This window comes from Pan troglodytes, chromosome Y (assembly GCF_028858775.2).
Source record: "Pan troglodytes isolate AG18354 chromosome Y, NHGRI_mPanTro3-v2.0_pri, whole genome shotgun sequence".
Taxonomy (NCBI): Eukaryota; Metazoa; Chordata; class Mammalia; order Primates; family Hominidae; genus Pan; species Pan troglodytes.
This window is the reverse complement of record NC_072422.2, coordinates 33,379,865-33,451,953: the sequence shown is the minus strand read 5'-3', so window position 1 is coordinate 33,451,953 and position 72,089 is coordinate 33,379,865. Positions and strand designations below refer to the sequence as shown.

The 72,089-nt window shown below is 41.1% G+C and overlaps 1 protein-coding gene across 2 annotated transcripts; it reads left to right on the top strand.

Annotated features, from left to right (window-relative positions):
• The first annotated feature begins 39,865 nt into the window (after positions 1-39,865).
• On the top strand, positions 39,866-64,977 carry RPS4Y1 (ribosomal protein S4 Y-linked 1). Of its 2 annotated transcripts, none has more exons than NM_001008987.1 (7): positions 39,866-39,939; positions 40,477-40,554; positions 42,392-42,572; positions 43,953-44,050; positions 52,682-52,853; positions 63,114-63,271; positions 64,819-64,946. In NM_001008987.1, exons 1-7 carry the CDS (start codon positions 39,937-39,939, stop codon positions 64,918-64,920), a joined length of 792 nt encoding a protein of 263 aa, NP_001008987.1. In that variant the 5' UTR covers positions 39,866-39,936; the 3' UTR covers positions 64,921-64,946. The 2 variants fall into 2 exon arrangements, with proteins under 2 accessions (NP_001008987.1, XP_009443961.1); XM_009445686.5 differs by lacking the exon at positions 39,866-39,939 and adding an exon at positions 39,948-40,285 and having other exon boundaries at positions 64,819-64,977.
• The last annotated feature ends 7,112 nt before the right edge of the window (positions 64,978-72,089 follow it).

Genomic DNA, 72,089 nt, shown 5'->3' with positions numbered 1-72,089 from the left:
TGTAGATATCTGCTAGGTCCAATTGGTACAGAGCTGAGTTCAAGTCCTGAATATCTTTGTTAATTTTCTGTCTCGTTGATCTGTCTAATATTGACAATGGGGCGTTAAAGTCTGGTATTGCTGTGTGGGAATTGAACTCTCTTTGTTGGTCTCTAATAACTTGTTTTATAAATCTGGGTGCTCCTGTAATGGCTGCATATACACTTATGGTAGTTAGCTCTTCTTGTTGAATTGATCCCTTTACCTTTATGTAATGCCCTTCTTTGTCTTTTTTTCCCCCTATTTGTGTTGGTCATACTTTTTAAAAAAAATTATACTTTAAGTTCTAGGGTATGTGTCCACAACGTGCAGGTTTATTACGTAGGTATACGTGTGCCATGTTGGTTTGCTGCACCCATTAACTTGTCATTTACATTAGGTATTTCTCCTAATGCTTTCCCTCCCCCAGCCCCCACCCTATGACAGGGCCCAGTGTGTGATGTTCCCTGCCCTGTGTTCAAGTATTCTCATTGTTCAATTCCCACCTATGAGTGAGAACATGCAGTGTTTGGTTTTCTGTCCGTGTGATAGTTTGTTCAGAATGATGGTTTCCAGCTTCATCCATGTCCCTGAAAAGGACATGAACTCATCCATTTTTATGGCTGCATAGTATTCCACGGTGTATGTGTGCCACGTTTTCTTAATCCAGTCTATCATTGATGGGCATTTGGGTTGGTTCCAAGTCTTTGCTATTGTGAATAGTGCCGCAATAAACATACGTGTGCAGATGTCTTTATAGTAGCATGATTCACAACCCTTTGGGTATATACCGAACAATGGGATCACTGGGTCAAATGGTATTTCTAGTTCTAGATCCTTGAGGAATCGCCACACTGTCTTCCACAATGGTTGAACTAGTTTACACTTCCACTAAGAGTGTAAAAGTGTTCCTGTTTCTCCACATCCTCTCCAGCATCTGGTATTTCCTGACTTTTTAATGATCACCATTCTAGCTGGTATGAGATGGTGTCTCATTGTGGTTTTCATTTGCATTTCTCTGATGACCAGTGATGATGAGCATTTTTTCATGTGTCTGTTGGCTGCATAGGTGTCTTCTTTTGAGAAGTGTCTGTTCATGTCCTTTGCCACTTTTTGATGGGTTTGTTTATTTTTTCTTGTAAATTTGTTTAAGTTCTTTTCAGATTCTGGATATTAGCCCTTTGTCAGATGGGTAGATTCCAAAAATTTTCTCCCATTCTGTAGCTAGCCTGTTCACTCTGATGGTAGTTTCTTTTGCTGTAGAGAAGATCTTTAGTTTAATTAGATCCCGTTTGTCTATTTTGGCTTTTGTTGCCATTGCTTTTCATGTTTTACTCATGAATTCTTTGCCCATGCCTATGTCTTGAGTGGTATTGCCTTTGTTTTCTTCTACAGTTTTTATGGTTTTAGGTCTAACATTTAAGTCTTTAATCCATCTTGAATTAATTTTTGTATAAGGTGTAAGGAAGGGAGGCAGTTTCAGCTTTCTACATATGGCTAGCCAGGTTTCCCAGCACCATTTATTAAATAGGGAATCCTTTCCCCATTTCTTGTTTTTCTCAGGTTTCTCAAAGATCAGATGGTTGTAGATGTGTGGTATTATTTCTGAGGCCTCTGTTCTGTTCCATTGGTCTATCTCTCTGTTTTGGTACCAGTACCATGCTGTTTTGGTTATTGTAGCCTTGTAGTATAGTTTGAAGTCAGGCAGCATGATGCCTCCAGCTTTGTTCTTCTTGCTTAGGATTGTCTTGGCAATGCAGGCTCTTTTTTGGTTCCATGTGGAGTTTAAAGTAGTTTTTTCCAATTCTGTGAAGAAAGCCATTGGTAGCTTCATGGGGATGGCATTGAATCTATAAATTACCTTGGGCAGCATGGCCATTTTCATTATATTGATTCTTGCTATCCATGAGCATGGAATGTTCTTCCATTTGTTTGTGTCCTACTTTATTTCATTGAGCAGTGGTTTGTAGTTCTCCTTGAAAAGTTTCTTCACATCCCTTGTAAGTTGGATTCCTAGGTATGTTATTCTCTTTGTAGAAGTTTTGAATGGGAGTTCACTCGTGATTTGGCTCTCTGTTTGTCTGTTATTTCTGTATAGGAATGCTTGTGATTTTTGCACTTTGATTTTGTATCCTGAGACTTTGCTGAAGTTGCTTATCAGCTTAAGGAGACTTTGGGCTGAGATGATGGGGTTTTCTAAATATACAATCATGTCACCTGCAAACAGGGACAATTTGACTTCCTCTTTTCCTAATTGAATACCCTTTATTTCTTTCTCTTGCCTGATCGCTCTGGCCAGAACTTCCAACACTATGTTGAATAGGAGTGGTGAGAGAGGGCATTCCTGTCTTATGCCAGTTTTCAAAGGGAATGCTTCCAGTTTTTGCCCATTCAGTATGATATTGGCTGTGGGTTTGTCATAAATAACTCTTATTATTTTGAGATATGTTCCATCAATGCCTAGTTTATTGAGAGTTTTTAGCATGAAAGGCTGTTGAATTTTGTTGAAGGCCTTTTCTGCACCTATTGAGATAATCATGTGGTTTTTGTTGTTGGTTCTGTTTATGTGATGGATTACGTTTACTGATTTGCATGTGTTGAACCAGCCTTGCATCCTAGGGATGAAGCCGACTTGATTGTGGTGGATAAGACTTTTGATGTGCCACTGGATTCGGTTTGCCAGTATTTTATTGAGGATTTTTGCGTCAATGTTCATCAGGGATATTGGTCTGAAATTCCCTTTTTTTGTTGTGTTTCTGCCAGGCTTTGGTACCAGGATGATGCTGGCCTCATAAGATGAGTTAGGGAGGATTCCTTCTTTTTCTATTGTTTGGAATAATTTCAGAAGGAATAGTACCAGCTCCTCTTTGTACCTCTGGTAGAATTTGTCTGTGAATCCATCTAGTCCTGGACTTTTTTTGGTTGGTAGGCTATTGATTATTGCCTCAATTTCAGAGCCTGTTATTCATCTATTCAGAGATTCAACTTCTTCCTGGGTTAGTCTTGGAAGGGTGTATGTTTCCAGAAATTTATCCATTTCTTCTAGATTTTCTAGTTTATTTGCGTGGACACATTTATAATATTCTCTGATGGTAGTATGTATTTCTGTGGGATCGGTGGTGGTATCCCCTTTATCATTTTTTATTGCATCTATTTGATTCTTCTCTCTTTTCTTCTTTATTAGTCTTGCTAGCAGTCTATCAATTTGTTGATCTTTTGAAAAAACCAGCTCCTGGATTCATTGATTTTTTGAAGGGTTTTTTATGTCTCTATTTCCTTCAGTTCTGCTCTGATCTCAGTTATTTCTTGCCTTCTGCTAGCTTTTGAATTTGTTTGCTCTTGCTTCTCTAGTTCTTTTAATTGTGATGTTTGGGTGTTGATTTTAGATCTTTCCTGCTTTCTCTTGTGGGCAGTTAGTGCTATAAATTTCCCTCTATGCACTGCTTTAAATGTGTCCCAGACATTCTGGTATGTTGTGTCTTTGTTCTCATTGGTTTCAGTGAACATCTTTATTTCTGACTTCATTTCGTTATTTACCCAGTAGTCATTCAGGAGCAGGTTGTTCAGTTTCCATGTAGTTGTGCAGTTTTGAGAGAGTTTTTAATCCTGAGTTCTAATTTGATTGTACTGTGGTCTGAGAGACAGTTTGTTGTGATTTCTGTTCTTTTACATTTGCTGAGGAGTGCTTTACTTCCATCTATGTGGTCAGTTTTGGAATAAGAGCGATGTGGTGCTGAGAAGAATGTATATTCTGTTGATTTGGGATGGAGAGTTCTGTTGATGTCTATTAGGTCCCCTTGGTGCAGAGCTAAGTTCAAGTCCTGGATATCCTTGTTAACCTTCTGTCTCATTGATCTGTCTGATATTGACAGTGAGGTGTTAAAGTCTCCCATTGTTATTGTATGGAGTCTAAGTCTCTTTGTAGGTCTCTAAGGACTTGCTTTATGAATCTGGGTGCTCCTGTTGGGTGCATATATATTTAGGATAGTTAGCACTTCTTGTTGAATTGATCCCTTTACCATTAGGTAACGGTCTTCTTTGTCTCTTTTGATCTTTGTTGGTTTAAAGTCTGTTTTATCAGAGACTAGGATTGTAGACACTGCTATTTTTTTTTTTTTTTTTTGCTTTCCATTTGCTTGGTAGATTTTCCTCCATGCCTTTATTTTGAGCCTGTGTGTGTCTCTGCACATGAGATGGGTCTCCTGAATATAGCACACTGAGGGGTTTTGAATCTTTATTTAATTTGCCAGTCTGTGTCTTTTAATTGCGGCATTTAGTCCATTTACATTTAAGGTTAACATTGTTATTTGTGAATTTGATCCTGACATTATGATGTTAGCTGGTTATTTTGCCCATTACTTGATGTAGTTTCTTCCTAGCATCCATGGTCTTTACAATTTGTCATGTTTTTGCAGTGGCTCGTACCAGTCTTTCCTTTCCATGTTTAGTGCTTCCTTCACGAGCTCCTGTAAGGCAGGCCTGGTGGTGACAAAATCTCTCAGCATTTGCTTGTTTGTAAAGGATTTTATTTTTCCTTCACTTATGAAGCTTAGTTTGGCTGGATATGAAATTCTAGGTTGAAAATTCTTTTCTTTAAGAATGTTGAATATTCTGGCTTGTTGAGTTTCTGCAGAGAGATCCGCATTAGTCTGGTGAGCTTCCCTTTGTGGGTAACCTGACCTTTCTCTCTGGCTGCTCTTAACATTTTCTTCTTCTTTTCAACCTTGGTGAATCTGACAGTTAAAGTGTCTTGGGTTGCTCTTCTTGAGAAGTATCATTGGGTATTCTCCGTATTTCTTGAATTTGAATGTTGGCCTGCCTTGCTAGGTTGGAGAAATTTTCCTGGATAATATCCTGAAGAGTTTTCCAACTTGGTTTCATTCTCCCTGTCACTTTCAGGTACACCAATCAGATGTAAATTTGGTCTTTTCACATAGTCCCATATTTCTTTGAGGCTTTTTGTTCATTTCTTTTTCCTCTTTTTTCTCTAAACTTCTTTTCTCACTTTATTTCATTAATTTGATCTTCAATCACTGATACCCTTCCTTCCACTTGATCGAATCAGCTACTGAAGCTTGTGCATGTGTCACATATTTTTTGTGCCATGGTTTTTAGCTCCTTCAGGTCATTTAAGCTATTCTCTACACTGTTTGTTCTAGTTAGCCATTTGTCTAATCTTTTTTCAAGGTTTTTAACTTCCTTGCGATGGGTTTGAATATCCTCCTTTAGCTCAGAGAAGTTTGTTATTACTAACCTTCTGAAGCCTACTTCTGTCAACTCATCAAAGTCATTCTCTGTGCAGCTTTGTTCCATTGCTGGCAAGGAGCTGCAATCCTTTGGAGGAGAAGAGGTACCCTGGTTTTTAGAATTTTCAGCTTTTCTGCTCTGGTTTCTCCCTGTCTTTGTGGTTTTATCTACCTTTGGTCTTTGATGTTGGTGACCTAGAGATGGGGTTTTAGTGTGGATGTCCTTTTTGTTGATGTTGATGCTATTCCTTTCTGTTTGTTAGTTTTCCTTCTAACAGTCAGGTCCCTCAGCTGCAGGTCTGTTGGAGTTTCCTGGAGGTTCACTCCAGACCCTGTTTCCCTGGGTATCACCAGCAGAGACTGCAGAACAGCAAATATTGCAGGACAGCAAATATTGCTGCCTGATCCTTCCTCTGGAAGCTTCATCCCAGAGGGTGATCTGCCTGTATGAGGTGTCAGTCAGCCCCTAAGGGGAGGTTTCTCCCAGTTGGGCTACATGGGGTTCAGGCACCCACTTGAGGAGGCAGTCTGTCCATTCTCAGAGCTCAAACACTATGCTGGGAGAACCACTGCTCTCTTCAGAGCTTTCAGACAGGGACGTTTAAGACTGCAGAATTTTCTGCTGCCTTTTGCTCAGCTACGCCCTGCCCTGAGGTGGGGTCTACAGAGGCAGCAGGCCTTGCAGAGCTGAGGTGGGCTCTGCCCAGTTCAAGCTTCCCCAGACTCTTTGTTTACCTACTCAAGCCTCAGCAATGGTGGACACCCTTCCTGCTGCCAGGCTGCTGCCTTGCAGGTAGAACTCAGCCTGCTGCATTAGCAATGAGCAAGGCTCCATGGGCATGGGACCTGCTGAGCCAGGCATGGGATATAATCTGCTGGTATGCCGTTTGCTAAGACTGTTGGAAAAGCACAGTATTTGGGCAGGTGTGTCCCAATTTTCCAGGTACAATCTGTCATGGCTTCCCTTGGCTAGGAAAGGGAATGCGATGCCCCACCCTGCTTCAGCTCGCCCTCTATGGGCTGCACCCACTGTCCAACCAGTTCCAATGAGATGAACCAGTTACCTCAGTTGGAAATGCAGAAATCACTCTCTTCTGCATTGATCATGCTGGGAGCTGCAGACCAGAGCTGTTCCTATTCAGCCATCTTGGAATGGACCACACTTGTCTTTTTGATATTTGTTGGTTTAAAGTCTGTTTTATCAGAGACTACAATCGCAACCCCTAGTTTTTTTCTGCTTTCCATTTGCTTGATACATTTTCCTTTATCCTTTTATTTTGAGTAAAGTGTGTACTCTTGAATACAGTACACCAACAGGTCTTGACTCTATCCAGTTTCCCAGGCTGTGTCTTTTAATTGGGTTATTTAGCCCTTTACATTTAAGGCTAATATTGTTATTTGTAAATTTGATCCTGTCATCATGATGCTAGCTGGTTATTTTGCACACTAGTTGATGCTATTTCTTCACTCTGTCATTGGTCTTTATAATTTCATGTGTTTTGCAGTGGCTGGTACCAGTGTTTCCTTTCCATATTTAGTGCTTCCTTTAGGAACTCTTGTAAGGCAGGCCTGGTGGTGATAAATTCTTCCAGCATTCATATGTCTGAAAAGGATTTTATTTCTCCTTTGATTATGAGGCTTAGTTTGGCCAGATATGAAATTCTGGGTTGAAAATTTTTTTCTTTAAGAATGTTGAGTATTGACCCCTACTCTCTTCTGGCTTGTAGGGTTTCTGCTGAGTATTCCACTGTTAGTCTGATAAGCTTCCCTTTGGAGGTGATCTGACTTTTCTCTCTGCTGCCCTTAACATTTTTTCCTGCATATGGACCTTATAGAATCTGATGATTGTGTGTCTTGGGGTTGATCTTCTTGTAGTATATCTTAATGGTGTTCTCTGTATTTCCTGAATTTGCATGTTGGCTTAGAGTAGCCATGGTTAAAAATCTAATGAAAGTTTATAGTTAACAAGGATATTTGGATATTTCATTTACATATAGCATTTTAAGATAAACACAAGAATAATGACTGATATTAGAGATCTATGAATTTATATAATTTTGAATTTTTTTTTTTGAGATGGAGTCTCACTCTGTCACCCAGGCTGGAATACAGTGTCACGGTCTTGGCTCACTGCAAGCTCCGCATCCCAGGTTCACACCATTCTCCTGCCTCAGCCTCCTGAGTAGCTGGGACTACAGGCACCTGCCACCACGCCCAGCTAATTTTTTGTATTTTTAGTAGAGATGGGGTTCACCATGTTAGCTAGGATGGTCTTGATCTCCTGACCTTGTGATCCACCCGTCTTGGCTTCCCAAAGTGCTGGGATTACAGGCTTGAGCCACCGTGCCCAGCCTAATTTTGAAATATTTATATTAACCCGTAAGTGCAATTAAAGGAAGATCTAGTATTGGTCAGGTGCACAGGCTCATGCCTGTAATCCCAGTACTTTGGAAGGTCAAGACAGGTGGATCACTTGAGGGTCAGCAGTTCAAGACCCACCTGGCCAACATGGTAAAACCTCATCTCTACTAAAAATACAAATAGTAGCTGGGTGTGATTGTGGGTGCCTGTAATCCCAGCTAATTTAGGAAGCTGAGGCAGAAGAATCGCCTGAACCCAGGGGGAGAAGGTTGCAGTGAGCCGATATCTTACCACTCTACTCCAGCCTGAGAGACACATTGAGAATACATCTAAAAAAAAAAAAAGATCTAGTATTACATATTTCTGTCTCAGTGCAGTTGTGTTGCTGTAAAGGCATATCTGATTCTGTGTAACTTACAAAGAGGTTCATGTAGCTCACAGTTCTATGGGCTATATATGAAGCCTGGAATTAACATCAGCTTCTGGTGACAGCTTCAGGCTGCTTCCACTCATGGAAAGGAAAGGGGAGGCAGCCTCTGAAGAGATTATATGGCCAGAGAGGGAACTAGAGAAATGACAGGGGCAAGGGGAAAGAGAGGGAGGGGCCAGCCTCTTTTTAACCATCAACTCCTGAGAGAAATGATAGAGTGAAAACTGACTCACTGTCCTCTCCCAGAGAGGGCATTAATCTGTACACTAGGGACCCACCTCCATGACCCAAAGATGATCCATTAGGCTGCACCTCCAGCGTTGGGGATAATATTTCAACAGGGGGTTTGGAGGGTCAAATATTCAAACAATAGCCATTTCTTATGTAATTTATCAAATAGGCCTAATCATCTAATATCTCCAAAAGGTGAGAGATATGTCTTTTGAGTCTTTTCAGGGGCCCAACTGGAAAATTCAAACATTAATTCTAGGTTAAAGGGATTTACATTTAGCATTTGATTTTGGGCAAGTTTGCCAAAGATGTTAAAAGGCACAGAACACTTGACTGAAACAAACTCGTAGGTCACTTAAAAAAAAAGTAGTCATTTTTTAACCAGAAGGATAATCAAAAAACAAATTTACCAGAGTTAGCCATGGTATCATGGCTATCCACATTATCCACAAAAAATACAAAAACACATTATCTGCGAAAAACACAAAAATTAGCCAGGTGTGGTGTGTGCACCTGTAGTCCCAGTTACTTGGGAGGGTGAGGTGGGAGGACCACTTGAACCCTGGAGATGGAGGTTTCAGTGAGCCAAGATCATGCCACCGCATTCCAGCCTGGGCAAGAGAGTGACAATTTGATTCAAAAAATAAATATATAAATAAGCAAGGAAATAAATAAATAAATAAACAAATAAATAACGTTGTTGTTGTTGTTTTCTTTTCAACTTTTATTTTAGGTTCAAGGGGTACGTGGGCAAGCTGGTTACATAGGTAAGTTGCATGTCATGGGTATTTTGTGTACAGATAATTTTGTTACTCAGGTAATCAGTGTGATATCTGATATGTAGTTTTTCAATCCTCCTCAAGTAGGCCCTGGAGTTCTTAATTCATAGCTACCATTTATAAGTGAAGAACATGTGGGTATTTGGTTTACTGTTCCTGTGTTAGTTTGCTAAGGATGATGGCCTCCAGCTCCATCCCTGATGCTACAAAGGCCATCATTTTACTTTTCTTTTTTCTTTTTTCTTTTTTTACAGCTGCATAGTATTCCATGGTATATATGTACCACATTCTCTTTATGCAGTCCACCATCAATGGGCATCTAGATGATTCCATGTCTTTGCTATTGTGAATGGTGCTGTGATGAACATATATGTACATGTGTCTTTATAACAGAACAATTTATGTCCCTTTGTGTATATCCCCAGTAATGGGATTGCTTGGTCAAATAATAGTTCAAGTTCTTTGAGAAACCTCCAGTCTACTTTACACAGTGGCTTAACTAATTTACATTCCCATTATCAAGTGTGTAAACATTCCCTTTTCTCTGCAACCTCACCAGCATCTGTTATTTACTGACATTTTCATCATAGCTGTTCTGGGTGGTATGAGATGATATTTTATTGTGGTTTTGACTTGCAGTTCCCTAATGATTAGTGATAATGAGCATTTTTTTGTATATGTCTTGTTGGCCATGTATATGTCTTCTTTTGAGAAGTGTTGGTTCATGTCCTTTGCCCAGTTTTTGTTTGTTTGTTTGTTTGTTTTTAGTCACAGTTTCACTCTTATTGCCTAGGCTGGAGTGCAATGGCGCTATCTCAGCTCACTGCAACTGCTGCCTCCTGGGTTCAAGTGATTCTCCTGCCTCAGCCTCCCAAGTAGCTGAGATTACAGGCATGCTCCACCACACCTGGCTAATTTTGTATATTTAGTAGAGACTTTTAGTAGAGATGGGATTTCTCCATGTTGGTCAGGCTGGTCTTGAACTCTCGACCTCAAGTGATCCGCCCATCTCAGCCTCCCAAAGTGCTGGGATTACAGGCATGAGCCACCGCGCCCACCCCTTTGCCCAGTTTTTAATGAAGCGTGCCCAGGTTTTAATGAAGTTGTTGTATGCTTGTTGATTTGTTTGGGTTTCTTATAGATTCTGGATATTACCCCTTTGAGAGATGCGTAGTTTGCAAATATTAACTTCTATTCTGTAGGTTCTCTGTTTACTCTACTATAGGTTATTTTGTTGGGCAGAAACTCTTTAGTTTAATTAGGTCCTACTTGTCAAGTTTTGGTTTTGCTGCAATTGTTTTTCAAGTCCTTGTCATGAAGTCTGTGCCTGGTTCAATATCCAGAATGGTACTTCCTAGATTTTCTTCTCTGGTCTTTATAGTTTTAGGTTTTACATTTAAGCATTTAATCCATCTGAGGGTAACTTTTGCATATGGCTAATAAAAAGAGATCTAGTTTTGTTTGTTTGTTTGAGACACAGTGTCATTCTGTCGCCCTGGCTGGAGTGCAGTGGTGCAATCTCGGCTCACTGCAAGTTCCGCCTCCTGGGTTCACGCTATTCTCCTACCTCAGCATCCTGAGTAGCTGGGACTACAGATGCCCACCACCACACCTGGCTAATTTTTTGTATGTTTAGTAGAGATGGAGTTTCACCATGTTAGCCATGATGGTCTCGATCTCCTGAACTCGTGATCCACCTGCCTCAACCTCTCAAAGTGCTGGGATTACAGGCCTGAACCACTGCGTCTGGCTGAGATCCAGGTTTAACCTTCTGCATTTGGCTAGCCAGTTTTTCCAGCAACATTTATTGAATAGGAAATCTTTCTGTGTTGTCTATTTTTGTCAGCTTTGTTGAAGATCAGATGATTGTAGACGTATGACTTTATTTCTGGGTTTGCTAACCTGTTCCATTAGTCTATATGTCTGGTTTTTTTCCAGAGTATCATGCTGTTTTAGTTACTGTAGTTTCATAGTATAGTTTGACATTGAGTTGTATGATGTCTCCAGTTTTGTTCTTTCCGCTTAAAATCGTTTTGACTATTCAGTCTGTTTTTTGATTCCAAATGAATTTTAGAATTAAATTTTATAATTTGTTTTCTAATTCTGTGAAAATTGTTGTTGGTAGTTTAATAGGTATAGCATTGAATCTGTAAATTGTTTTGGGTGGTATGGTCATTTTAATGATATTAATTCTTCCTATCTATAACCTTGGAACATTTTTCCATTTGTTTGTGTCTGCTCTGATTCCTCTGAGCAGTGTTTTGTAATTCTCATGTAAAGACCTTTCATCTCCCTGGTTAGCTGTATTCTTAGGTATTTTATTCTTTCTGTGGCTATTGTGAATGGAAGTGCATTCTTGATTTGTCTGTCAGCTTTGACGTTACTGCTGTATAGAAATGCTGCTGCTTTTTGTACACTGATTTTTATCCTGAAAGTTTGCTGAAGTTGTTTATCAGATCTAGGAGCCTTTGGGCAGAGACTATGTGGCCTCTAGGCATAAAATCATATCGTCAGCATACAGAGATAGTTTGATTCCCTCTCTTCTTATTTGGATGACTTTCATTTCTTTCTCTTGCATAACTACTCTGTCAAGGACTTCTAGTACTATGTAACAAATGAATGGTGAGAGTGGGCATCCTTGTCTTTTTCTGATCCTCAAGGGGAATCCTTCCAGCTTTTGCTCATTCATTACAATTTTGGCTATGGGTCTGTTATGTATTGCTCATTATTTTGAGATATGATCCTTCAATGCCTAGTTTGTTGATGATTTTTATTATGAAGGGATGTTGAATGTTATCAAAAGCCTTCTCAGTATCTATTGAGATGATCATGTGATTTTTCTTGTTTATGGCAAGAATCACATTTGTTTATTTGCATATGCTGAATCAACCTTGCTTCTCAGGAATAAAGCCTACTTGACTGTGGTAGATTAGCTTTTTGGTTTGCTGCTGAATTTGGTTTGCCAATGTTTCACTGAGAACTTTTGCATTTATGTTCACTAAGGATATTGGTCTGAGGTTTTTCTTGTTGTGTTTGCTGCTGTTGCGTCTCTGCCAGGCCTTGGTATTAGAGTGATGCTGACTTCACAGAATAAGTTAGGGAGGAGTCCCTCCTCTTCAGTTTTATGGAATAGTTTCGGTAGAATTGTTGCCAGCTCTGCTTTATATGCCTGGTAGAATTTGGCTGTACATTTCCCTGGTCCAGGGCTATTTCTTTTTTTCTTTTCTTTTCTTTTCTTTTTTTTTTTTTTGAGACAGAGTCTCACTCTGTTGCCCAGGCTGGAGTGCAGTGGCGCAATCTCGGCTCACTGCAAGCTCCGCCTCCCGGGTTCATGCCATTCTTCTGCCTCAGGCTTCTGGGTAGCTGGGACTACAAGCGCCTCCCAACAGGCCAGCTAATTTTTTGTATTTTTAGTAAAGACGGGGTTTCACTGTGTTAGCCAGGATGGTCTCAGTCTCCTGACCTCGTGATCCACCTGCCTCAGCCTCCCAAAGTGCAGGGATTACAGGCATGAGCCGCCATGCCCAGCCAAATCCAGTGCTATTACAGGTTGGGGAAGTTTTTATTACTGTTTCTGAACACTTTCTTTTTGCTGTCTGTTGTTGTTTAGCTGATACACATTGCTTATTTGGAGTGTGTAATTTTATACGTGTCATCTTTTAGTGTAGTTGTAAGGATGATAGACTGTTTGATATCCTCTCTAGTGTTTGAATATGTTTCCAGTTGGAATCCCAGAAAATATTTTGCCTTTCAACTTTGAGAACCCATTTTGGGGTTGCTCTGGCTTAATACCATATACACAAAAGCCAACTAAATGCAAGCACAGATGGAAAACAAACTATGTACTTACCAGGAAAGACAATAAGCTGTCCTCTCCAACTAAAAAGAAAAAGAAATTGGCTGGGCACTGTGGCTCATGCCTGTAATCCCAGCACTTTGGGAGGAGGCCAAGGCAGGGGACCACGAGGTCAGGAGATCGAGACCATCCTGGCGAACTTGGTGAAACCCTGTCTCCACCAAAAAAAAAAAATACAAAAATTAGCTGGGCACGGTGGCTCACACTTGTAGTCCCAGCTACTCGGGAGGCTGAGGCAAGAGAATCACTTGAAACTGGGAGGCAGAGGTTGCAGTGAGCCGAGATTGCATCACTGCACTCCAGCCTGGTGACAGAGTGAGACAACATCTAAAAAAAAAAAAAAAAAAAAAAGAAGGAATTTTTTTTTTTTTTAACAAAAACTCAATCCAAAGGGAACAGTTCTTTCACCTGGACCTTAAGACTGAAGTCAACCAGGAATAGAAGAGTCCTCACAAACGAGATCTCCCACCTGAGGGGCAAGACCCCTCTCTATCCAGGTCCAAATAAAACAGAATTTGACCAAAGTTGAGACTTCAGTTCAAACATCATTTAGATATGACATTTTAGATCATGGGTGGTGACTCACACTTGTATAATCTCAGCACTTTGGGAGGTTGAGATGTACAAGTTACATGAGTGTCAGGAGTTTGAGACCAGACTGGTCAACATGGTAAATCCCGTCTTTACTAAAAATACAAAAATTAGCTGGGCATGGTGGCGGATGCCTATAATTCCAGCCACTCGGGAGGCTGAGGTGGGAGGATCGCATGAACTCAGGAGGTGGAGATGAAAATGAAATGAGATTACACCACTGTATTGCAGCCTGGGTGACAGAATGAGACTCTGTCTCAAAAAAAGTGACATTTTAATCAGTCTTGGAAATATAACCAAATGTTTTCAATTGTATTTTGGTATAGAGAATATTTTAATTGAACTTATGTAAATAATCCTAATTTTATAAGAATACTGAGAATAGTTTCAGAATTCTGGGGCATCAAGCTAGAATAGAAAAAATTACAAGGGGAAAGAGGCAACCTGCAGAAGTAGGGCAGCTCAAAGGGCCCCAGTGTCAGTTCCTCACATTATAGTTGTATGGGCCTGCAATTTTCTCAAAAATGAGTCAGCTCTGGAATCCTGTTTCTGACACAAAGCATGTCAAGGTCAAATAGAATATAGAGATATGGAGAGAATATAATATTTCAACTTCTCTGAAATTAAAACACTCTATTTGGGAAGAAAGAATTGCTATTTGGGGCATAGACACAGACCAGGTGAACTTTGGTAGTTTGAGGAAGAAACAGAAAGTTAGAGATTTTATTTAAAAGAGAGAGTGAGAGAGAGAAAAATGTTACATTATTTTCTTCAAGAAAGTTCACTGGCACTAGTAAAGTTTGGGGGAGCTGAGATTGGTGACTGATTGTGGTGGGTAGAATTCATATTAGTTTAGCAGCAGGTTGTCTCAGCAGCTGTTACATAAAACTGGACTGTGCTTACAGCAGGCAGAAATAATAGGCCGGGTGCGTGGCTTATGCCTGTAATCCCAGCACTTGGGAGGCTGAGGTGGGCAAATCACCTGAGGTCGGGTGTTCGAGACCAGCCTGACCAACATGGAGAAACCCCATCTCTACTAAAAATACAAAATCAGCCAGGTGTGGTGGCATGTACCTATAATCCCAGCTACTTGGGAGGCTGAGGCAGAAGAATTGCTTGAACCCGGGAGGCGGAGGTTGCAGTGAGCTGAGACTGTGCCATTGCACTCCAGCCTGGGCAACAAGAGCAAAACTCTGTCTCAAAAAATAAATAAGTAAATAAATAAATAAATAAATAAAAAGAAAGAATAGTATGTGTCCTGAGTGATGGGTGTGACAAGAATGCCCCAATTGATATAACTGACTTTCACAGACCTCTAGCTGCATGTATTTATTTTTACTTTATGAGTAAATAATAGGTATATATATTTATGAGATACATGAGATATTGTGATACACGCATACAATGTATAAATAATTATATCAGAGTAAATTGGGTTTCCATCATCTCAAGTATTTATCATTTCTTTATTGTTATCATCCCCCTCCCACTACCCTCCCTAGCCTCTGGTAAGGATTTTCCCATCTCCATGAGTTCAATTCTTTTAATTTTTAGCTCTCGCAAATGTGTGAGAACATGAAAAATCTGGCTGGCTGATTTCCATAACATAATGTCCTCTAGTTTTATACATATTTTTGCAAATGGCAGAATCTCATTCTTTTTTATGGCTGAATACTATGCAGTTGTGTGTGTGTGTATATATATTATATATATGTGTGTGTGTGTGTGTGTGTGTATGTGTGCATATATATATATATATATATTTTTTTTTTTTAATTTGAGACAGAGTCTTACACTGTTGTCCAGGCTGGAGTGCAGTGGCGTGATCTCTGCTTCCCAGGTTCAAGCGATTCTCCTCCCTCAGCCTTCTGAGTAGCTGGGATTACAGGCACCCACCACCACACCCAGCTAATTTTTTTTGTATTTTTAGTAGAGACAGGATTTCACCATGTTGGCCAGGCTGGTCTTGAACTCCCGACCTCGTGATCCGCCTGCCTCGGCCTCCCAAAATGCTGGGATTACAGGCATGAGCCACCACGCCCAGCCTGTTTTGTCTGTTGATGGACATTTAGGTTTCTTCTAAATCTTGGGTATTGTGAAGAGTGCTTTAATAAACATGGGGATGACAGTATGTCTTCGACATGCTGATTTCCTTTCTTTCAGGTATATACTTGGCAGTGAGATTGCTGGATCACACAATCCAGCAATCTGGATTTTTAGTGTTCAGAGAAACATCCATACTGTTCTTTACAGTTGTTCTAGTAATTTACATTCCCACTAACAGTGTATTAGAAATCCCTTTTCTCCACATTTTTGCCAGCATTTACTATTGCCTGGCTTGTGAACAAAAACCACTTTAACTGGGGTGAGGTTACATTTCATTGTAATTTTGGTTTTAATTTCTCTGATAATCAATAATAATGAACACGTATTCATAAACCCATTTGCCATTACTATGTCTTCTTTTGAGAAATTTTTACTCAGATCTCTTGCCAGACTTTTTTCTACTGTGTTGTTTGAGCTTCTTATATATTCTGGTTATTAATCACTTGTCAGATGGATAGTTTGCAAATATTTTCTCCTATTTTGTGGGTTGCCTCTTCTCTTTATTGGCTCCTTTGCTGTGCAAAAGCTTTTTATTTTTATTTATTTTTTATTTTTATTTATTTTTTGAGACAGAGTTTTGCTCTTGTTGTCCAGGCTGGAGTGCAATGGTGCAATGTTGGCTCACCGCAACCTTTGCCTCCTGGATTCAAGTGATTCTCCTGTCTCAGCCTCTCGAGTAGCTGGGATTACAGGCATGCGCCACCACACTCAGCTAATTTAGTATTTTTAGTAGAGACGAGGTTTCTCCATGTTGGTCAGGCTGGTTGTGAACTTCTGACCTCAGGTGATCTGCCCACCTCTGCCTCCCAAAGTGCTGGGATTATAGGAGTGAGTCACTGTGCCTGGCCTGCAAAAGGTTTTTAACTTGATGTGATGCTACTTTTCTATTTTTGCTTCAGTTGCCTTTGCTTCCTGGTATTACTCAAGAAATATTTCCCTAGACAAATGCCCTGGAGAGTCTTCCCAATGTTTTCTTCCAGTAGTTTCATGGCTTGAGATCTTAAAGTCTTCAATACATTTTGATTTGATTTTTGTTTATGGTGAGAAACAGGAGCCTAGTTTCATTTTTATGCATATGAATATCCAGTTTTCCCTGCACTTTTATCAAAGAGACTTTCTTTTCCCCAATGTATGTTCTTAACACCTTTGTCAAAAATGAGTTCATTATAGATGTATGGATTTATTTCTGGTTGTCTATTCTGTTACATTGGTCTATGTGTCTGTTTTTATGCCAGTACCATGTTGTCTGATTTCTATAGCTCTGCTGAATAACTGCAAATCAAGTTATGTGATTTCTCCAGTTTTGTTCTTTTTGCTCAGAATGGCTTTGGCTATTCTGGGTCTTTTGTGGTTTCATACAAATTTAAGAAATATTTTTGTTCTATTGTTGTGAAGAGTGTCATTAGTATTTTGATAGGGATTTCACTGAATATGTGGATTGCTTTGGGTAGTATGGATATTTTAATAAGATGGATTCTTCTAATCCATCAACAGGGAATGCCTTTCCATTGTGTGTGTGTGTGCCCGTGTGTATGTGTGTGTCTGTCTGTGTGTGTTCTTTAATTTCCTGCATCAGTGTTTCATAATTCTCATTATAGAAGTGTTTTACTTCTCTGAGTAAGTTTATTCCTAGGTATTTTATTTTATTTTTTATTTTTTTGAGATGGAGTCTCACTCTGTCACCCAGGCTGGAGTGCAGTGGCACAGTCTCAGCTCAGTACAACCTCCACCTCCTGGGTTCAAGTGGTTCTCCTGACTCAGCCTCCTAGTAGCTGGGAATATAGGTGCCTGCCACCATGCCTAGGTAATTTTTGTATTTTTAGTAGAGATGGGGTTTCACCATGTTGGCCAGGCTGGTCTCAAACTCCCAATCTCATGTGATCCACCCACCTCAGGCTCCCAAAGTGCTGGGATTACAGGTGTGAGCCACTGTGCCCTGCCAACATTTTTAGTCTTAACATTAAAATTTTAAAGTAAAATACTGGTTACCAGAGGCTTATTGGTGGGGAGGACTGGAGAAATGCCGATCAAAGAGCACATAATTTTTAAGTTAAGCAGGAGGAATAAGTTTAAGAGATCTATTGTACAACATGGTGACTATAGTTAATAACCAATTTCATGCTTGAAAATTGTGAAGAGAAAACCTAACTCAACAACACATTTAAAAGATTGTTCATCATGTCCAAGTGTAATTTATCTAAGGGATGCAAGGGTGGTTCAACATATGCAAATCAATCAATGTGATACATCTTACCAACAACATGAAAAACAACCTCTCCAAATTACACAATCTTTTCAATTGATGCTGAAAAGTATTTGTTAAAATGTGCCATCTCTTTATGACAAAAAACATCAAAAAACTTGGTATGGAAGGAACATAGCTCAACACAATAAAAGCCATATATGACAGACCCACAACTAGTATCATACTGGATAGGGAAAAACTGAAAGTCTTTTCTCTAAGATCTGAAACAAGATGAGACGAAAGACAAGACAAACATGCCCACTTTCATCGCTGTTATTGAACATCATACTGGAGGTTCTACCTAGCACAATCAGACAAGAGAAATAATGAAGGCCATCCAAATTGAAAAGAACAGAGTCAAATTTTTTTCTTTGCAGATGATGTAATCTTATAGTTGGAAAAAACTAACACCTACATCAAAAGACTATTACAAATGATAAGCAAATTTAGTAAAGCTGCAGGGTACAAAATCAACAAACAATAATCAGTAGCATTTCTACATTCCAACAGCAAAAAATCTGAGGGAAAAAAACCAGGAAAGTAATTTTCACACCAAATTTCACTCGCGTCCGTGTGAAGAGACCACCAAACGAGCTTTGTGTGAGCAACAAGGCTGTTATTTCACCTGGGTGCAGGCGGGCTAAGTCCGAAAAGAGAGTCAGTGAAGGGAGATAGGGATGGGGCTGTTTTATAGGATTTGGGTAGGTAGTGGAAAATTACAGTCAAAGGGGGTTGTTCTCTGGTGGGCAGGGGCGGAGGACACAAGGTGCTCAGTGGGGGAGCTTCTGAGCCAGAAGAAGGAATTTCATAAGGTAATGTCATCAGTTAAGGCAGGAACAGGCCATTTTCACTTCTGTGATTCTTCAGTTACTTCAGGCCATCTGGGTGTATACGTGCAGGTCACAGGGGATAAGATGGCTTAGCTTGGGCTCAGAGGCCTAACAGTAATTCCATCTGTGATAGCCACAAATAAAATAAAATACCTAGGACCTGGTGTGATGGCTCATGCCTGTAATCCCAGCACTTTGGGAGGCCAAACTGGGGGATCACTTGAGGTCAGGAGTTTGAGACCAGCCTAGCCAACATGGTAAAACCCCGTCTCTACTAAAAACACAAAAATTAACCACGCGTGTTGGCACATGCCTGTAGTCCCAGATACTCGGGAGGCTGAGGTGAAAGAATTGCTTGAACCCAGGAGGCGGAGGTTGCAGTGAGCCGAGATTGTGCCATTGCACTCCAGCCTGAGCGACAGAGCAAGACTCCGTCTAAAAACAAAACAAAACAAAACAAAAAAAGCTGAAAATATTAATACATAAAAAATTGTATGCATGAGGTATATTGTGACATTTTTGCTGTATGTATATATGTTGAATGTATAAATCAGGCTAATTAGGTAAGCACACTTAAAGTCTATTATTTTTAGCAATTTTGAAATATGCATTATCACTGTAGTCATCATATTATACAATTGATCTGTAAAACTCATCTCCACTGACTTACCAAAACTTTGGCCAACTCCTTCCCATTCTTCTTTCCACCCATCTCTCCCAGCCTCTGGTAACTACGCCTTTACTCTCCACTTCTATAAGTTCAAACTTTTCAGATTCTACATATAAGTGATATCATGTGGTATTTCTATTTCTGTGCCTCGCTTATTTCACTTAACATAACCTCCCTTTGGGTTCATACACAATGTAACAAATGGAAAGATTTCTTTCTATTTCAAGGTTGAATAGTATTACACTGTTCATTTATACCGTATTTTCTTCATTTCTTCATGTGCTGATAAGCACTTAGGTTGATTCTGTATCTTGGATATTGTGAATAATGCTGGAATGAACATGAGACTGCAGATCTTCAACACGTTGATTTCATTATCCTTTGGAGATATATCTAGGAAGGAGGTTGCTGGATTATATTGTGGTTCTATTTTTAATTCATTGAGATATGTCTATACAGCTTTCCAAAGTAGCTATATTAATTTATATTCCCACCAAGAGTGTACAAGGGTTTTCTTTCCTCCACATCATCACCAACATGTTTGTGATATCTCGGTGTAGTTTTAATTTCTGTTTCCCTGATTATCAGGATTAGTGATTTAAAGCATATTTTCAGATATGCTGGCTTTTTTTTTTTTTTTTTTGAGACAGGGTCTTGCTCTGTCACCCAGGCTGGAGTGCAGTGTCATGACCTCAACTCAGTGCAACTTCTGACTCCTGGGTCAAGCAATCCTTCCCCCTCAGCCTCCTGAGTAGTTGGAACTACAGGCATGTGCCACCACACCTAACTAATTTTTGTATTTTTTGGTAGAGATGATGTTTCATCATATTTGCTATGCTTGTCTTGAACTCTGAACCTCAAGTGGTCCATCCGCCTCAGCCTCCTGTAGTGCTTGGATTACAGGGATAAGCCACTGCCTCGGCCCTGAATTTCTGAAATAATGTTAAAGGTTTTGACTGGATCATCCTTATTATCCAGCAATTTTATGTCAAATCTTGTGAGATGGGTTGAAAACTGGGCCCTGCAAAGACGTTAATTTTCTACTCTTTGTCACTGCAATAATTTTTTTTATTGCTAACGGGTCTTTGCAGATATGATAAACAACCTTGAGATGAGAGATCACCCTGGAATATTCAGGTGGACCATAGATGCCACAGTAACTTTCCTTATAAAGAAGAGACATGTGAACTCACATAACACAAACACATAGAGAACCTGATGTGACGATAAAATCCAAGGCTGGAGTATGCAGCCACAGCCAAGGAATGGCAGCAAGCACAAGATGCTAAAGAGAAATGGAATAGATTCTCTCCTAGAGCCTCTGAAAGGAGCACAGTCCTGCCAACACCTTTATTTCCACCCTGGGATACTGATGTGTGAATTTTGTATCATGTGGAACTGTGAGAAAATACATTTTATGTTGTCTGCCACCAAGTTTGTGGTAACTTATTACAGCAAACACAAGAATCTATACATCCTCCTAAGTATTTTCCTGTATGTAACTCCTTGTTTTTTTTCACAGAAGCACCAGGCACTGATGATCCATACATAAATGAATAGGTCCTGCATGTTTCCCTGCTCCTTTATAGAAGAGTCCAACATCTGGATTCTAAACATATGGAATAGTGCCACAGTGATCCAAGTACTAAGGGATGAGAGGACAGTTTTTGTTTTTTGTTTTGTTTTGTTTTTGTTTTTGTTTTTATCTGTTTTGATCTTGATCTGTTGCCCAGGCTGGAGTACAGTGGTGTGCTCACTGCAACATCTGCCTCCCAGGTTCAAGCAATTCTCCAGGCTCAGCCTCCCAAGTAGCTGGGATTACAGGCATGCACCACCAGGCCTGGCTAATTTTTGTATTTTTAGTAGAGACGGGGTTTCACCATCTTGGGCAGGCTGGTATCAAACTCCTGACTTCAGATGATCCGCCTGCCTTGGCCTCCCAAAGTGCTGGGATTACAGGTGTGAGCCACTGTGCCTGGTCAAGTTTTTGCTTTTAAGTCAACCTCAGGGAGTTTGGGAAATGCCACTAAAACATAATCACTCATATTTGAGCAGAGGAAGAAGCCATATTATATTCCAGGAGTGATAACAATCAGATGGTTATGGTTCCCTGTGATTGAGAATCACTTTATTTCCCAATATAAATTTGGAGGACACAGATTATGTAATTTCTGCAAGCTTCACATTTTGTAAATAAAATATCAATTAACATTTCACACTGTATTTATTGATGGAACTTAAGCAAGAAAACAAATTTTCAGAAGTAAGTTCTTCTGTGTTATTTTAATTGGCCCTTAGACAAACAAAATCCCCATCCACGTTTATTATAACAAGTCCTACAATACACAGTTGCATTTTAGAAAGTAATAAATTTAATCTTATCTCTTTCAGTACAAAAACCTCTAAGAGTAACCAAGTTTGTATTCTACCAGTTTGTGTTAACAAGGTGAATAGGCAAAATTTACTTATGGTTTTGTCACATGTTAATATCAGAGGTCAGTGTTACGCATATCACTCTACTGCTTCTTTTGCTTATGGATTTATTAGGCACACCAGTAAAAGTTAGAAGATAAAGGATGTCATTTTAAGTTGTGACAAAGTAGCAGATGTAAGTAGCCAGGCTTGCTTATTCTGCTTGCCTGCAGAAGTTTACAAAGCCCTCATATCGTGATGGAATGCAGCCCTCTGGAAGAATGCCCTGAAAATGATAAGCAGGACAGATCATGGGTTTCCATGTCTGTTGCAGGAATCACTGCATTTTTAGAAAAGATAAGTCTAATGACCCTGACCCTTGCCTCTTCCTGTACATAAGATACAGGAATTCATGATTACACCTCTTTAATCTATAACCAGATGTACCCTTGCACCCAAACTTTTGATGATATTTTGCTTTAGTGGTAACTTTTATTTAAAAATTAGATAAAATTTCTGAGCACACGCAGATGCACCACCACCTGGGTATGGCGGTCGCTCTTGGTTGAATCACCGTGTTGGAGTAGTCTAACAAAAACTTTCCAAAAGACTTTCCTGGGGTGTAATTCTCACTAAGACTATGAATAACCTTAACTTTAATTATTTGAAAGCTTGATTTTCTTCTTTTTAGTTAAAAGTTATCCTGCTATGTGATTCTCTCAAAACATTCATTATGTTTTGCAGGAGAAAAATAGCCAAAATATTAGGAAATAGTAAATAATAAGCATCACTTATCATATAATTGCAAAAGATATTATAAAAGTCCTGTAATTCCAGCACTTTGGGAGGCCAAGGCAGGCAGATCACCTGAGGTCGGGAGTTTGAGACCAGCCTGACCAACATGGAGAAACCCCGTGTCTACTAAAACTACAAAATTAGCCAGTCATGGTGGCGCATGCCTGTAATCCCAGCTACTCAGGAGGCTGAGGCAGGAGAATCACTTGAACCCGGAAAGCAAGGTTGCAGTGAGCCAAGATCATGCCATTCACTCCAGCCTGGGCAACAAGAGTGAAACTCCACCTCAAAAAAATAAAATAAAATAAAATAAAAGACTTTAATATTTTCTAGAATATTTTATATGCTAGCATTACTAGACTGGGTTTGATGGGAACGGATTTCTTGATGTTTGGACATGTATTGGACATTAACTTTTGAACTTTGTGAATGCATTATATTTTCAAATGAGTTTATTTTTCCAGTTAATTTTTAACTTAAATAACGTATGCATGTTTTTTGATACTTCGAATTATGCACAATGGAATCTTTCCTGGGGAAACAAGAAAATGTGTGCAAAGATGTAATATGCTCACAGAGTTGTTCTTAATAGAAACAGGGGAAGTAAACCTAAATATTTATAAGTAGAGATAATGTTAATTATATCTAAATCCATATAATTTACATAAAATTTATGCAAAAATTAATGAAGAGACAGTTATACTACACCTCATGTAATCTGTAAATACATTGGCAGATTGATGTCTTTTCAAGACAGGGATGTCACCATTTCACTTTAAAATGAGAAAAGAGATAAGTAAATAGAGTTTCAGACCAGCAGGCTAACTTTGGTATAAGAAAAAAGAATAATGGAAGATAGACAAGAGGGTTAGAAGTAAGGAATCATCAAATAAACAGTTATGAAAGATACCCAGAATTAGAGTTTATATACTGAGAATGGTTTCTCTAACAAGAAATGTGGGTAGAAACGCTCCATCAAAATGAGATTGTAAGCCTTAACAGAGCTATTATAATGCAGGATTCTGGATTCAATTTGGAAAACAGTTGAAGTAGGTTTAACATGCATAGGATGGACGTGCAGAGGGTGTTAATAGGATTTCCTTCCAAAAGATTACATTGAAGTCCCCATGTGAGGCTATACAAAAAATACAGTTACATGTCTAAATAGTTAGGGCTATCTGAACAAATTTCACAGAGAACTGGCCTTGGTCAAAGAACAAGCCTTGACACAGGGAAAGGAAGCACACACGTGCACACACACACACACACACACACGCACATAATGCTGTCTACTGAATACAGTTTATAGTCATAATCATATAAAAACTGATATTTTTATATGGTCTGTTTTTTAAAAGGTTTTGTTATTTCTTTTTCTAGTTCTTTACTTTCCTGTGTAATTTTGTATTTGTAATTTTTTTTTGAGATGGAGTCTTGCTCTGTTTCCCAGGCTAGAGTGCAGTGGCACAATCTCAGCAATCTTAAAAGATTCCTGAATAAGTAGTTATGACTATTTCACCTCTTCGAAGGAGTGTTTTTACATTTCAGAAGGCAGATGGAGCTTAAGACTGTGGAGACATTCCAGGAGTTTTAAGACTCAGATGCCCCTTTTTCCATAGAGACAGTCCCCAAAAAGAAACTACTTATTTTGGAGAGTATAAAGCTTTCTCTCCTTCTCAAAGGAGATTAATGGACAGAGTGTATGTATACATAAGTCAGTTTAAAAATTTCTGGGTTCCTCATCTACAGCACAGACCATGGTTTGTGTAGAGTGACATGGAACTAGCTTTCCTCACTTCTCTTCAGAAAAGGAGAGAATTGGGGTAAACGGGATCTGGAACAGTTACTGCAGCAAGTTGGTGATAGTTAATACATTCTCTTCTCCAGGAACCTGGGGTCTGCTTTCAGGATAATATGAATAAATGTAGATATTAAAAATGTATCACCCATATTCTGGTATGTTTCAATATACTGAAAGAATATGTGTGTATGAACCTCAGAGCTTGGTAATGTATGTGTACATGGTGCTAAACCCACCAAAAACACAGGGAAAGGAAACACACAAACACACACATTCATACACACACACACACACACACACACACGTAATGTTGTCTAGCAGTGAATACAGTTTACATAGTCATAATCATGTAAAAACTGAGATTTCATATGTCTGCTTTTTAAAATGTATTTTACTGCTATTTCTTTTTCTAGCTGTTAACTTGCCCTGTAATTTTGTATTTGTAATTGTTTTTTGAGATGGAGTCTTGCTCTGTTGCCCAGGCTGGAGTGCAGTGGCACAATCTCAGCTCACTGCAACCTCCACCTCCCGGGTTCAAGTGATTCTCCTGACTCAGCCACCTGAGTAGCTGGGATTATAGGCACATGCCATAATGCCTGGCTAGTTTTTATACTTCTAGTAGAGATGGTGTTTCACCACGTTGGCCAGTCTGGTCTCAAACTCCTAGTCTCATGTGATCCGCCATTGCCTCCCAAAGTGCTGGGATTACAGGAATAAGCCACTTCACCTGGCTTTGAAATTCTTGTATTTTCCCAAATAGACCCTTTGCTTGAAAAGTCATCTCTTTATATTTTATTTATGTTTTTTCTTTTTTTATTTTATTTTAAAAACAGGATGTTCCTCTGTCACCCAGGCTGGAGTGCAATGGCAGGTCCATAGCTCACTGCAACTTCAAACTCCTGGGCTGAAGCAATCCTCTTGCCTTAGTCTTTCAAAGCACTGGGATTATAGGTGTGAGCCATCATGCCCGCCCATCTCTTTACATTTTCATGTTAATTTTATGCTATCAAATAACATAAAATGGCTCCATAGATGAAGCCACTTTTGATCTTTCACTCTTTGTGGCTAAGACTATGCATAGGTTTTCCATAGCAGCCTTGTCAATTAGGACCACCTCCTTTATGATCCTGGTTCTTGCTGTCATCTTTGAGACTGAGAAGTTGCAAATGGAACAACAGCAACAATGGCAGCTGCAGCAGACACTTCTCCAGCATTACAGTGCTGTAAGGAGGAATGTGTTCTGTCAGGGGCTCTACATTTACTTTCTGGAAAGACCTAGACTGTGACTGCTGTTTTTTGGGTTGCCATGTTGAGACAATGGCCTTAGTGCCACTCTGATTTACCATCATTTTGGGTTTCCCATCTCAGCACATCATTCATAGGTTATGTTGCAGATTTCTTTTTCTTTCTTTCTTTCTTTTTTTTTGAAACAAAGTCTCTCTCTTGTCGCCCAGGCAGGAGTGTAGTGGTGTGATTTTGGCTCATTGCAATATCTACCTCCCCAGTTCAAGCGATTCTCCTGCCTTAGTCTCCTGAGTAGCTGGGATTACATGTGCGTGCCACAAGCCTGGCTAATTTTTTTTGTATTTTTAGTAGAGACGGGGTTTCACAATGTTGGTCACGCTGGTCTCGAACTCCTGACCTGATGATCCACCCGCCATGGCCTCCCAAAGTGCTGGGATTAGACGTGTGAGCCACCGCGCCTGGCCTGGTTGCAGATTTCTTTCAGCTCTTGTCATTCCAGTTGAAGAGAGACCATTCTAGAGATGGCTGCAGGCAAGCATTTAAAACCTTTGAGAGAACAACAGCACATCAGGGAGAGTATTATCATGACTACTGGGAGGATAATACCAAGAAGTTGGAGTATGCTCTTTACCTAAGGTACCACAAACCAGAACGCTTAAGATTAAATAGATCAAAGGATAAGCTAGATAAAGAGTCTACATACTTAACTAAGCAGTCTTTTCATTAATCTTCTACCAGTGAATTTCTCCAATAGGCCATGAGTACCAGCAACTGGAGAGATACTTCTCTGTTCTGCCAATTCTGTGTGAACTCCAAAAGAGAATTTAAAGTTTGTTGCATCCTTTACAGTGGAATTTGCTATACAGCCTATCATAAGCATACATTTGTAATCATTGCTTCTTCTATTTTAAACCATGGAAGAAAAACCTAACAAATGATGCCCTTCTAGAAGAGTGAAGGCCTCCTGGTAATATTCTCTTTAACCCATGATGTGGGTTAAGACGAATGAACCAATATTTTGTTTCTGATTGATTATGAGGCAATGTATGTACCATTAAAGTTTCTTACTGACATTGGGCCTTTATCTTGTATCCACCAAAGTATAAAGTTATCCATGTATAAGGCTGGCTGTAAACACATTCACAAATAAAAGTACACCCCATAAGTGCATATAAGAGACCTCCTTTCCATTTCTATTGTTCATAGAGGCATAGCAAGATAAAATTTTCAAAGATAAGTTTCATGATAGTAGAAGTCTTAATCTGTGAACTTTAGAAAAGTTGCTTACATCAAAGACAGCATGCTCTTCTGGGGAGAAACCTCCCTGGTTAGTTTTACCTTAAGGGTTCCAATGGATGTACAGTTCCAAGAGTGTGGAGGGACCCTTCTCAGCTGTGAGATGATAAACCTAAAGTTCAAGGTCCTTAAGTTTTGCTGTAGTGTGGATGGCAAGGTCAGGTTTTCTTTGATGTTCTCAGAAGATCCAAACTGTAAAAAGCTTTCACAGCAAGGCTGCTGTGGTCAGACTGCCTCTCTAGATTCCTTCTCTCTGGGCACGGCATCTCTAAAAAAAAGGCAAGAGCCCCAGTCAGGGGCTTATAGACCAAACCCCCATCACCCTGGGACAGAAGACCTGGGGGAAGGGGTAGCTGTGGGCAGCTTCTACAGACTTAAATGTTCCTGCCTGTGAGCTCTGAAGAGAGCAGCGGATCTCCTAGCACAGCGTTTGAGCTCTGCTAAGGGTCAGACTACTGCCTCAAGTGGGTCCCTGACCCCTGTGTATCCTGACTAGGAGACTTCTCCCAGTAGGAGCTGACAGACGCCTCATATAGGAGAGCTCTGGTTGGCATCTCCTGTACGATGGTGGGTATCCCCCTAGAATGAAGCTTCCAGAGGAAAGAACAGGCAGCAATCATTGCTGTTCTGCAGCCTCTGCTGGTGACACCCAGGCAAACAGGGTCTGGAGTGGACCTCCAGCAAACTCCAGCAGGCCTGCAGCAGAGGGGCTGACTGTTAGAAGGAAAACTGACAAACAGAAAGGAATAGCACATCCATTCAGAGACCCCATCAGAAGGTCACCAACATCAAAGACCGAAGGTAGATAAATCCATAAAGATGGGGAGAAACCAGCGCAAAAAGGCTGAAAATTCTGAAAAGCAGAATGCCTCTTCTCCTCTAAAGGATCACAACTCCTCATCCTCAAGGGAAGAAAAATGGGTGGAGAATGAGTTTGATGAATTGACAGAAGTAGGTTTCAGAAGGTGGGTAATAACAAACTCCTCTGAACTAAAGGAGCATGTTCTAACCCAATGCAAGGAAACTAAAAACCTCGAAAAAAGGTTAGAGGAATTGCTAGCTAGAATAACCAGTTTAGAGAAGAACATAAATGACCTGATGGAGCTGAAAAACACAGCCCAAGAACTCTGTGAAGCATACACAAGTATCACTAGCTGAATCAATCAAGAGGAAGAAAGGATATCAGACATGGAAGATCAACTTAATGAAATAAAGATAAAAGACATGATTATAGAAAAAAGAATAAAAAGGAATGAATAAAGCCTCTAAGAAATATGGGACTATGTGAAAAGACCAAATCTACGTTTGATTGGTGTACCTGAAAGTGATGGGGGAGAATGGAACCAAGTTGGAAAACACTCTTCAGGATATGATCCAGAAGAACTTCCCCAACCTAGCAAGGCAGGCCAACATTCAAATTCAGGAAATACAGGGAACACCACAAAGATATTCCTTGAGACGAACAAGCCCAAGACATGTAATTGTCAGATTCACCAAGGTTGAAATGAAGGAAAACATGTTAAGGGCAGCCAAAGAGAAAGGTCGGGTTATCCACAAAGGGAAGCCCATCAGACTAACAGCAGATCTCTCTGCAGAAATCCTACAAGCCAGAAGAGAGTGGGAGCCAATATTCAACATTCTTTAAAAAAAAGAATTTTCAACCCAGAATTTCATATCCAGCCAAAGTAAGCTTCATAAATGTAGGAGAAATAAAATCCTTTACAGACAAGCAAATGCTGAGAGATTTTTGTCACCATTAGAACTGCCTTACAAGAGCTCCTAAAGGAAGCACTAAACATGGAAAGGAACAACCAGTACCAGCCCCTGCAAAAACATGCCAATTGTAAAGACCATCAACACTATGAAGAAACTGCATCAACTAATGGACAAAATAACCAGCTAGCATCATAATGCCAGGATCAAATTTACACATAACAATATTAAACTTAAATGTAAATGGGCTAAATGTCCCAATTAAAAGACACAGACTGGCGAATTGGATAAAGACTCAAGACCCGTCGATGTGCTGTATTCATGAGACACATCTCATATGCAAAGACACACGTAGGCTCAAAATAAACGGATGGAGGAACATACACCAAGCAAATGGAGAGCAAAAAAAGCACAGTTTGCAATCCTAGTCTCTGATAAAACAGACTTTAAACCTACAAATATCAAAAGAGAAAAAAATGGCATTACATAACGGGAAAGGGATCAGTGCATTCTAGTCACTTCCACTCAACATTGTGCTAGAGGTTCTAGTTAGGGGAACTGGGAAAGGAAAAGAAATAAAAGTCATATATATTGGAAAGAAAGAAGTAGACCTATCTCTATTTGCAGATGACATCATCTACATAAGAAGTCCTAAATAATCCCTTAAAAAAACCCCACAACTACTAACAAACTAATTAAGCAAGTTTATGTTATACAAGACAAATATAAAGAAATCAGTTGTATTTCTATACATTAGCAATGAACATCCAAAAAGTGACATTAAGAAAACAATGCTATCTGCAATAGAATAAAAAAGAATAAAATACTTTGGAAAATTTTAACAAAAGAAATGTAAAAATTATACACTGAAAACTCTAAATAATTGTTAAAATAAGTTGAAAAATATCTAGATAAGTGAAAGACACCCCATGTTCATGGATAATATTGATTATTATCTTAAAATTAAAGACTTATTAAGCCTTTAAGATGCCAATGCCCCACCAATTATCATGCAGATTCAACACAATCTCTATCAAAATCCTTGCTGCCTTTTTTTTTTTTTTGGCAGAAATCGACAAGCTGAACTTCAAATTGAAAAATGCAAGGGACTCAGAATGGCCTAAACACTTTTGAAAAAGAACAAAGTTGGAGGGCTCACACTTCCCGGTTTCAAAACTTACTACAGAATCATTAAGATAGTGCAATACTGGCTCACATGCATATGTATATGCATGCAATACTGGCTCACAGATGCATATTGATAAAACAAAATTGTGAAGCCAGAAAAAAAAAAAACTTCCCTTACCTGGTGAAAATGCCCTGTAGCATAATAATTTACTGTTATAACATCAACTCTCTTGCATGCTAAAGCTTTTATATAACCAGAAAACATGCACTGAAAGTTACAATTGAAATCCCTTAAAAGTGTTTAAATGGCCCACCAGCTGACCAAGTGTACCTAAAATTTTGTTTTCCCAGGAATATGGGACCAAACATTGGATACAAGCTATTTTAGTAATTTGTTAAGTTACCACACAAATGTATTCAATTTGGATTATTTTATCTTTTCCATGATGAGTCATGGAATGCAGAATTTTTAATAATAAAGGCTTTAAAGACTTGGGAAGGACAAGGTGGCCATCCTGCTGGTTCTCCATGAGTCCATACCTAATTAATATTAGTGCCTCTTGAATACCAGTTGATTTTCCAAATTAGGCGCATAGCACTGATAACAAATGGGTTTATCATTAGCACTGATAACTAATGGATTATCATAGGTAACACGACTTGAGACTGTGGAGTTTATTCAAATTGTATATTTAAACAATTTCAGTATCAGCCGGTTTAACATGAAAATCTGACAAGGTAGTTTCTTGGTATTTAATTTTTTGTTCTTGGGTTAGTAGGTTTATATAAGAAAATTTGGTTATTCTGTGATTTAAAATAACTTAAGCCACTGCTCATGCCTGTAATCCAAGCACTTTGGGAGACTGAGGTGGGTGGATCACCTGAGGTCAGAAGTTTGAGACCAGCCTGGCCAACATGATGAAAGCCCGTCTCTACTAAAATTAGAAAAATTAGCTGGGCATGGTGGCAGGCACCTGTAATCCCAGCTATGAAGGAAGCTGAAGCAGGAGAATTGCTTGAACCCAGGAAGTGGAGGTTGCAGTGAGCCCAGGCTGTGCCACTGCACTCCAGCCTGGGCAACAGAGCAAGACTCAAAATTCAAAAACAAAACAAAACAAAAAAACAAGAATAACCATAATTATAATGGATAGCATATATTTAGACATTAGAATTTTAGAAATCCCATACAATTTTGGAATGTATATTAGTGTTATTCACCAAAATATAAAATAAAGATTGAACATCATTTTGACGATCCCAAGTAACTAAGCATGTCAAGTAATCCTGTTAATCTCTTTTCTGGATGCTTTCAGGGGCCCTCTCTCTGATCCATCCAAAAAGCCAGGCATTAGGAAAGACATTGAAACTGAAGTTAGATTTTTGAATTTCAGATTACCATAAATTATGTATTTTGCCAAAATCATGACTCGGAAATTTTAAAGAAGTGAAAACCTTTCATATAACCTTTTATTTAAAAAAAAAATTATACTGTTCTTACACACCTTGCATGTAAAACTGTTTCTAGCAGTCTTAATTGCATGTTACGATGTTGATTCTTAGCAATTTAATTTTAACATAAAACCTGTTATGTTAATTATGTGCTAGGTGTTGATAAGATCTGATTGTTTCCAGCATAGCTAGGGGTGTGGCCAACTCCACTTGTCCCCAGGACTTACCTAGCTGGAAAGCAGGCAAGTTAAACAATTCTCAAAAGACAAAGAAGCAGCTTATAACCTTAAAGCACTTAGCAAACCTAATATTTGGACATAATTTAGACCACATGTTTACATTTTGAAGACATTTGTATTTTACCAATAATCTTTAAAACTGTTTATAAGATTACTAAAGTTATGTGAACTAAAAGGCATTATACTTTTTACTTACTTAAAACAAAATATTTGATTTAAGTTCATTATTAAACGAATTAATTAAAGCTCTTTTTAGTAATTAAAACATTACAGAGGAGATAAACAATGACTTTGGTTTGCACAGAGAGAAAGAGACCAGAACTGTCAAACTGACTGGTAAGAAATTCTTAACTTCAAATTCTATTTACAAAAGTATATTCAACATGCTTAAAGTATCAAGAAGCCTAAAACCCAAAAAATTAGCTTAAGGTTAAAAGGCTAGTGTGCTCCATTAACTCCTGTAAGCCTGACCAAGATAGCTTAGGAATTCCAGATAAACGGTACAAAGGGTGACTTGATAGAAATGCATAGGAAACAAAAATAACTATTCACAGAACCAAATAAGAGCCTTCCACTAGAACCTAAAAGAAAATCATGGTTATATATATATATATAAATATGCATGCATAAGCAAAATCTGAAGGAAACAGCAAACAAATGAAAACTAGAAGCAAAAACAAATAAACAGAAAATCAACCTGAAGTTTTTGTATTTAATCTTCTCTGGAGGCTACAGTGTTACCCAGAACCCCCTCAAAAAACTATGCATAATATTTTATTCCTGATACACAATTCAATGTCCTTAAGTTTATTAAGATCATCATCCATCCTGTGCAATTCAGAAATTCACTTTAAACACATTTTTAAGAGTTAAAAAAAAAGGGAAGAAACATGAAATGCAATTTAACAGTGAAAGACAGTTTTTTGTTGTTGTTGTTGTTTTAGATAAAACTTGAGAGGGGCTTCTGGCTAATTTCAGTCAGGAGCACTTTCTCTTACAAACTGTATGAGTATATATTGGTTTTAGTCTGAGGGAGTTTATTACAAGTTTGGAATGTTTCTATATGGGGGAGAAGTTTATGGAAGGTTTGGAATATCTCTGGGAGGAGGGGAGGTTATCTTGGGGCTGACATCTTTCTGGCAGTAGGGGGTTATCTCTGGGCTAGTGTGTCTCTGGATGGGGAGGAGTTTGTAATGTTTCTTGTTGGAGATGTTATTTGTGGTTTAGGATTATGCTGACTTTTGCCATTAGGCTGCTGTCCTTTGGATTTAGGCTGTTTTTTGATTAAGATGAATTTTAAAATGAGGTGCTTGTTCGTGATGGCAATACTCCTGTTCTGTCAACATGACCAATAAGGACTCCAGTACTGGCACTATCCACATAAAATAGTAAACGTAGTGTGAAGCAATGCAAGTGAAAGGAGCCGGGCACATTCCTCAGCCCCGGGCTCAAAACAAACAAGCCCAGTACAAACACATCCCATCCTCCCATCCCACCACATATCGCCATATATCTCTCAAATTTCCTGAGCCCAGTACAAACACCACCAGGAAAGTCTCCGATAAGGGGACAGCCGTTCAAAGTTTTACTGAAAGAGCGGGAACCAAAAGAATTCCTTTGTTCCCCTGTAACTTTCAGGCTATAAAAAGCAAACACTCGCATTGTTCAGGGCCCTCTTGTATGCTGTGGAATGGAGGGACCAGGTTCGAACTTGTAGTAAAGATCCTTGCCGCTTGGCTTTGACTCTGGACTCTGGTGGTCTTCTTTGGGGAACTAACGGTCTGGGCATAACATCAGCATGTATGTTGAAACTTGGCTCCACACTAAATCCAGCTTCAGGCTTAACTGTATGTAAAAAAAAAAAAGAACTGTCAAATTGCCAATGCATTTTTAACAATACTTCTTACTTTGCTTTAATCAAGATGAAGAACTTTAGCTATGAAAATGTTAATTAGCCAAATGTGTCCAATTCTTTATCAGGTTTTAAAGAATATTTTATAATATAATTTTTCCACATTTTTCTCACCTACTGAACGGTTCATTACCACATTGTTTCAAGAATAACCTTTTCAAATCTGTAATCTGAACTACCTTTTGGATAACTACTGAAATAGACAAATTTTTTTTTGTTTGTTTTTGTCTCTTTGGAGTCTGGGGAGGTACTAATAACATAATCCTAATAACATAACCTTTTCCGGCACATTTTGTATACAGAATTGTTATGCCCAGACCGTTAGTTCCCCAAAGAAGACCACCAGAGTCCAGAGTCAAAGCCAAGCGGCAAGGATCTTTACTACAAGTTCGAACCTGGTCCCTCCATTCCACAGCATACAAGAGGGCCCTGAACAATGCGAGTGTTTGCTTTTTATAGCCTGAAAGTTACAGGGGAACAAAGGAATTCTTTTGGTTCCCGCTCTTTCAGTAAAACTTTGAACAGCTGTCCCCTTATCGGAGACTTTCCTGGTGGTGTTTGTACTGGGCTCAGGAAGTTTGAGAGATATATGGCGATATGTGGTGGGATGGGAGGATGGGATGTGTTTGTACTGGGCTTGTTTGTTTTGAGCCCGGGGCTGAGGAATGTGCCCAGCTCCTTTCATTATTACATGTTAACTAGAATTTTTATCCTAACACTTAATGAAACCCTAAAATGTAAGAAATTCTGAACTATCAGATATGGACATTTACAGATAAGAACAATTCCACAATTTTAGAACATATTTCCCTACACTACAACCCTTTCTTAATTGGAAATGATGCAGATATGAAATGAGCATTGAAAATAACTTTTAAGATTTTAATTTACAGAAAGGGTTTACCTAAAACATTTATTCCATTCATTGTACTCAGTTGTTATACTTTATTAATTATTATTATTATTATTTTTGAGACAGTCTCGTTGTGTCTCCCAGGCTGCAGTTCAGTGGTGTAATCTCGGTTCACTGCAACTTCTGCCTCCAAGGTTCAAGTGATTCCCCCGCCTCAGCCACCCAAGTAGCTGTGATTACAGGTGTCTGCCACCACACCAGGCTAATTTTTTGTATTTTCAGTAGAGATTGGATTTCACCTTATTAGCCAAGATGGTCTCGATCTCCTGACCTTGTGACCTGCCCGCATTGGCCTCCCAAATGTGACATTTTGAATAAGAGAGACATGATACATCAATTAACACACGTAAAATGAAATTGGTTCCATGTGGAAAGGTAGGATAACTCAAAGTGGGGAGGGGGGTTGGGAACTTCCAGGTCACAGATAGGTGGGAAACAAACGGTAGCATTTTTTTGAGTTTCTGATAAGCCTTTCTGAGGGAGGCAGTCGGATATGCATTTATCTTAATGAGCAGAGGGGTGAGTTTGAATACAATAGAAGGCAGGTTGGCCCTAAGCATTCCCAGCTTGAATTTTCTCTTCAGCTTAGTGATTTTGGGGAGCCCAAAATATTTTCCTTTCATAAGTTACTCTCATTCATCAACAGAAAGCATGCAAACCAAGATAATTTTGTTTTGGCTGAGTTTATAGTTTTATAACCTTCTGTGCCAAACACTGACATGTTAAAATAGCTAGCAAAGACAAACATAAAATTCAGACAAAATGTATGCTGACAATTCAGAAGGCATTTCTATTTTTATTCTAAAATAATTTTTAAAATTATTTTAAATAATTTTAAAGCCACCTTGTTCAGTAAAGTTATATTTGAGTCACATGAACTTGAAAATTGCTTATACTTATTTACTTAATTTATGAGCACTCTTACTTATAAGCCAATTTGGTAGACACACCATATGACAATAAGTGTACATATAAATTAACACATTAGACCTGTATACACACACATAAACAAAGATCCAATAGCTTGGAACATCAGCCATGAGATAGCAACATAAGCTTGCTGATTTTAGCCTGTTTGCCCGAACAGATAATTCAGTGAAGTCTGTGAACCAAAATTTCTGCTGAAGGAGCCTCCATGGCAGATTTTTAAAGGCCAAACCTCCCCCGACTCCAAAGGGTACTGGGGCCAAACAGCACTAAATGAGAGTGTCACACATTAACCAGGCCCCTTGCTTAAGACAGCAGTACAAAAACCTGGATACATGCAATGTCATCCCACTTTCCCATTCAACTGCAAACTCCACTTTCCAAACAATATTCGGGACAAGCAGTATGGCAATTCAGAGAAAATTCTAAGGAGGGCTTAGTACTAGACCTCAGAACCCCTGCCAAGGGCCTCTCCTTTGGAGAGGGTGAGGTCTGAAGAATTCCCCTACCTGTGCATCCCCCAATCTTAGAGTCAGATGTCTCTGACTTTAGGAGTGTACAAGTGCCAGTTGCATGTTTTCCCTCCAGAGGGAGGGAGGAAGAGTTTTTATTTCTACAACCGGTTACAGGGAGAAGGCCTGGAAATTATTGCCAGGCCAACTCAAAATTACAAAGTTTTCCAGAGCTTCTATAGCTTCTAAGCTCTATATCTACATGTAAGTGTGCATTCATCTAAAGACATATGTGATTACTTATTTTAATCTACAAGCAAGGTCTGAGTCCTGAAGACTTTCCTCTGGAGTCTCGGTAAATTTGCTTAATCTCAGTGGGTGCAGGTGCTGGGATGATTACACTTGTCTCCTGCTAAATCATAAAGGTTTGAGAAGTTCCTTCAGACCCCTAACAAACTTTTTTGTGAAGGCCTGAAGAGTTTCTTCAGATCCCCAGTAAAACTTGTTTAATCATGCTTTTAAGGTTCAGGCAAGGCCTGGGGAAAACTCTTGGTGGACTTTTGTTGCATTCCAGCCTTTGTATAAGGACACTGGCTTTTTCAGCTTTTAATATTTAACTTAACCCATCAGTCAGTGCTGAAACAGTTGTTATAGAGGCCTGTGTTGGTGAGACCTGGCCTGCCACATTACCACATCCCTTAGCCCGTTTGGCTAAGGCTCTTTCAACACACTTAGGCCATGTGAAAAGTGAAAACGCATGCCTGGCACAGAATAAGTGCTCAGTAAACACATCAATTTGCTTACTGTTTGGAAGGAAACTTTATCACCCAATCCCTGATTTAAGGTAGGAGTGTATATTGCCAAGTAGTTTGTTACATTTTCTTACACCTTGATTATTTTGAAATTATGCATATGGCACTACTCAACTAAGAGAGTGTGAAAGGAAAAGTAAATGTTGGAACCCCCAAATCACTACGAGGCCAAAGAGAAAAGTCAAGTTGGGAACTGTGGCAGGCAAACCTGAGATGAGAATAAGACAAAGCTAAAAAAAAAAAAAGCTACATAGGGCCGGGAGCGGTGGCTCATGCCTGTAATCCCAGCACTTTCGGAGGCTGAGACGGGTGCATCACGAGGTCAGGTGATTGAGACCATCCTGGCTAACGTGGTGAAACCCCGTCTCTACTAAAAATACAAAATATATATATATATATATATATATATATATATATATGTGTGTGTATATATAAATATATATATGTGTGTGTGTGTGTGTATATATATATATATATATATTAGCCAGGCATGGTGGTGGGCGCCTGTAGTAACAGCAACTTGGGAGGCGGAGGCAGGAGAATGGCGTGAACCTGGGAGGCGAGCTTGCAGTGAGCTGAGATCGTGCCACTGCACTCCAGCCTGGGTGACAGAGAAAGACTCTGTCTGAGAAAAAAAAAAAAAAAAAAGCTACATAGATTCCTCACAATTGCCCCAAAAGAGAAATTCATTGTGGACCTCAAGGTCTTTTTTTTTGAGACAGAGTCTGGCTCTGCTACCCAGGCTGGAGTGCAGTGTCGCGATCTCGGCTCACTGCAACCTCTGCCTCACACATTCAAGTGATTCTCCTGCCTCAGCATCCCGAGTAGCTGGGACTACAGGCACGTGCCACCATGCCTGGCTACTTTTTTGTATTTTCAGTAGAGACAGCGTTTCACCGTGTTAGCCAGGATCGTCTTGATCTCCTGAGCTCGTGATCTGCCCGCCTCTACTATGAGCTTTCATTTTTGTCACTGCAGGAAAGGCTTGACTGCTGGCATCCTTATAATTTGATAAGGCCATGATTTCCCATGCTTCCCATTCCATGAACGTTAATGATAGGAACTGGAAGCTGGGTTCGTTTTTTGTTCTTAGCCAGTTGAGTAGGATAACGGGAGAATAAGAAAAGAAGTTTTACGTCTCCTGCAACATTTGCAAGTCTACTCTGAGCTGCATCACACATAGGAATGAGGGACCACACCTGGAACAGATTTAAAAAAAAAACAGGTCCTTCACCCTTCTGGGCAGGACAATTATTCCTATTCACTCCTTGGCATTCAGGTAACACAAGAGAGTGATCCTAGCTAATTGCCCTCAATTTCCAAGGAACTACAGGGAAACAGCCACTGAAAGACCAAAAAAGAAAAGGAAAAAAAAAAATTATAAAAGACCCAGATACCTTAAACAAACTGAGCAGTGGTGATTTGGTGCCTCCACACGGAAACTCCTAGATTCACTGCCCACAGCCAGAAACCTGCAGTTGCCTCTGTGTTTAGGCACTGCCCACCAAGCGTCTCAAATTGGAAAGGGCAGAGGTTCTATGCCCAGCCATGCACCTCAAGATCTTTACTCCAAAGCAGTTCTGTTTAATTTCACCCTGGCGACCTACATTGGTAGCTCATCTTCACAGGTGCAAGACAGAAAGTCCTCCATCTGCACATCTGCAACAAATGCCTATCTCATTGTTTCCTCTGCTACGCTGTTTATGTAAAAATACAGACTCACTGAGCCAGACTATGAAAGTAATTGACTATTCCTCTACCCTTCCTGTTTTTTTTTTTTTTTTTTTTTTTTTTTGTCAGAGTTTCCAAAGCGATTCTCCTGCCTCAGCCTCCTGAGTAGCTGGGATTACAGGCATGTGCCAACACGCCCAGCTAATTTTTGCATTTTTAGTAGAAACAGGGTTTCCCCATGTTGGTCAGGCTGGTCTTGAACTCCCAACTTCAGGTGATCCATCTGCCTCAGCTTCCAAAAGTGCTGGGATTACAGGTGTGAGCTGCCACACCCGGCCTCTACCCTTCCTGTTACAGTTAAATTGTGTATTTAGTGAAAGGCTAATCAGAGACCCAAAATAATGCAACCATTTGTCTCTTATGACATCAAATTCTACCTTCCCACTGCCCCAGCCCCCCACCAAGCCACCCCAATGTCCTGCACCATTTACAGCTTACATCTTGCCTTCGTAAAATGTATGAAACCAACCTGTGCACTGGCCACGAGAGAGAGAGAGAGAGAGAGACAGAGAGAGAGAGAGAGAGACAGAGAGAGAAAATGAATAACCAGAAAGGAACACAAGGAAACTTTTGGAGGTGATGGAGATGTTCATTACCTCGATTGTGATGGTGGTATCGTGGGTTTACGCCTATGTCCATACTCATCAAATTGTACACATTAAGGAAGTGCAGCTTCATTTGACTGGTTGTTTTTTTGTTTTAATTTAATTTAATTTAGTTTATTTTGAGACGGAGTCTCGCTCTGTCGCCCAGGCTGGAGTGCAGTGGCGCGATCTCGGCTCACTGCAAGCTCCGCCTCCCGGGTTCACGCCTTTCTCCTGCCTCAGCCTCCCAAGTAGCTGGGACTACAGGCGCCCGCCACCACGCCCGGCTAATTTTTTGCATTTTTATTTTTAGTAGAGACGAGGTTTCACCGTGTTAGCCAGGATGGTCTCGATCTCCTGACCTCGTGATCCACCCACCTCGGCCTCCCAAAGAGCTGGGATTACAGAAGTGAGCCACTGTGCCCGGCCTGGCTGGTTGTTTTTTGTATATCAATTCTGTCAGGCGGACGCGCGTGAAAAATTCCAATGGAAGCTGTGACCACACACACGCCTGCGCGGTACAATTTACATAGCCGACTTCACTCTCTTAAAAGTGAATTGTTTTGCAGGTTTTACGACATGGACAGAGCTGTGCAGCCATCATCACGAGCTAATCCAAAGCAAGGTATTCGACTTAAAATTCAAATGCCATAAAACCTATCCTTTCAATGTTTACGGTACAGACGATTTTAGTACTTTCCCAAACCTATGAAATTGGCCCCAATCCTGAACAACGAATGATTTGTCTCGAAACAAATCATGATTTTGCAATCACAGCATGTCACAGTCACAAAGAATCATATAGGTTATTTCTTACGATTGGCATTTTTTTAAGGCTCCTAAATCGTGCTGTTTCAGGACTTTTGCTAAATATTTTGAAGGTCGGCGAAAGATAAGTTTAAGAGTGTAAACTGCGTCCTCCCAGCTCAGCCAACTTGACGGGGGGGTAGGCACAACAAAAAGTCCTGCGGCATAAGTGACACCTGTAAATCAGTATCAGAAACTGAAAATGCTAAGAAATTCAGTTTCAGGATGTGAACTCTACAGCGGAAGAATAAGAAACTGGAACTAAACTTCTCACTCATCTGACTTCCTGCGGTTTACGACAACAGAATTTGGTTGCACCGGAAAAGAACAGATTCTCTTCCGTCGCAGAGTTTCGCTATGGTAAGACCGATACTTCCTAACTCCTAGTATATCTGCCTCCATCATTTGAAAAAGGGCCGTTCTACCTTGGCGATGTTTCACTTTTCGGTCGCCCCTACTTGGTGGGTGGGAATGCTGCTGGTGCTGCTTCAGGAAACCCGATTTGGAGAGGGGAGGTCTGAGAAGAGTGTGTCTCGTTGTGCTCGGTCTGGGGGCCGTCACGTGAGTCCATCCTTGACGCAGCCCGGCAGTGGCTTTTTACCCGGATTAGCTTATTTTCACACGTTGAAGCAGCCTGAGATTCGCTTGGAGAACACTGTGGACGCTCTCTTGACGGATGCTAGGGAGACCCGCCAAGTTTTCAAAGGTCTGTGCTTTGCGTGGTCTCTTCTGGGGTCTGGCAGGAAGTAGTATTTGTTCAAAACGGGGCGTGAGTATGGGCTGGGCGATCTTTTCTCCTTGAATCAGGTATTACCCGTTAGCAGTTCCTACAGCTGAAGATGAGGACATTTCACTGTCAGCGGAAACGAATTTCTCTGAGTTTCGTGTCCTTTTCAGGCCCGGGGCCCCAAGAAGCACTTAAAGCGTGTTGCAGCGCCGAAGCATTGGATGCTTGACAAATTAACGGGTGTATTTGTGAGTATAACTTTGTTTTTTTTTTTGTTTTTTGTTTTTGTTTTTTAGTCAAGAGTACATGCTAAATACCTGTGGCTCGGTATTTCTTGGGGGCGGCGTTTGCTTGTTTGTTATGTGGGATTTTCGTTGGTAAAGACTTCCCGCACCCTGAACTTGTCCTTGCACTTTTCTGTGCCACAAAGGGCCAGGATGTCACGTCCCGATGGTTTCCTTTGCTGTTTTAGCTCCCCACTTCAGAGGGCACTTCCTGAGCCCAGAGCTGGGTGGGTTAATGAATGTGTCCAATTCCACATAAGAAAGGAGTTCAGTGACAGTCCGCTGAGTCCCCATTAATAATCAAATGTGTTTAATTTAAAGTTACCCCTTGTTTTAGAGGGTGGAGTAGCTGCTTTTTACGTTGAGCCCGAGTTACTGGTTTAATAGTAAAGGCTACAGGAGCCCACGAAACAAGGGCAAGAAGTTGTGTGAGAAAGTCTGGAGGCTCTTGAACCCAACCTTGAAGACCTGGCAGGATGAGGGCAGTATACTCAGAGGCACAGGAGGCAAGCATCTCACAAGGAGACTAGGCAATTTCCACATTGATGGTGTGGTCACACTAGGAGAGAGTGGTTAAAGCTGTAAAGTCTTGGTCTTCTGAGACAGAGAGGAGCCAGTGTGAAGAAGACAGAATCCAGGCGCTTAAGATGCCAAGGGTTTTTTGAGCAGGAATAAATGTGGTAAGAGACTATATTTAGCTCTGAGGGTCTCCATTTAGGAGGCACTTAGTAACTAACTTGATTTGGCCTCTTCTTGGTACAGTTTGAACTCTGAACACTGAGTAGTAGAAACTTGTCTTCCTTGTTCTGATATTTTCAGAGAGAACATAGGCAGTGTGTTGGCTGGGGACCTGGATTTGCAACCTGTCCCTGTCAGTTTCTGCTTCCAAGTGCTACCTCTGCTACTGTCACCTACTATTTGACCTCCCTGGATGGGCCATTGTTTTCTCTATTGTTAAGTGGATGAGCAAGGCACTCTTTTTAAGAAGACTTGCTGGGAACTTGGTCCCTTAGTCTTGTGGGTTCCTCTCCTTTTCCCTGTGACATTGATGAAAGTGTGTGGTTAATGATCGCGAGTCCGTTTTAAGAGAGACAAAGCTAGAGAGGGATCTGTAGAAGCAGCTTGAACGGTCTCCATTGGAAGGGATTCTTGTGTGATCCAAGCTTAAAAGGTAATTGGGGAGTGGTGTTCAAGACAGACCTTGAGACTTTATATGTACTGGTAGCAGATATCCTAAGGACAGTATAACACCAAAACTGCGAGAGTATAGGTTACAGGATTTGTTGCGGTGTGAATTTGATGACACTTAAGCCGGCAAGCAGCCAAGAGAGGAGGAACGCACATTGGGTATTACAGGGTGGTCCTGCAACATCAGCAGGGCTTGTGTGGAACTTTGAAGCCTGGCATGGTGAGAGAGTAGTAGAATATGTCTTCATAAGGTTTTGGGTAAAGCGTAAGCTACACTTGAGATACATGGGATGTAGTGTTGTGTTCAAGGGAGGTTTGAGGAAGGAGTATGAGTGGCAGTGGTGCTTGGGGCAGGGCAAAATGTGGAGATGGTTGTGAGGCTAGATTTGGGGAAGGAAGGGGCACAAAATGAGATTTCCATGGTTGGGGATATGACCTTCCTAACAAGACAGACCTCTAAACTAATAAAATAATTGCCCTCTTGTATTCCTCTTCCCCACAACAAGTTAAGTTCAGCTGAACTTATGCAGAACTAAAGTACGTCATCTGCTCAATCTGGTTACATAAGGAGTGGATCTTCATAGATTAGGTTACCTTTCCTTGTCTTCTACAGGCACCTCGTCCATCGACAGGTCCTCACAAGCTGAGGGAATGTCTTCCCCTGATCGTCTTCCTCAGGAATAGACTCAAGTATGCGTTGACTGGAGATGAGGTAAAGAAGATATGTATGCAACGTTTCATCAAAATTGATGGCAAGGTTCGAGTGGATGTTACATACCCTGCTGGATTCATGGGTAAGGAAAGAGTTCTTTGTTTTGTTTTGAAGAAGGAACAGGTCGAGAGAAGGACAAGATGTAGGGCTCTCATGTTGCCAGTGATAAAACCGGACACTGAACTTCAGATTTCTGCGGAAGTTACTGCTGGTCCTTTCAGAAGGAGAATGAGGGATAGGGAGAGAAGTGGCAAGGCTCAAGTGAAAAGCTGGAAAGGGGTTGATAATGTAAATGGGATGAGGCCAGCAGTGGCTGCATGCTGGCAGATTATCAAAGTTAGGCTCCTACCTTCCCGTCAGAGACTAGGAGACAGAGGAGCTGTCCTTAGGTGTTGGCTGGAACAAACAGTAAATTCTTTTGGCAGCCTTGAGTTTTCTCAGGCAGGCACTTTGAGGCAGACTGGGCTCATCTTGAGCTTTTAGAAGCTATGTTAGTGTTGAGGTCTTCATAGGTCAAGGTTGAAGCTTAGCCAAGAAGAGGGCTCAGAGGAAACTGGCTAACGATTGGTCAAGGAGAGAATCTTTGTCAGTGAACCGGGTTTTGGCTCTGTCTTCCCACTTCGTTGATGACTTAACTATTCTGGATCTCCAAGGATGGATTTGCAGCTTTTTTTGGGGGGGAGGAGGGGCAGAAGGGTCACACACCTCTAGGGAAAAAGTGTACCAAGAGGGGAGGTAGGGAAAGGTAAGGAATTCTGACCTAGTGCTTTGTTCACCCTTTTCATGGTGAAAGGCTCAATACAGCTTTTTAGCCTAGCATTGTCCAGACAGCAGGGGGATGATTACTTTGTCAGGTGTGGATGCTACCGAGTGGATGGGGTTCCAGGCCGGACATTCCTAGGATCCAGCCACTGAGTTAGAAAAGACAGACCTTCCTTTTCTTACTTTCCTTCCTTCCTCTTTTTTTTTTTTTTTTTAGCATTTTGCTTTCTTTCTCAAAACCCCAAATCCTGAGTGAGGCAGGACTCCTGATAAGCGAAGTCATGGAGGGCGTAAAGGGGGCCAGGACATTGATTGGGCAGCCTGCTGAGCCTGGAGCCTTGCTTGCTTAAATGTGAGGTCTGCTTGTTCATTTGGTTTCCTGGTATTTGTGGGTGTGCTCATGTATGTTTTCTCCTCAGGATCCTGAGTGCGTTAACCCAGAACACAGTCTCAAGCAGCCATTGCACAAGAACATAGGAAGCAATAGAGCAGCCATAAATGTATTCACTTTCTTTTGTTGGATGACATGTATTGGGACAGGAGCAGGGGTAGGTTGGTTTCATTCAAGCACCTCCGTCAAGCGCTGGGGACTCCTAGGCTGCTAAAACGTTCTCAGGTTCAACCTGGCATAGAGTGTTCCTGCTGTGCAGGCAAAAGAAACTTTGTGTTAACGATGTTCCTTATACCCTTTTGTGATCAGATGTCATCAGCATCGAGAAGACAGGTGAACATTTCCGCCTGGTCTATGACACCAAGGGCCGTTTTGCTGTTCACCGCATCACAGTGGAAGAGGCAAAGGTAGGTTGGCGCAAGTCAAGTGAGCTTTGTAATTTCCAGACAGATAGGTCTGTTGCTAAGTTTGTCAGAGGGTGTTTAAGCCAGATTCCAGGAATATTTCCTATCTCTACTTGTTTGTCTGGTTGTTTAATCCAGGCATGTAAGTGCACACTGATAGAAAGTAATGGATTTTCCACACGAGACTGTTTTAGAAACGGGATTACAAGTAAGGAGTTCTCTGAAGGACAAGATATTTCTGTACAGGAAAGATCTGTGATATTGACCAGGAAGGCCTGGGTAGAAATCCAGATTTCTTGTCATTCATTAATTGTGTAACTGCAGGCAACAGTACATAGAACCTTTTTTGAGTCTTTGTTTTCCTTGTAAATGGTGATAATATGCTTTCCTGCCAGGTTGCTGTGACTATGTTAGTAGTAGTGCTGCCTTGCACTTGCTAGACATAGAAGATGATTGACTTCCTGATGTCTGCCTCTGCCCTTAAAACTCCCTCTTCCCTCCCCAGATTTAATGGCTGAAGTTGCAAGGAAACTTTCAAGGGAGTTGCTTTCTGTGTGGACAGCACCTTCCATTTTTCTGTGTAGGGAAGACCTCTTTGGAAACCAGGATCACCCCTCAGTCATCCATTCCTCTTTTCCCTGGATTTAGGGTCATGGGGTGACTTTGTTTTTCACATGACCCAATCACTGTTACAGTGACCAGATGCCATCTGAATATGAGATGCATTCTGTAAGTGAATCACAACGTTTCATTGGATGTTGTTTCTACTTAGTTTAACCGGCTTGCCTTTTTCTCTGTTATTTCTCTGGGGGAAACACATTAGAGTCCCTAAAGGAATTGACAAATATTGGTTGTTTGGTTGTTTCTGACTTATTTGGTCGTGTCCCTTGATGCAGGGTCCATTCTGTTTTTGTGGATTCGCCCACAGGAGGTACTTTGTTTTAGATGGTAGGAACTAGGCCTTGAATCATGCAGTGTGTTCAGTCGCGTAGGGTGTTGGGTTCTTTTGTACCTAAAAGGTAGAAAGCACAGAGGAAATCAAATCTGATGACTGGTTTCTGCTTTTGTATGTAATTTGGATCTCAAGAGACAATGCAGATTGGTAGTCCCTGTGAATTTTTAAGTAGGGGGAGATGGAGTGGGACAAGGAGATACTGGAGTGTTGTTAATACCTAGTACTGGCCCTACCAGAGTGGCCAGCCAGGGTGTAAAAATCTTGTGTCCAGGAGACTATCGCATAGTAGCGAGAAGTGCCAAATGGTTGCCCTGGGTTAGGGTATTGGCCTTATCCTTGTGTAACAGGTGAGAGACTTGGGGAAGTTTTGATTGAGCTTATTTGTTTGCTGGTTGTTTCTTTGGGCAGCTGGAAGGGAGCATTCCCTGTCACAAACCCCACCCAGTTTAGCTTGGCTTGAGCCAAGGACACAGCGAGTTCAGAGTGGAGAATCAGAGGCTCCTGGGACGTCAGTTATGTCAGGGACACACCAGGGAGCCTTTTCATAGTTTATTAATCCACCAGGTAGCATAGGTTAGTGGAGAGACAGAACATCCAAACAGCCCTCCACCCTTGAAAATAAGACTAGAAAAGTGGTATTTTGCGGGTCTTGGGAAAACAGCCTGATGGATTTCAGACATAATATTTCCCCGTAACAACTTGGTATTAATTGTTGAAGACCAAGGAAATGGAAGTCACTGGATTTAAGAATGGGAGATTAGGTCTGTTTTTGTGGGTGATTGCCATTACAGTGGATGGGAGAAAAAGAAAGACTTTGGGTGAGCCCATGATGAACTTGCACACGAGTAATGGGAACTAAGGCAGTGCCTGTTCCCATTGTGAGTGGGGGTAGAGAGCACAAGTATCACCTGGAAGATGGCAAAGAAGACGGGTTTAGAATATACATCCCCAGCTGTGGTGTGGAGGAAGCACATGTGGAACAGGGTGATTGAATATTTGGTGGTAGGATAAGGAGATGGTAGCTGCAGATCTTGGTGAAATACATGGATGCTTGAGAGAGTTGTGGATGGAAGGACAGTACCTTAATGCTTTGGGTTCAGCTTGCCTTGCAACTTGCAAGTAGATGATAAGACAGAAGTAAGTGCTGACTGAAATAGAGGACTGAAACACTGCTCAAAAGAGTTACGGTAGATGCTGTCTGAATAGTTGCCACAGAAACCTCATTGATGCTGGGCAGCTTGTGTTCAGTGATAGGTGTGCATGGGGAGAGGGAGATTTCATATTGCAGAAGGTTTATGAACGGGATCTAGGTGGTGCAGGTTCTGTTTCCTGAAAAGTAGAAAATACTGGTTAAAGAAATCAAAAAGAGAAAATCAGAGTAACCAACCAAACAGAGACTTGGGTTTATGGATTACCATTCTTGAACGTTGAGAAGACTGAATCTCATAAAGGTGACAGTTATTCTCAAAGTAGAAGATACGGGACAGTGACTAGAAAGAGACAGAAAGAGGGAGTTTCTTTTAAGATAGTGGGTGATGTTTGCCCATTGGTTTTAGAGAATTGGAGACTGGTGCAAAAGGAGATGATCAAGACCATGAGTGGGGAGACTAGCGCCTTTTTGGTGGGCAAGGAAGAAGACAGGTGGAGGGAATAGGCAGTTGAAGTTTAAGTTTCAGAAAAGATGGAACCTGGGCAGTTAGATCTGTTTCTGAGGGAGGCCAGCTGGGAAAGATTTCATACTAGTTTGTGTAGGTGTTGTACAAAGGGCAGTGGAAACTTGAAGCGAAGAGTTTATCTGTGGTTTGAGAGGGACAGCGTAGAATGCTCTCAGTGGAGCCTCACATTTGACATTCATTTTGGAGAATGACAGGAGGCCTCACCTTGCAGTCAAGATTGTATGGAAAGGGTGTCAATGGGGCAGGCATGTTGTAGTAGGTGGTGATGTGATTACAAATTATGACTGGTCAAGACTGCTGAGCAGACAGATGGTAGAGTTGAGGTTTTCTTGTGGTAGAGTGCTATTCAACAGTTAAGAATAAACTTTTTCTCTGTAGTTCTCCTATTAAAATAAATCTGAAAAAATTCAGTAATTTTTTTGGATACAGGTGTTTTTTGGGTTACATGGGTGAATTATCCAGTGGTGAGTTCTGAGATTGTAGTGCACCCATCACCTTAGTAGTGTACATTGAACATAATGTGTAGTTATTTTTATCCCTGGCCCCCTCCCAACCTCCCTCGTCTGAGTCTCTGGCCCCCTCCCAACCTCCCTCGTCTAAGTCTCTGAAGCCCGTTATATCACTCTGTATGCCTTTGCATACTCATAGCAAGATAGGGGTTTTGGTTTTCCACTCCTGTGTTATTTCACTTTGAATAATGGCTTCCAGGTCCATCCATGTTGTTGCAAAAGGCATTATTTTGTTCTTTTCAATGGCTGTTTTTCTCCAAACTTCTGTCTCTGAGAGTGCTCAGAAACTGACACATTCTGGAGGCTACCCTGTCTAAGCATTTTGCTTAGATATGCGTGGCTTACATATACCTAGGCTCAGCTACCTTTTATTTCCCTGGCTCCCAACCCTCTCTTTTTCTCTCAGACATTTCCTTTTGTCTCAGACATTTTATTATAAGCAGTTGGTTTGGGGTCCTTCAGCTCATACTGTTTTGTTTTCATCCATTGTATCCTTGCCTTCGTGGCTTTGAGCCTGCCTACTTGCAGGACTCAATCCGAACTCTGATTCCTTTACCACATAGAGGCTGAGCCCCATACTAGGAACTAAGGATTGAACTCAGAGCAGTCTCCTGTTTGCTGTCATTGTTGTGCCTTTCTCACTTGCCAGTGGTAACTCAGGTAACTCAGCCCTACAGTCTTTGGGAGTCTTGGGGCTGGAGGACAGGTGATGGGGTGTCACATCTTTAAAATCTGAAGACAGTCTTTTCAGCTGTGGGACAGAGGAAAAATAATTGGTTTTCTGCAGATGTTGAGGCTACCCCTGTGGTAAGAGGTTTAGCTCAACTGGAAGTTCCCCTCATGATATGGCCAGTCTTACCCTTAGTGAACCTCTAGTTTCCTGGCAGGATGGGCCTCTACTAAGCGAGAGGACCCAAGATCTAAATCCTGAGCTGTTTTGGCCACATGAAGGTGCATAGGTAATAAAAGTCATCTGAGGTGGATGTGAGGAAAGCCTGCTAAAGTTGGCTTTTGCAGGAGCACTCCCACTAATAAAAGTGTTCAAAAGTTTTTAACCTGCCTTTGTCCTGGTCTTGAAGCACTGGAGACCTGGTCAGTCAGCTCTGTATAGAGGTTAGACACAGAACTGTTACCTGTTAATGTGCTAGCATGCTTACAGGCATTTCACTCACTTGTAGATAGTTGCTAAGTGTAATCTGTATTTCACAGTCATCTGTGGATGCTTAAAGGACTGACATGCATCGTGAAGCTTGGGTTAACAGTTCCAGAGGGAACCATCTCACAGGATGGAGGGAGGCCACTTGGAACTGGAGGCACCTTTAAAGAGAGAGGTCATGTCTTTTTTCAGAGGTGTTTCACATGTGCAGTTAAAGGCAGAGGACCTTTGGGCACGAGGCTTCAAGTTTGATGTTGTGATATAGCAGTGAACTGCATGGTGCTGTTGCTATCCATGCAGAAACTGTTGGTTAGTGAAAGGATCTGTGGAGGATATAGGAGAAGAAAATGTTTTTACTTGTTTTGTTTTTGCTGTCTTTCTCCTGACTGTCAGCAGTACCTGCTAACTATTTTGACTCCCTTACCACTGTTCTCAGCTCAGCTGAGACAGTACACTGGACAGGATGTACATGAAAAGTGGAGGGCAGCAGGTAGGCTTTGAGGTGTGAATAGGCCTTCTATGAGTTCACAGTCATAGAACTTGCTTGGACCTGTCTTACCTGGGCTATTTGGAGCTAATGAGCCAGGGTGGAAAAGGGACAAGATTAACTTTCACTGGAAACGTTTTAGAATCACCCAAGTAGTTTCAGGATGTCACATGCAAAAAATGTGGAGGACAGTTGGGTGATAGGAATGCATTCAGCAGGCCGTGATGCAAAGACTTGCTTCGTGAAGTTGGAGGGGCAGAGGTAGAGAGGGCCAGATTTTATTTTGAACACAGAGCAGTGATTGTAATAGGGATATCAGTAATAGTGACCTCAGTAACTGTGTGTAGAGCCATTTCAGAACTAGAGCTTGCATTTCAGAGTTCTTTCTCTGGTTATCAGGGACAGAGGGTTTCTTATATCTAGCGTGGAGTAGAGCTGGAGAGATTGAAAATGCCCACTAGTAGCCCTAGGTTGGTTAAAGTAACACTGCATTAGTAAGTGGTCACTGGATTGGTACTGATGATTGGATAGCAAATTTTAAAGGTAAAGTGCAAGTTACTCTTTTAAATGAGGATGGAAGAGTGAAGTTGACAGATTGTTTTTAAGTCTGGCTCCACTGGTTGCAGAATGTATACTGAGTGGTGTAATCTTTCTTATGGTTTGGTCCCAGGGCTTTGGGAGGTATAAGGGGAAAATGTGTTTTCTCTGTCTGCTTACTCAGCACCTCTAGCCTTACTTAACCGTAGACTCAAAGAAACCTGGAATCTTAGCCCACTGCTTTGGTGCTTATGGACTATAGCTTCGTACTTTTCCACTTTGGATTAGAGGGCAAAGAGAAGAATGGGCTTTGATAGGCATATTATACCCCATCCACATGTATTCACCCTGAGGTTGGGCAGGTTAGTATCCCTCTGTGCCCTTGTTATATCATTTATTGTCTGAGGCAATTCTGCTTGGCTGCTCAGTGAACCTTCTTTCAGTACCCTGGACACTCTGTGTCTGTGTCCATATTCTCCCTCTGCCTCATCACACGTAAGTATTTTGCCTACTGTAGCACCATAGCTTGATGATTTTCTGTTCTGGTACATAACCTTATCTGCTGAATTTGGTTGCATATTGGATCTGTCTTCTCTTATGGGGATGTTTATACCTGGTTGGAAGGAATGTGCCAAGTTGTATTCAGTATCTTAATGACAGCACCCCCTACCCTGCCTCTGCACACATTCACATTACCTTCATTACACTTGTTTATGGATGGCCAAGTACTTACATCGCTGGATGGTGGGGCCATTCCTATAGTCACCTTGGTTTGCACTGTGTTTGGTTTGCTCTCCTTCTGCCACCATTCACTCCCTCCAAGTTCCATCCAAACTTTCAAAGGGCTTCTGTCCTGCTGTGCCTTACTATGACAGGCAGTAGAACAAAAGTTTTACACACTGTGGCCTTTTTGTTTGTATGCAAGCAGGTTTCTGATGTATTGTCCTTTAGGGCCAAGTTCTGGACCCAAAGGCACTCCTAAAGTTAATTTGGGGGTGGTACACACAGTGGCAGGGCAGCCGGAAAGGAGGATGTGGTTTTCCTTTTGGAAGAAAAGGGCTCAGTCAGCCTAATTGTCCCTTGAAGTGCTTCCAACTTTTAAGAGCTTTAATTGGTATGTTTGCATGCAGCATCTGGGAGTTTCTTCAATTTCTACATTTATGTTTGACTTCTGAATTATAGTCTCTGAAGTTTTCAGTTGGTTGGTCCAGTAGGCAGTTCTGATCAGGGAAGCTACGCAGCTTTCAATTCTTTGCTTAACTCACTGGCCAGGAAAGCTGGAAATGATCTTGAGTTTCTATTAGTAGTGGTGGTAAATGTGAGGTGGTGGTGGCAAACAAACTGAACACTCATTGGAGAATGCCTGGAGGGGTGTGTCAACTGTGAAGTTTTGATTTGAAGAGTGTGCTCTCATTAGATTGACTGCATAGGATCCAGGCCTTAACATGGATAAGTGGGCTTGGATATGCCAGGCTGATGAATTCCAGATTTACCTTAACTGGGGAGTTAATGTGGCCTAAGTTCCACATGTGGAATAGGAGCCTTTGTCACCTTTTTGGACTGCTGGCTTATATTAAATGGCCTCACATCTCCATAGCACCTTGAATGGTGTTAAATCTATAGTAGCAGCAGAAATAATATTAGCTGACGTTTACTGCTTTGCCAGGTCCTTTATGTTCCATTATCTCATAAATTTATAAGATGTAGTAGTGTGCAATAATTATTCCCATCTTGCACCTCTGAAGCTTAAGGGGACAGTATTTCAACTTCGGCCTTTTTTATAGGAGAATGAGCCCAAGCTGTGGTTACTTTACTTACTGTGTCTCTTTCCACACCTCCTAGGCAGGTTAAAAGCAGTGATAAGAGAGAAGCTGGCAAACCTAGTTAGTCCTGAGAGCCCAAAGATACGGGAGAGAGGAAATGCAGCAGCTGATTAAAAAACAAAAAAGTGGCTCCTCGAGTTCATTTATTGTACAGTTTCTGGAGTATTTCTGTCATCTTTTCAGGGAGTTTTTCTGTCATCTGGCACTCTGTTTGTCCTTGTCATTTTCACATTTACCCAGAATTTGTCCTGAGACTTCAGAGGACTGTACTCAGTTTAAATGTGGAGTTTTTAATATCTTTTAACTTTTATAAGCTTTTTCTCTCAACAAAGCTGAAAGAAAACCCACTTTGTCACTTCTGAGCAGTGACAGTCCATGGGGAGCCTGTGGTATGTAGGATGGGCATTGGCAACCATAAATGGATTATGTTTGTTTGAGATTACATAGTATACCATTTGAATCTCCTGAAAATTGCTTCTGGAACAAAATGGGGCTTGGATAACTCTTGGGCTGATACATGTACTTGGTATGAGATATGTTGAACTGCTCCTGCTGATAGATGTCACGAGCAACACCAGAGTGGTAAGTGTTAAACAAGGAATAAAGGAAGTAGTTAATGGGTTGTGCCATTTAAAAATGAGATGAGGAAGAGCAGCATTGTGTACAGAGAGCATGTAGCTGGCCGAGACAGCTGTTCTACCTAACCTGGTCATAAAAGCCTCATGATTTTTTTTTTTTTTTGAGACAGGGTTTCACTCTTGTTGCCCAGGCTGGAGTGCAGTGGTGCAATCTCGGTTCACTGCAACCTGCACCTTCCGGGTTCAAGTGACTTTCCTGCCTCAGCCTCCCGAGTAGGTGGGATTAGAGGCATGTGCCACCACCCTGGCTAATTTTGTATTTTTGGTAGAGACGGGGTTTCTCCATGTTGGTCAGGGTGGTCTTGAACTCCCGACCTCAGGTGATCTGCCTGCTTTGGCCTCCCAAAGTATTGAGATTACAGGCGTGAGCCACCGCGCCTGGCAAAAGCCACATGTTCTTAGCAGTTCTTAGTAGTGGTAGAGTTAAGTTTGTCTCTGGGGCTCTTTGTTACCACCGCTCCAGAGTTGCCCATTGAGGACTATCAATTGGAAATATGTCCCTGAGGAAAAAATGATATACCAATTGATTGTGTGTTACCACTCAGATACACAGGCAACAGGCTTTTAGCCTGTGATAAAGGACCAGAGGTTAGTTCAGCTGAGCACTCTTCCAGCAGCCACCAGAGGGTTCTGAAACAGATTCCCCCTTGGCAAGGTTTCCCAAATGTCTAAATTACTAAATCAGTATGGGAGGTCACCAGCTCTGTGACTGGTTAATGTAGTTTTTCCCAAGAGCACTCCTTCTCTGACCGAGGAAATGCTGGAAATCGATGGGATAAGTAATGTCTGGGTGACTGCTTTAGGCTGGCTTTATGTTTACATATTGAATTGATTTTCCTTGCTGTGTTTATAGTACAAGTTGTGCAAAGTGAGAAAGATTACTGTGGGAGTGAAGGGAATCCCTCACCTGGTGACTCATGATGCTCGAACCATCCGCTACCCAGATCCTGTCATCAAGGTGAACGATACTGTGCAGATTGATTTAGGGACTGGCAAGATAATCAACTTTATCAAATTTGATACAGGTAAGTTTTTTTTTTCCCTTGTGTTGTCTGCCACCTCCCTCTTTGTCTTTTCTTTTTCTGTCTTTCTGTTTTATTCTTCTGTTTTGTCTGTACACCCATTATGATTAGAGAGAACTAAAACACATTTGGTTTTCTCTAAGAGCATATTGTGTCATGGTCTCTTGGGTTTGCAGTGGGTTCTTGATGTTGAGTAGAGGTGTGATGTCCCTTTGGGCTATCTCCAGTAGCCCAGCCTCATTCAAGAATGTAAACCATAGCTATGTAAACTCTGTGTCCATTCTGTTTGTCAGAAGAGGGGAAGTTTGTTTTAAATGCGATAAAGTTTAGCTGTGTTCCTTGAGGTGAAGGGCTGAAGTTGTCCAGACAATCTTAAGCTAGTGATGAGAAAAAGATGTGTCTACAGCTTTATTTCTCCTCCCTACACCTCAGGCTCTGACTCCTGACAGGTTTATACCCAAGTGCTTGCTAATACCTGATCAGCTAAGGAAGTAAAATATTTTGCCTGACTTGTTTTAACAGAAATTTTTAGACATGCAGAAACACTGAAAGAATAGGTCAGGGACAACAAACAATGGCAACTCGTTTTGTGCCATTCTTCAGTGACTTTTTTTCTGTTGCTTTTTTTGATTTTGTTCTGTTGCTTAACTGCCCTCCCTGTTTACCTGCTTATGGCACCCCCACAGTCCTCACTTGGACTCTGATTTAAGACCTAGCCAAAGTCCTCAGTTGCCTTGGTGTTTGAGCCTAGGCTGGCTGTCTTGAGTTGAGTACTCCACAGGCTAGGGTTGTCTGATTGACCACTATGACCTTGTACCTGTGCTGCCTGCACTTCTGTTATTTACTGTTGACCTGAAAATTTTAGCCAAGAACGTTTGTTTCTTTGCTGTGAAAGTTGAGAGGGATTCCCATTAGGGGAAAATATTGAGAGGGGATATTAAACAGGATGTGTCATGCTTGTGATACCTAAACCTGTTGTTTGATTTCAATGTGACCACAGAGATAACCAGATATCATGCACCTCCTAGTAATAGCAGGAAGTAATAGCAGGAATACTTACATTCAGGAAGTATTCTTATCAAAGAATGAAGACAAACTTGGGTAAAGGGACAAAGGAAAAAATGTATATGTTGGAACACACTTAAGAAACATTTGCAGAGTTACTTAGATTTTCGAGTGGCTTGCGAGAATATTTCAGGTTCTAATGATTTGGTACTGGCCATTTGTTTCTAAGTGATCCAGCGCAGGACTGCATAGGTAAAGATGAATCAAAGCTGGCCAGGAGTTTAAAAATGTTACAAAGCTGGAGAGTGGGTAGGTAGGAGCATCTTATGCTTCTCTCTCAAACTTTTGCATACCTTTGAGAATAATTTTTTTTTTTTTTTTTTTTTTTGAGACAGAGTCTTGCTCTGTCGCCCAGGCTGGAGTGCAGTGGCACGATCTTGGCTCACTGCAAGCTCCACCTCACAGGTTTGCACTGTTTTCCTTCCTCAGCTTCCCGAGTAGCTGGGACTGCAGGTGCCTGCCACCATGCCCGGCTAATTTTTGTATTTTTAGTAAAGACGGGGTTTCACCATGTTAGCCAGGATGGTCTTGATCTCTTGACCTCATGATCCGCCCGCCTTGGCGCCCTAAAGTGCTGGAATTACAGGCGTGAGCCACCGTGCCCAGCCGAGAATAATTTTTAAAATGGATGTGGACTTCTTATCTCCAATGAAATGATATGTTGTATCTCATTTGTTTATTAAATCAAATTCCCAGTTAAAATTCAACAGACTTTTTTTTCTCCCCCACCTAACTTGTTTGTTTTTGTTTTGTTTTGTTGGGGGAGTTTTGTTTCATTTTGCTTTCAGACAGTCTTGCTCTGTTGACCAGGCTGGTGTGCAATGGTACAGTGTCGGCTCACTGCAACCTCTGCTTCCTGGGTTCAAGTGATTCTACTGCCTCAGCCTCCCAAGTAGAGGCAGGGTTTCACCATGTTGGTCAGGCTGGTTTCAAACTTCTGACCTCAGGTGATCCACCTGCATTGGCCTCCCACAGTGCTGGGATTACAGGTGTGAGCGACCGCCCCGGCCCTAACTTTATTTGAAATATATATCCCTTTGTCTTACACAAACATGCTTGGTATTAATTTTTTTGCTTATTTGTTTATTACTTACTAGTTTACTTAGTTTAGTCCTGGGAGTGTACATAAAATAATCTCAGAATGACAAAGCCAATATTCCTAGTAACAAGAAACCCACTGAGTGAGGGCAAAGGTTTTTTTGTAGTTCTTGGTTTGTTTGGTTTTAAATGCTTAAATAATTTTTAATTGCGGTTTAAAAAAAAAAAGATACGTCAGAAATTTACCACCTTAACCATTTTTAAGTGTACAGTTCGTTAGTGTTGTTAACTATATTCACATTCTTATGTGGCAGATCTCCAGAACTCTTTCATCTTGTTAAACTGAAACTATGTGCTTTAACCAACTTTGCCACTTTCTCCTTTCTACAACCTCTGACAACCACCATACCACTCTGCTTCTGTGAATTTGACTCTTTTGGGTGGTGTCTTAATAAGTGGAATTGATAGTGTTTGTCCTTTTCGACTAGTTAACTTTGCTTGGCGTCATGTCCTCGGGGTTCATCCATGTTGTGGCATGTGAAAGTATTTCTTTCCTCTTTTTTTGAAAGAGTTTCACTCTTGTCGCCCAGGCTGGAGTGCAGTAACTTTATCTCCGCTCACTGCAACCTCCATCTCCTGGTTTCGAGTGATTCTCCTACCTCAGCCTCCTGAGTAGCTAAGATTTCTGGCACCCATCACCACACTCAGCTGATTTTTGTATTTTTAGTAGAGATGGGGTTTCGCCATGTTGGCCAGGCTGGAGTCAAAACCCTTGACCTCAGGTGATCCACCCTCTTTGGCCTCCCAAAGTGCTGGGATTACAGGCGTGAGCCACCGCACTTGGCCAGTATTTCCTTCCTCTTTCTAAGGCAGAGTAATACTCAGTTGTGTGTGTATACCACATTTTGTTTATCCATTCCTCTGTGGATGGACATTTGGGTTGTCTCCACCTCTTGGCTACTGTGAGTAATGCTGCTGGGGACACAGCGGTGCAGACAACTCTCCCAGATCCTGCTGGATGTTTTTGTATACACACTTAGAAGTGGCATTGCTGGATGAGATAGTTTTGAAATTTTTGAGAAACCATTGTGCGTTTTTTTATAGCAGCCTTGCCATTTTACATTCTTACCAACAGTGTAGAAGAATTTCAGTTTCTTCACATTCCTTCCCACACTTTGCTGTTGTTTGCTTTTTATATATTTTCTTTTTTTTTCCTCGTGGCTATCCTGGTAGGTATGAGGTCATATCTCATTATTATTTTTTTTAATTTGGAGTTCTGTGATGAGTAAGATGTTGAACATCTTTTTGAGTGTTTGTATGTCTTTGGAGAAAGGTTTTATTCATGTCCTTTGTCCAGTATTTAGCTAGGTTGTTTCTGGTATTGTGGAGTTGTAGGACATCTTTAGATAGTATCAGACATAAGATTTGTGGATGTTTTTTCCCATTCCATAGGTTGCCTTTTCAACCTTACTGATTGTTTCTTTTGGTTGGCAGGCATTTTTAAATTTGTCAGGTTTTGCATTTGGTGTCATGTCCAGGAAATTATATCTCTTATGTCATGAAGCTTGTGGTCTCTGTGTTTGTCTTTGGAGCTTTACAGTTCAAGGCCTTACATTTAATCTGTTTAGAGCTGGTTTTTGTATATGGTGTGATGTAAGGTATTCTCATGTTGTTTCTTTACATGGGGACGTAGATTTACCAGCACCACTTGTTGAAGTGACTGTCTTTTCTCCATTGAGAGGTCTGGGCACCCTTGTTGAAGATCATTTGGCCATATATGCTTGGGTTTATTTCTGGGCTCTATTTTCTTCCTTTGGTCTGTTTGCCTGTCTTTTATGCCAGTATCACACTGTTGAATTACTGTCATTTTGTATTTTGTTTTCAAATTAGGAAGTGTGTTATCCAAGTGAGTCAACCATGCTCAACTTTGGTTTTGTCAGTTTTTGTTAATCTGTTTTAAAAAATCAACCCTTAGCTTTTTTTCTTTTTTCTTACCGTTTTTTTCTTTTATATCTGCTCTGGTCTTTATTTAATTTTCTTCCTTCTGCCAACCTTGGGTTTATTCTGTTTTTCTAGTTCCTTGTAATGTAGTTAGGCTATTCATTTGAGATCTTTCTTCTGTTGTAACATAAGCATTTTTGAGCTGCCTTGTCTTGTGTGATAATTTTTCACTTATAGTCTATTTTGTCTGACCCAAGTTTGGTCACCCCTGCTCTCTTTTGCTTACTATTTGCCTGGAACATCAACTTCAGCACTTCACTTTCAGCCTGTGTGTGTCGTTAAATCTGAAACTGGTCTTTTGTTAACAGCATATAGTTGTAACTTGATTAGTTGGTTGGCTGGTTTTATTCATTTAGCTAGTCTGTGTCCTTAGATTGGGGTGAGGAGTTCATCTGTTTTACAGTCAAAATAGTTGCTGTTAAGGAAGGCATTAGTTAGTATAGCTCTGTTGTTAATTATTTTCAGTATGTTCTGTAGCTATTTTATACCTATTTTTTCTCCCTTATTACCTGCCTTTTTGTGCTCTGCTGCTCTTTACTTTTTATAGTGACAAAAAATAAAAGAACACTTTGAATCCTTTCTGATTTTGTGTGTCTTCCATGGTTATTTTCTTTGTAGTTACCAAGGGGATTACATAAATTATCTTAAAGTGAAAACAGTCTGTTTTCAACTGTTGCCTTCAGTTGCATCTCCATATCCCCTCAGACAAATTTTGTTATTGATGGCACACATGAATGTTTTTCTATTGTGTATCCTTTTACCATTGGTTTATGGTTGTTGATATGCTTTTGTGTTTTAAGTTCTATACCAGACTTAAAAGTGATTTATACACCTTTGTGATCTAGGATTCTCTATTTGTCTGTATATTTACCTTTATCAGAAAGCTTCATATTTTCTTTCTTTCTTTCTTTTTTTCATATGGTTTTGTGTCTGACATCCTTTTGTTTCATCCTGAAGCGCTTTTCTTCAGCATTTCTCGTAAGGCCAGCCTAGTGGCTTTTGCTTACCTTGGAAGGTCTTATTTTTTCTTTCATTTTGAAAGTTATGGTATTCTTGTGAGGACTAAACCCTGATAATTATCTTGCCCAAATCCCTATCTAAGGGATCTGGAGAGTTATGCCCTACAAATGAGCATGACTCATCATCAGATGGGTTTTATTTAACCCTATATTTCATGACTTACGTTCCAGTCTGACTCTGGGATAACATTACGAGACAATGAAGAAAATAAAAATATTTTACCCCAAAACATGTTTGCCATATTTTGAAATGGACCTGCAAAGCTGCTCTTCGTGGGTGTGGAGGAGAAATCTGCATCTGTAAAGAATCTCTATTAAAATAGATAAATCTTTTTCTTCCAGACCCTCCCAATCCTAAAGAGATAAACTAAAATCTGAATAAGAAACCTTGGTCATTTATTGTCTCTAAGGGCAACCACTTCCCTAAGACTTCAGAAGAACTTCAGTCTCCATCATCTTTTATCTTAACCTGAGCATTCCCTTTCCCTTCTTACCAATCCCAGGCAAACTCAACCGTCAACCAGAAAATGTTTAAATTCACCAATAGACTGGACCTGTTAACCCACCAACCCTGCCCTTTCTTGACCAAACCAGTGTATTTCTTAAATGTATTTGATTGATGCCTCATGCCTCTCCAAAATGTATAAAACCAAGCTGTGCCCTGACCACCTTGGTTACATGTTCTCAGGGCCTCCTCTTGAGGGTTGTGTCATGGGCCATGGTCACTCATATTTGGCTCTTTTATAGTTAGACTCTTCGTTGTCACTTGGTTTAAGCACTTTGAATATGTCATCCCACTGTCTTCTGGATTGCAGAGTTATAGCTTATCTAGCAAGAGCTCCCTTGTAAATGATGAGTCACTTTTTACTTGCTGCTTCCAAGATTCTTTCTTTGTGACTCTTGAGAGTTTGATTATATTGTCTCTTGATGCTTTGGGCTTACCCTAGTTGGAGTTCAGCTTCTTGAATTTGTATGTCCATCTTCTTTCACACAACTGGGGAGTTTAGGCCATTATTCTCTTCTAGTAGGCTTTTTGCCCCTCCCTGTCTTTCCCCCAAATCCTGTTCTCATTTTCTCTGTTTCTGTCTTTTCTCCTTCTAGGACTCTTGTAGTTTGTATATTGTTCCTCTTGATGGTGTCTGCTACTCCCTCTCTTAGGCTCACCTTTATTTTTTTTTTTTCCTTTTTGCGCCTCTGACTTGTTAATTTCAGTGGCCTGTCTTCAAGTTTGCAGATTCTTTCTGGACCTGTGATTTTTAAATTCTGTTCACTTGTATTCAGTTCCAGAGTTTGATCCTTTTTTGCGGGTTTCCTTTACATTGTTGATAATTCTCATGTTGTTTATGGGTTGTTTTTCTGATTTTGTTTGTATCTGTTTCCTTAGTTTGATATGCATCTTTAAGATGGTTAGCTTGAATTTTTTGTCTGGTAACTCATACATCATCGTTTCTTTAGGCTCATTTTTCTAAAGAAAAACAGCCACCTCTTCCAGTCTTCCCTATGTATCTTCATACAGGGAGTATGACCTTCACCAGTCAGCCAGGCTAGAGGTTTTGGGAATCTCATCTCAGGGCTTGCATGTGTACTTTCTTGGCTGTGCTTCTCTGAAGCCCCTAACCTCTTGCTTTGCCTGATGCCTGTCTGTGGTACTATGGCCTCTCTGCTTTTGTAACAACTGTCTCATATACCCTGCTCCACCCCCATCCCTGTATGTCTTTTTTTTTTTTTTGAGATGGAGTTTCATTCTTGTTGCCTAGGCTGGACTGCAGTGGTGCCATCTCTGCTCACTGCAACCTCCGCCTTTTGGATTGAAGCGATTTTCCTGCCTCATCCTCCGAGTAGCTGGGGTTACAGGCATGTGCCACCATGCCTGGCTAATTTTGTACTTTTAGTAGAGACGGGATTTCTCCATGTTGGTCAGGCTGGTCTTGAAATCCCAACCTCAGGTGATCCTCCCACCTCAGCCTCCCAAAGTGATGGGATTACAGGCATAAGCCACAGTGCCTGGCAATTTTTGTAATTTTTAGTAGAGACAGGGTTTTCTCATCATGTTAGCCAGGCTAGTGTTGAATTCCTGACCTCAGGTGATCTGCCTGCCTTGGCCTCCCAAAATGCAAGGATTACTGGCATGAGCCACCGTGCCTGGCATTTTTTTTTCTTCAAGACAAGAGTCTTGCTTTGTCACCCAGGCTGGAGTGCAGTGGCATGATTTTGGCTCACAGCAACCCCTGCCTCTGAGGTTTAAGCATTCTCTTGCTTCAGCCTCCCAAGTAGCTGGGATTATAGGTGTGTGCCACCATGCCTAGCTGTGATCCACTGCAGTAGAAAATTTTGTTTTCACATACTGCTTTGTCCATAACCTTCCTCTCACTTCAGTTTTTGGGACTTGGATTTAACTTGTATTAGAGCTTTTCACAGTAGACCCGCTTGTCCAGTCTTCTCCATTTTTCATCCTTTTGTCTTTCCATGGTGCATCATGAGCAGTTATTTTCAGCACCTTCTATTTTTCTGATTCTGTCTTCAACCAACTATAGACATGTTTCATTAAACCCATTCCTTTCCATTCTTAATTTTGGTAACCACATTTTTCATTATTTGTTTGATTTTCAAATCCACTAGGTTACTCTGCAAAGGTGGGCTTCTTGTTGATTTACATTAGTTTTGTTATGTTTTGTTTTTTCTTTTATCCTTGTACACCCTTTTAAGGCAGTTCCAAGTTCTGCATTTGGTTTGTGCTATGTTGAGGGTGGTGGTCTTTATCACGGTGTCTTAGTTCCTTCCATGCTAGACACTACATGTAAAGTACTGTTAGTAAGAAAACTATGCGATCAAGATGATTCTGCCTTGCTTCTGTCTGGCATCTGGGCTGTCTTAGCAGCGTGAGATCACCTTGATCAAGACTTGAGATTCCCTTGCTGGTTGTCCAGAGAGGGTGAATTTCAGATTTTAAGTTATTAGGAAGAAGGATTGTTTTGGGCTCAGGTGTTTGTGAGGGTTTTGCCTTTGGGGTCCAGCTAATCATGGGAAGTGTCTGCTGTTTTCACCTGGAGACTGAACCCGGAGCTTTGATTTCTATTCCATTGTCCCTGTGAGACCATCAAAAAGAAAGGAGTGTCCCACAACAAAAGTCAACAGTAGTTTGCACTCAGTCTGTTTTCCTGGGAGTTGTCTGATAGACATAAAGAATAGAGCTGACACATTCAAGAATTATAAAATAGTGATTCATGTGAAGGGTCTCCGCTTTCAACCTCCATTTACTAATGTGCCGTAGTAGGCACCATTCTAAATGTCAGGGGCTTTTTACTGGAACTTAACACATCTTGAAAGAATATTGTTTTCATCAATTTGTAGCCTTTCTTCACTTTTAGAAGCAGTGACAAACAAGTGAAGTGAAGGAACTGTTATTAACAATTTGAATTTTACCATAATTAGCTCTGTTTTTTTCCCTATGCATACCAAGTCCATAGTGTTCCCACATGAGGGCTTTGGAGAATGAACTAAAAAAAAACTTTGTGCACCTTTTAATTGACATAAGCATTGCAAGGCATTTCTGCTACTCTTGCCTAAGTACTGATTTTCTCTTAAAGGAGGCTCTGCAATTCAGTCTTGAGCAAAATAGTAAGTTTTCATTGACATTTCATCTTACCGCTTTTTCGGGATTATCTTCTGCTTACCAGCTAGCTCAAGCCCTGCATTTTGTTACTGAGCAGGTGCTTCTATCCAAACCTTCCTTAACTCTACATTAAAGTATAGTATAAGAAAGTTCTTTGTAACTGAGGTTGTTAGGGGCTGCTTGTTTACTGTCTTAGTAGTTGTCACAAGGACCCTAAAGGACTGGCCAAGTACGCTGACTTAAGAAACAAAATCTTGGGCCTTTTATGTGATTTTGCTATCTTTCAGATACGGGTCTGTGGGTAGTTTCTTGTGACTTTAGTGGGTATCCATAGCATCTTACACAAAATTACTTTCAAATCATTTCTCTAACTCTCCAGTACAGTTGCTAATGTTGAGGCAAAACCTTTGGTCCTTTTAATTCCTATGGCTTCTCACCATGTCAAAACACATATAAGCAGCTGGCCTGGGGTTTCTGTTAAAAATCTGCATGTTGGATCAACCAATGTATTTGTGGTAGAAAGGGTCAAACTGCAGAAATCTGTTTTTACCTTAGAGATAATTGTAATTTTCTTGCATCCTAGAGCCTCATCTTTAAGATGCTCAGATTGACTTGGGTTCTTCTGTTTCCCATTAGTTTTTGACAGATCAATAAGTGTAATATGTTTGTGCCATTGATTCATAGGTTATAATTTCAAATTTATCCTGGAGTTTTTTAGGCTAGGTTACTTGTTTGTGTTTTGTTTTGTTAGTATTAAGACAGGGCTTTATTCTCTGGCTTTGGTGGTGTGTCTTCTTTAAAAAAAGAGGACGTGTCCTTTTTCCTTTTTTTTTTAAATGTGTCTTCACATAAAAAAGAGGACTTGTGGCTGAGTCTTTATTAGCAGTGGTTTGAGGGAAAGTTTTTCTTAAAACATGTTTATTCTGTGATAGGTAGAACTTCCTTGACAAGGTAGCCTGTGTCCTAGATAGTATACTTATATTAGATGGTTATGTCCCGCAAAAATAACTCTAGATGTCTGAAACAAATGTATTCCTCCAGGGGTCCCCTGAGAGCCCTTAGAAGATTCCCCATTGAAAGACTGGATTAGCTAGCCGTCCAGTTAAAGCCTTTCATTATTGTCTAGTGTCTTTCTCATAGCCTGAATTTCTCTAGTTCTCCCTCCCTCTCAGTCATCCTCCTTATCTCTCTACCCATCCACCCTACCCAGTGCTGTTCCATGCCATCTTTGTCAACCCCAAAATGATTATTTATTCAACCTTTGAAGAATTATTGTTGGACAAACAATGCAGGGAAAGCTTATGATTTGAAAAATCATTAGGGGCCTGCCTTTAAATGCTGACTGCAATCTAATTCACAAATAGCATTCGTTTACAGTGACAAGAGTTCTTGAAATTACAATTTTGGGATGATGCTCCATTTTTTTTTTTTCCTGGTGAGCCCGTGTGTGTTAATTTGTTTTAAAGGCAACACGCCCCTGTCTGGTTTTAAAATGACTCCTCTCCGTTTATTTTCCTTTCCCTCTAGGCAATTTGTGTATGGTGATTGGTGGAGCCAACCTCGGTCGTGTTGGTGTGATCACCAACAGGGAAAGACATCCTGGTTCTTTTGATGTGGTGCATGTGAAGGATGCCAATGGCAACAGCTTTGCCACGAGGCTTTCCAACATTTTTGTCATTGGCAATGTAAGACTTACACTCTCTTTACTTCTTTCTAAGAAGACTCATCCTAAAAAGCATAAAGACCTGCATCCACTACTGGTGTTTGTCTGTTTGTTCTTTTTCCAGTGTTAAGGTTCACAGAGTGCAGCAAGCTCTCTATTTAGAGCCTCTGAGAAGAAACAAGATTAGATATAGAGCCTTACACCTGCCTCTTCAGGTGGTCTGTGTGAGATGCCAGCAGTGTCATTCAGTAAATTAAGTTAAACTCAGCCTTGCAACTTTTGCAGGGCTACATCACTGGTATGGGCTGGATTAAGGTCACTGGCTCCAATCCTGGTAGTGCTATGCCCCCTTACTTTTGTAAGTGAGTCTGCTAAACCCCTCTGAGACTCCATCTTACAGTTCATCAGTGAACATGGAGTTGATGGAGATTGATGCAAGGGGGCTATGAGTGAGTTGCTAATTTGAGAATAAGGGCATTTACAAGGCACGTAACACTTGTTAGTTTACTTATTCAAGATGATCTTGCTCTGGGATCTTTTGAGACCTTTTCAGTGAAGGAGCACCTCTGAAATCATGCAGTATCCTTACATGGAGTCACTTGCCCCAAGACTTAAGGAAAGGGCAACGGACATAATTGAAAAGGCTTTTTATTTGTATTTATTTATTTATTTTTTGAGACGGAATTTTGCTCTGTTGCTCAGGCTGGAGTGCAGTGGCACGATCTCAGCTCACTGCAAGCTCTGCCTCCTGGGTTCACGCCATTTTCCTGCCTCAGCCTCCCGAGTAGCTGGGACTAAGGCGCCCGCCACCAGACCCGGCTAATTTCTTTTTGTATTTTTAGTAGAGACGGGGTTTCACCGTGTTAGCCAGGATGGTCTCGATCTCCTGACCTGGTGATCCACCCAACTTGGCCTCCCAAAGTGCAGGGATTACAGGTGTGAGCCACCATGCCTGGCCAACTGAAAAGCTTTTCATCAAGCTATTCAGCCCCGGGAGCAGCATCTTTCACTTGTACCCTGGCAGTCCTTAGGATATTTGAGAGAAGTGGTATAGAGGCAAAGCCTGCTGTTGTTTTTTTGGCTGTGCCACTCAGAAGCTCTATAGTTGGGCCATTCCTCTTCTCAGTATTGAATTATGAAACCTCAGTTTATACCTTTGAAAGCAGGGGATCAGGGAAGTGAGTAAATGCATGTAAAAGTTCTGTAAAGCTGATGATAGGGTGCTGACAGTACATGACTTCAAAACTATGAGAACCTGAAGTTAGTGGCCTTGCCTTTAAAGATGCTTATGAAAAACTTGTTGGCTGATTGCTTCACATAAAATAGAAGCAGGAAGACCTTTATTTAGCAGCTCAGGAGTGAGGAATGGGAGGGACTGTGAGAGGCAGATAACCTCTCAGGAGACATGTATAAGGAAGTGTTTATTTTGTTTTAGATTTTGTTGGGTGGTGTTCTGTTAGCTGGCTATTAATGTGAAGGAAGGTATGAGGCATGTGTGTTTTGGTGGGATGTTGTTTTTCTCTCCTCCCTTTCTTTCTGTACTTATTTTTATCTCCTCTTCTATTGCAGGGCAATAAACCTTGGATTTCCCTGCCCAGGGGAAAGGGCATTCGACTTACTGTTGCTGCAGAGAGAGATAAGAGGCTGGCCACCAAACAGAGCAGTGGCTAAATTGCAGTAGCAGCATATCTTTTTTTCTTTACACAAATAAACAGTGAATTCTCGTTTCCTAATGTGTTTTTTTCCCCCTTGTGGATAATAGTAGGGTTTGAATTTGCTCATGATTTTGGCACTGTCTTAAGATCTCTAGGAATATCACCTATACTTCCTCTGACCCTCCAGTAAATAAACCTTTGCTTCCCTCATACATGTTACCCACACCATCTCTGTGGGCAGAGTGATGGAGTAGCATTCCAAAACGAAGTACAAAAAACGTATGACATTTCAGAAAGGACGGCATTCTTTTGTGGAAGCTATGGGAGATGGTCTTAGTTTTCTTGCTTGTTCACATTATTGGTAGAAATTAAATCCTGTGGCTGTAGGAAGAGCCTTGCTGACTGGCAATCTGAGGGCTTTTCTCAGCTTCTGGAGGCTATGTGCATTCTTTGCCTAAATGTCCCATTTCTCCATCTTGTTCAAAGCCAGCAGTGGCAGGTCAGGTCCTTCACATACAGAGTCTTTGGTCTTTCTTTGACCCATTCGGCAATGGTTCTCCACTTAAGGGCCCATTAGAATAACTTCTTATTCTCATGGATTGTCACTTTAATGTCATATTTATAGGATCTTTGGATATTGGTTTTCTTACAGAAACTTCTATGGCTGGTGGCGCCTTTGCCTGAGTTTTGCTTGGCCTGCTGGGCTCGTTCTGCCCACTTGGCATCGCAGGCTGTGCTTGGCATATAATACTGGCCTGGATCCCATGCTTGCCAAGGGCAAACCAGGCGTGGACCAGTGAGGGGTATGTGAACAAGCATGAGGTCTGGCCACTGCAGTCACACATGCTGGCTGCTGCCACTGGGCAGGCAGCTCCAGGTGCCAGGATGGGTGCTGGCTCTCTCTAAAGCTGCAGCTGGACCAGGTGTACCACAACAGCTTCCACAGCTGGCTCTGGGGAACACGTTAGCGCTCAGAAGCTTGGAGATGCCAGGAACTGCACGGCCTCAAATGGGGAGCCCACATCCCTGGCTCAGGGAGCTCCCAGGTCTTGGCTCCCCAGAGTACTGCAGGGCTTCTTTCCTCATTGCCTGCAATGTGGCAACCAAGGGGAATGTATCAGCTCTTTTGTGTTACAGGTATATTAGGATTGACATTTGGTGGGTCCTGAGTTCTTGTCCTGCGTCCAGGAAGAATGAGGTACGTGGACAAGTGGAGGGTGAGCAAGACAGGAGCTTTATTGAGCAACAGGACAGCTCAGAGGAGACCCATGGGGCAGCTCCCCTCCTCAGCCAGGATTGGAGCAGGCTCTGGGAGCCAGGAGAGGGCAGTGGGAGCAGACAGCCTGATCCTGGAGGACGAGGGGTGCCTTCCCAGGTCCCCAAGGTTGCAGAGTGCAGAGATGGTATTGGGAGCAGGGGTGACATCTGGCAAGTTGTTCTGTGGCCCCAGTGCCCGCCTCTGACAGGTTCCCGACCCTGGAGGGGAGTGGGGGTGTAGGGGGGCCAGGGTGCCTCCAGGAGTGGATCACCGTTGCTTGATGATCCCCCCATGGGCCGTGGAGACACAGCCTTAGGAGGCCCTGGCAGAGCCAGATGTATGTGTGCATGCACCTGTGATAATCAGTTTTTTTTTTTTTTTTTTTAATTGAGGCAGAGTCTCACTCGTGTCCAGGTTAAGGTTTACTAGTGCAGTCTTGGCTTACTGCAGCCTCCCCCTCTGGGTTCAAGGAATTCTTGTGCCTCTCAACCTCCCAGGTAGCTGGGACTAGAGGCACATACCACCATGCCTGACTGATTTTTGTATTTTTAGTATACAAAATTGGCCTGTCTGGTCTCAAACTCCTGATCTCAAGTGATCTACCCATTTTGGCCTGACAAAGTACTGGGATTACAGGCGTCAGGCATTGTGCCTGGCTGATAATCAAAATTTTGACTCAAGTGCAGCGAAGATACTACACTGGAAAGAAGTGGGATAAGAATTCTCTTGAGTACTGTGTTTATTGTAGTCACATAGGCACCTCTATTTCAATGTCCCTTCATCTCCTTATGACTGACAAATCTAAAACTGAATATGTTGCTCAAAAATGTCTTCTCTTACCAGCCCTTCCTCCCTGATGTAAGGACAGGATGTAAGGACATCCCTTTCCTCATCACACTTGAGAACCTAGGGTTATTGTTACCTTATTCCTCACCTTCATGTCATCATCTCCCTCAAATCCTTTCTGTAAGTGGGTGAATTTTAAATTACATGTAAGTAAATTAATCAGCCACCAAACATTACCAGCTGGGTAAATTTCTTCCTATCTAACCACTGTCACTCCTCTGTTGGAGGATTTTATCCCAGAAATATTTATCTGACTTAACCTTCTCCATCCACTGCCTATTATTTGAGTTTGGTCTTCCTGTATTTCAACTAGCTGGTGAGCTCAAAGAGCAACACTGTGAATCCATGACTTTGTTTCCTAGTCTCTTTCAGGTTTGCCCTGGGGCTCAAAGGCAGCAAGTCTTGCCCTCACAAAATACCGCTCCTTCATTGTTTGATATCTTAAACTCTTAAGTATATGTCTGCACATTGGTCCTAATCTTTGCCCTACGCAGGCCCAGAACCTGACAGCCTTTTTCTGTCAGAGATGGAGCCCTCAGGCCTTTGTGCTCAGGCTTTGAAGGTCTAATTTTCCTCCCAGCTCTCTTTCCTGCCGGGAGGGGTGGCAGCGCAGGACTAAGAACTCACCTTCTATCGGCAACTGAGACAAACTGATATAAAAACACACTCATCCAAATGCAAATAACTCGGGGCCCATGACTCTTCATGCAGCAAGTCCAAATACTTAATCCCAGCCCTAAGAGACAGATGGTAGAAGGGAGGAAAAGCGGAATAAGAAAGGAATGAGCACCATCAGTGTCAACAACAATTGACCATAGAAAAAAATCTGTATTCCTGAATTAAACATTACTTTCTCATCTCTATTCTTGAGACATATTTTTTGAGTACCTACTGTTTGACATGCACTGAACAGAACAGATAGAAAACACTAAAGCTTGAGCTCAGGTGTGGGAAATTGATGATTTAAAAAGCAGAACTAAGCAAGGTTGTGCCAGTGACAAGTCTAAATAAATAAAATGGAACTGGGATAGAGACCTCTTTAGGCAGTCCACAAGGCCTCCCTGAGCATTGACATTTGTGAGTCAGTAGAATAAAGAGTCAACCAAGAATGCAAGTTAATGGCATGTTGATAGATTTCCTCCATAAAAAAGGGATAGATGCATGCTTCCCATTTGTATTAGTTTGCTGAGCCACAAAATGGGTAAGACAAATGAAGTCCTGGTGCCATGAATGCCTGTCATCCCAGCACTTTCGGAGGCCAATGTGGGTGGGTCACAAGGCCAGGAGTTCAAGACCAGTCTGGTCAACATGGTGAAACTCCATCTCTATTAAAAATCCAAAAATGGAGCCAGGCATGGTGGCAGGCACCTGTAATCCCAGCTACTTGGGAGGCTGAGGCAGGAAAATCACTTGAACCAATGAGGGAAAGGTTGCAGTGAGCTGAGATCATGCCACTGCACTCTAGCTTGAGCAACAGAGCAAGACTCCATCGCAAAAGTAAATACGGAAATTAGTTGTCTCCTAATACTGGATGCCAAAAGTCCAATATCAAGGTCTTGACAGGACCATGCTCCCTCAGTGGATAGGAGGGATCTGTTTTAGGCCTCTCACAGTTCTGGTAGTTCCTTGGCTTGTGGCAGCATAACTAGCCTTCACATGGCATTCTCCGTGTGTGCTGGAGATACACTTAAGTGAAACTTGCAATTTACTTTTCTTTTCTTTCTTTCTTTTTTTTTTTTGAGATGGAGTCTCACTCTGTTCCCCAGGCTGGAGTGTAGTGGCGCTATCTTGGCTCACTGCAAGCTCCGCCTCCTGGGTTCACGACATTTTCCTGCCTCAGCCTCCTGAATAGTTGGGACTATAGGCACCCGCCACCATGCCCACTAATTTTTTGTATTTTTAGTAGAGATGGGGTTTCACCGTGTCAGCCAGGATTGTTTCAATCTCCTGACCTCATGATCTACCCACCCTGGCCTCCCAAAGTGCTAGGATTACAGGCGAGAGCCACCACGCCTGGTGCTTTTTACTTCTGGTGTTACAGGTGTGAGCCACCACGCCTGGCACTATTGACTTCTAGGGGAGCTTGTATGATCTTGAAAATTACAAATGACTTCAGTTTGGTGTTACTGCCTTGATCCATTTGTGGTAGGAAGCCAGGAGTCTCAACCACCAGTGCCTTTGCATCTTCAGTGCAAACATCAGTGTGGTGAAAAGGGCAGGTAATGTTTGCATGTGAAAATAATTGTGACTTTTTATGTATTCCTGGAAAGGGTCCCAAGACCTTGATTTTAGGGATGGCTGTGTTGAAACAGGCATTGGAAACTCCTAGAAATTGACCATCTTCAATAGTTCCTTTTCTAGTAAGAAAGTCAACCAAATACCTACCAGTGCACAATGTCACTTGTGAAGAATTAGTGTGTATTTATCCATACAGTTACATATATGGATATGTTCTGAATACAGTCAGGCAGATCTAACAGTATATGCAAGAAAATCAGGAGAGGTAGTTTAAAGGATATATGGCATAAACAAACCACACAAGCAATAAAAAGGAAAGCACTTCTAAAACATTGAGCAACATGAAAGAGTATCACTGAAGTGGTTTACAGGAAAGAAAGCTAAACTCAAAAGAGGTTGTAATTTATATGTTGCCCAAGAACATAGCACTTACCTGTGGTACTCAGGTGTGAGCCAGTGTACCCGGCCTTCCTTGTTTTTTGATGTATGTGTTCATTGCTATGGAATTCTCTCTTAGGAATGTGTTTGCTGTAACTCTTGTTTTCTCAGAGATTATGTAGAATTATGTTCTTAAAGATATATGGTAGATTATCTTCTATTTTTCATAGGATTAGGTAGAATTGATGTTATTTCTTTAGATGGTATCTTTTGAGTTGAGTTTTTTTTTTTTAGGAGTCAACATTTTAAATTACACATTTAATTCTGTGAATAGTTATGGGACAATTTAAAGTATCTCTATCGATGGGTGGAAGTGCGTGTCTGTTGGTTTTTGTTTTGTTTTGAGACAAAGTCTCAGTCTGTCATTCAGTCTGGAGTGTGGTGGCATAATTATGGCTCTCAATAGACTCAAACTCCTGAGCTCAGGTGAGCTTCCTGCCTCAGTATCCCAAGTAGCTGGGACCACAGCCACACACCACCATGCCAGGGTGCCGAGACCAGTTCAGTCGGGGAGACCCTAACCCAGCGGGTGCTGGAAGAATTAAAGACACACACACACAAATATAGAGTTGTGAAATGGGAAATCAGGGGTCTCAGCCTTCAGAGCTGAGTGCCCCGAACAGAGATTTACTCACATATTTATTAACAGCAAACCAGGCATTAGCATTGTTTCTATAGATATTAAATTAACTAAAAGTATCCCTTAAGGGAAACAAAGGGATGGGCCAAATTAAAGGAATAGGTTTGGTTAGTTAACTGCAGCAGGAATACGCCCTTAAGACACAGATCGCTCATGTATTGTTTGTGGCTTAAAAACACCGTTCAGCGGTTTTCTGCCCTGGGTGGGCCAGGTGTTCCTTGCCCTCATTCCCGTAAACCCACAACCTTCCAGCTTGGGCGTTAGGGCCATTATGAACATGTTACACTGCTGCAGAAATTTTGTTTATGGCCAGTCTTGGGGCGAGTTTATGGCCAGATTTTGGGGGGCTTGCTCCCAACACCACGGTAATTTTTTTTTTAAACTTATTTGTAGAGATGGTGTCTCACCATTTTGCCCAGGCTGGTTTTTAACTGGGCTCAAGCAGTCCTCCTGCCTCAGCCTCCCAAAGTGTTGAGGTTACAAGGGTGAGCCACCATGCCCAGCATCTGTGTGCTTTCTGAGAAATGTGTCCATTTTGTCAAAGATTCAAATTTATGTGTGTATAATTATTTATAGTATTCCCATATTGAGTGTGTATGTATGTGTGTGTAAGGTGTATAGGGTCTGTAAAACAGAATACCCTGTTTTATCCTGATCATGATATTTATTTATTCTTTATCTTTGTCAGTCTTACTAGAAAGAGGTTGGTCAATTTTATCAATCTTTACACAACCATTCTGTGTTTCCATGACTTTTTTTTTTTTTTAAGATGAAGTCTCACTGTGTTGCCCAGGCTGGAGTACAGTGGCATATTCTTGGCTCACTGCAACCTCCGCGTCCCAGGTTCAAGTGATTCTCCTGCCTCAGTCTCCCAAGTAGCTGGGATTACAGGCACCTGCCTCCAACCTGGCTAATTTTTGTATCTATTTTTAGTGGAGATGGAGTTTCACCATGTTGACCAGGCTAGCCTTGAACTCCTGATCTCAAGTGATCTGCTTGTGTTGGCCTCCCAAAGTGCTGCGATTACAGGTGGTGACCCACCATGTCCAGCCTGTTTCATTGATTTTTATCTATTGTTTCTCTTTTCTATTTGATAGATTTGTATACTTTATTTTTTTTCCTTTTGCTTGCTTTGGATTATTTTTGCCCTTCTCTATGCAAGTTATTAAAATGGAAGTGTACATTATTGAAATGTATTCTCTTTTCCCATGTTTTTATTTAATGCCATAATTTTACCTGTCAGCACGCCTTCTCCTTTTACCTTCATCTGATCTGAAATGTATTTTCAAATTTATGCAGCTCAATGTATTATTTTATTGTTTCTTGACACTTTTCCTTTAACCCTCTGATTATTGAAGGATTCTTGCTTGACCCAAGGATGATCTTCCCAGTGTATGGAGATTTTCCTGTTATAATTTTCTTATTGATTTCTACTTTAGTTTTGTTGTGGTTTGGGAACAGACTGGATTATTGTAATTCTTTTTTATTTGTTGAGTTTTGTTTGATGGCACAGGAACCTTGAAAATAATGTGTATTTTGCATTTAGCAGAGTGTTCCATAAATGTTCATTAGATGGTTTTGGGTGATGGTGTTACTGAGAGGTCTCTTTTTTGTTGATTTTCTTTCTAGTTGTCCTGTGAATTTTTTTGTTAAAGGATGTTGGCCTTTCGAACTATAATAGATTTGTCTTTTTCTTTTATATTTTTTAGGTTTTGCTTGACATATTTTCAGTTCTGTTTCTTGCTGCATGGACAGTTCAGATTGC

Bases quoted from the DNA above. Each gene is read 5' to 3' on its own strand.
- RPS4Y1 (XM_009445686.5), top strand. From the start codon at position 40,256: ATGCTAGGGAGACCCGCCAAGTTTTCAAAG. The intron at 42,573-43,952 runs GTAAGGAAAGAG...TTTTGTGATCAG, and splicing joins ATACCCTGCTGGATTCATGG to ATGTCATCAGCATCGAGAAG. The intron at 44,051-52,681 runs GTAGGTTGGCGC...CTGTGTTTATAG, and splicing joins TCACAGTGGAAGAGGCAAAG to TACAAGTTGTGCAAAGTGAG.